Below are 70979 nucleotides of genomic sequence, written 5' to 3'. Positions count from 1 at the left end.
CTACCAAGTTCAAGGCTCCTGACACAGAGACCTGGCAACTGGGCCACAGGCAAAGGACATGCCAACACGACAGGCACCCAGCCGAGGAAGCACTCTCCTTCTCAGTCTAGCCTGAGACTCCCAGCTCTGAGTCAGAAACACCCTGAAACCAAGGGACACCAGTAAAGGGGGTCCCACCTCAACAAGGTGCCTGGCTCAGGAACCCTCCCCTTCACCACTGGGCCTGAAAATGCCCTCCCCCACCCTGAGACGCTCTGCTGCTGGGAGGCACCAGCACAGGAAATCAGGCCCCAACAAGTGCTGGGCCCAGAATGTCCCCCCCACCCCGCTACTGGCAAGGGGGCAAACACCCAACACTGGAAACATTGCTTTCTCTGAAGGCAGCAGATTCTTTCCCCCAACGAGAATCATAAGGTAGGTTTCTTCTATTTTCTCAAGCAATATCCACAGGGACAAGTTGAGGCCCCAGCAGCAGCATAAACCATGCCTACCAAAATAGCACCACATAGGGGCACCTGGCTGGCTCAGTCAGTGGAGCATGAAACTCTTGATCTCCAGGACCGTGAGTTCAAGCCCCACGTTGGGTGAAGAGATTACTTAAAAAAAAAAAAGCACCACATAGGCTCTGAAAATCATCTTATCGTTACAATCACAGCCCTTAACAGTAGGCCAGGACCTGCGTGCCAAACCTAAACAGGAGGACTCCTTGCTAAAATACAAAGTTTAAATAGAACCCAACATCTCCTAACAGAATATCCAAAATTTCCAGGACACAAACGGAAAATCATCCTTCATACAAAGAACCAGGAATTGCACAACTTGAATGCGAAAAGACAATCAAGTGATATTAACTCCAAAATTAATTAGATGCCAGAATTATCTGGTAATGATTTTAAAGCACAGATCATAAAAATAACAATCACAACAATGCACGTTCATACCAGCTCCTTCGTAATAGTCAACAGCTAGGAACAACCCAGGTGTCCTTCAGTGGGTGACTGTTTCAACAAACTGGTATATCTATACAGCAATAAAAAGAAACAAATATTGTTTCACAAAATGACTTGGATAAACCTCCAGGGAATTCTGCTGAGCAGGGAAAAAAAGCCAACCTCAAAAGGTTACAGATGATATGATTCCATTTATAAAACATTACTGAAGGGGCGCCTGGGTGGCTCAGTCAGTTAAGTGTACGACTTTGGCTCAGGTCATGATCTCCCTGTTCATAAGTTCGAGCCCCACGTCAGGCTCTGTGCTGACAGCTCAGAGCCTGGAGCCTGCTTCAAATTGTATCCCCCTCTCTCTCTGTTCCTCCCCTGCTCATGCTGTGTCTCTCTCTGTCTCTCAAAAATAAACATTAAAAAAAATTATAAAAAAAAATACTGACAAATTATGACAAAATTACATAAAGGGAGAACAGATTAGTGGATGCCAGGGGCCAGAGGGCAGGGAATGGGTAAAAATTGTTAGATTGGCAGGACAGCATGTGGGGAAGTCTATAAAAGAGCAACAGGAGGTATCCTTAACAGCGATGAACGGTTCTGTATCCAGACTGTATTCCTGTCAATATCCTGGCTGTAGTATATAGGTTTTGCAAGACGATACCATTTGGGAAACTACCTAAAGGGCAAAGGCCACCGCTCTATTTTTTCAACTACATGTCAACCTACAATCATGTCAAAATTAAAAGTTTAATTTAAAAAGGGACTCTACGAAGAAACTCTCCCTCCTCCAGGAAAACCCAAACCACCATTTCGGAGGTCCTTCGTTCCGTATTCAAGAAACTTACTTCAGAAATTCTCTCTTATTGGAAGCTATGCTCTGCGCTGCTGGTGTCAGTAAGGCCATTCCAAAGCCCTTCTCCCCTCTCACCGGCCCATTCTATTCCTCACCTGTCTCCTTTACTACTAGCCGGTTCTTTTGGCGCTGAGGCTTAGAGGCTAATGCAGCCTGGGGCTTCCCTGAGCGTCCTTTGGCTCCAGCTTCAAGGTCAGTTACTTTCATGCTGTTTCCTGAAGCAGAGGCTGCTTCAAAAGCATTTCTGTTCCCAGCCCATTGCTTGTGACCTAAAAGCCAACCTGCCATCACTTATCATAAAAGGGCCAAACAGCAAGGGAAATTATTACAGGGATCTGAGGACACATTTTCATAACAGACGACCGGTTTGTCACTTTGGACCCAACGAGAGTTTCAAATGGCTTCAAGAGTGGAAATGTGTGCATGTGATTGTATGTGGAGCGTGTGGGGAGACGTTCCCAGCGCACACCTTCCCCCCATACATCTTCCGATGTACTCCACTCCCTCTTTCCTTCCCCCACCAGTTCTCCCATTCCTCACTGCTGGATAACCTGACTTGGGGGTTGGGGGTGGGGGTAATGACTTCAGTGCCTCAAGCCAAACTGCTTTTCTGGGCTCACCGTCAACTGAGACCCAGCTCTGCGGACGGGACCAGACTGCTGACCCTAACGTAACAACGGCTAACCGTTGTGTTTGTTTAGAGACGGGTCTCCCTATGTTGCCCAGGATGGAGGGCGGAGGTCATTCACAGGCACAAGTCCACTGCTGGTCCACCTGTGAATTTTCACCTGCTCAGTTTCCGGCCTGGGTGGGTTCGCCTCTCCTCGGGTAACCTGGTGGTCTCTCGATTCTCAGAGATTAACCAAAGAGATGGCGACCTTGGCCCACGCACCCCGCCAGCATAGCGCTCTCCAGCCCAGAACTCCCGAGCTCCAGTGATCCTCCTTGGCTCAGCCTCCGGGGCAGCTGGACCTACAGGTTTGGCCACCAGGCCAGGCCAGCTAACAGTTTTAAGCACCAACATGCCAGCAGTGCCGTCAAATGTACACGGTGCTCCCCCTTTAGTCCTCAAAACCACCACATAAGCCTTTGAGCCACGCGGGAAGCGAGGCCCAAGGGGCAACGGTCACCTGCCCAAAGTCACATCGTCAGTGGGCAGTGAGCAGAGCCAGGACCTGAACCCCTAGGATCTACCTCGAGTGGACACTGACCATTGTAGCAGCAACACTGCCTCCCTGTGGAACAGGCCCTCTTCCCCGTTCACTCTGCGCCTGGGGAAAATCTGGAGGATCACAGTTCCAGACGAAATGAGAAAAAGTCACTTGCCCAAGTAAGCTCTACTCAGGGGAATCAAGAAAATCCGAACGGGGAAGTAAGTCTCCGTGGTGTCCCAGTCTTCGGGGCCAACCAAACCAGATAAAAGCACTCTCTCTGTCCCTCTCTCTCACCTATTCCCTCATCTCTCAAGCTCTCTGCATAGACGCTGCAAGAGGCAGAAACAGCTTCTGCACCCGGCTGTGGATGTCCTGGGACAGGAGGGCCAGGGACCGCTCGGACACCAACAGATCTAGGGCCTGCTCCAGGGTGCGCGTCTCAGGCCAAAGCCACCCACCAGTGACACAGCTCCAGGAGCCGCCTGACGGTTTCCAGGGACCTAGCGCCAGGAGCCACAGAAGCGCAAGTGGGAGGCCACCAGTCTGGGCCATCAGGTGCGGGGGGCAAGGGGGTGGGTGGGCAGGGCAGGTCCTCACTGTAGGCACAGTAACTCCTGGGGTCTCACAACAGGGGCCCTTTTTGCTCCTGGGAGCCTGGGCTAGATGCCATGGTCAGGTTCCTAGACATCCTGACCCCGAAACCAGCCGCGACCTCCGGCAAAGGTGTCCGGAGCCCCGTGCGACAATAAACAGCATGTGCAGGATCCGCATGCCCCTGGCCCCCAGTCCCAGCCCACCAGCCCAACTCCGACCCGGGGGGAGCTGTCTCCAGGCCTCTGCGTGTTCGGGGCAGTGGGGCGCCTGGCCCCTCATCTCACTTCCGCCCAGGTCTGGGAGGCACAATCACAGGTGGCTCTCCGTCCTGGTCCCACGAGGGAAGTACCAGCTCTAAAGTCTGGCGTCCGAACACCATCAGCACTAGCTGGGGACCAATGTGAGGGCTAGGTCTCCCAGAAACAGCATCGCCTCTGGCCTCGCGCCAACTCACCCAGGACGGAAAATGTGACCCCAGCACGGGGCCCGCGAGGGACCAATCAGAAAACAAGAGGCAGGGCCACTGGGCGAACCCAAAGTCCCACGAGCCCTCTAGTGGCGGCGGAAAGTAGAGACGAGCACTCGGGGTAGCGAGGTCGAAGCTCGGGGTGTTCAAAAGAAGAAACTAGAAAGGTAGCCCAAGGCCACTGTCACCCGCGAGACCAAGACCAGAGTCATAAGCCCAGGAAAGTTTATTAAAATGAGAATTCTTGAGCTCATGCGAGATGTAGTGCATCAGGGTGTCGGAAAGGGGCCCAGAAATCTGAATTTTTACCAAGATCTCCCAAGAAATTCTTGCCTCACAGAGAGGTTTGGGAATCCGTGACCCAGTCCTAAGAGTTAAAAGGGGTCCCCACCGTTCCGATTTCTCTAGGGCTGCTAGGATCAGAAACCGGGAACGTCGCACCCAAGCTCCCGGGCTCCAGAAGCGCTTAAGACCGGAAACCGGAACGCTTCCAAAGTGGCTGGGGGCCCGGAGGAAGCCAAGGAAGTGGCGTCCTCTCCCACGTCGGCTGGCTAAGGTTAGCAGATGGCAGGGCGGACGTCTCGGGGCCTGCCGGGAAATGTAGTCCGCAGGGAGTGCGGGCGCGCGCCTGCGCCCTGCGCAGCTGCCGCGGGGAGCCTGAGAGAGCTTTGTGCAAAGATGGGGAGTCCCTAAGTGGCCACAGGGCGTGGTCGTCCCGCGGGCGGTGGGAAGGGGCTGGCCGGTCCCGCTGGGGCTTCACCTACTGGCCGCCGCCAGACCTGACCCGGTCAGTCGCCGCTGCAGCTCCCTGCGACCCGGCCGGGCCTTCCCTTGATTGTCTGGGACCGGGATCGGTCCCTGGGGATTGTCCCTCGGGGCGGCGGGACATCGTGGGCGGGAGCGCGCTGGGGCCATGCTCGCGCCCCAGGCAGCCGATTTGTGACTGGCTTTTAGACGTTCCCACGACGTGTCCCCCCTCTCCTTTCTCCGAGTGCCCGCTCTGCAAACACCTCTCTATCCGTGGGCCGGGTGAGAGCAGGCTCGCTCTGGCGGCTTTTGGGGAGAAGCCGTGAGTCCCGGGGTGCAGTGACGTTTCTTTGCGGAAGGGCGGACGGAGGGACAGCGGGACGGTCAGGGCCCTGGTGGACGTGGTGGAGAGTTCGGCGCGTCTGGGGAGGGCTGCGGGCTGCGAGGCCGAGCACGGTAAGGGCGGGTCCACAGCCCCAGCCGGCCGAGTTCCTGGATGCCCTCCAGCGACGGTTAGGTGCCTAGGCGGGACATGGGGAAGCTTTCTAGGAATCAGTGCTCGGGACAATAACCTTTCCTGAGTGCTTCCTCTGTGCCCCGCATGCTGTCGTTCGCTTCCGTGCAGTTGCATCCGACACAGGAAATTTTGTGAAATCGATGCTATCATCATTTTCATGTTACAGACAGAAGCGCTGGGTGTCAGGCTCACAAAGCGAGCAGGTTATCCCGCCTGGATGGTCTGCCGCTAAAGTCCAGGTTACCATCGAGATAAGGGGTGATAGGGTCACAGGGTACATTTGGGATGACTAGAAGGGATGATTTGGGATGATTAGGAAGATCATGAGTATTTTTTTCCTTGTCCCACTCCAGGGAAGAGGACAGGTACAGAAGACATCTTGGCAAATGCAGAGAGAGTACCCATAGCATAGGGTCGGTGCTGGTATTGAGACCCGTGTGTGACCACGTGGGTGGCCTCAGGGATTGCCCTAAGAACTTTTGGATGTTTTTAGACATGAGCATTGCAAGGGTCTATCCCTTCTAGCTTTGTCACCATTTTCCTCTGGCATTTCCTGGGTGACATGGGACAGTTTATTCAGTCCTAAACCTCTGTCCTCAGTCCCCTCATCAGTATTTAGGGCATAATACTAGTCCCCATCCCCTAGCTCTGGGTGAGGGCCACATGACCTAATATCTGCAGGAGGCTTAGAACAGCACCTCGACAGAGAGCCACGAACGTGATCAGTGTCCTTTGTTATTAATGCAGAACAGATGGCTGATGGCCTGTCCTGATGCAGTACATTTTTCTCACGAGAAAGCCACTTGGCATGCCATAGCAGGATGAGGGTCATGCTGATATTGGCTGAAGTACACATGTCTTGAGTGGAGAAGAAGGAAGGATTTTGGATTTGCAGTCTTTGGAGGCGTGGCTGTAGCCAAGATGCCTGTGATTGAAGGTGACCAAGGGTTACTCAGAGCCGTATGGACCTTCAGGGTATTTCCCAGTGTTTTAAGTATTGATCCCTATTTCTTTTGTGGCCTGTATATATTCAGAAACACAGGACAGCCCATGTTAGACTGGGAATGGGGTGACAGGCCACCAGATGTATAGGGGTTCATTTAAGGGATGGGGTTCTTAGCCTTGTGCCCATGGAATTTCAAAGCCCAGTTGTGGCTTTGAACTACAATAGAACTGCAGTTATGTCTATGGAACACTTGAAATGTGGCCAGTATGAATGAGAAACTGAATATTTTTAATAATTAATTTAAACTGAATCTGCCACATGGGACTTATGACCACCATATTGGGCATCACAATTCTAGAGGGTCCGCGGATTTTCTAGAACATTTTGTAAAATTTTTAACTTGGATGTGTATGTGTGTGTTTTTCTAGGAAGTGAGTCCATCAGCTTCTCGTAACTACCAAAAAGATTAGGATGTGCTGCTTTATGGTTTCAGCAGAACGTAAGCAAGTTAAGGGAGGTAACTATGGCCTCTGGTAACCACCGCTGTCCCTTCTTTCTCATTTTGTCGTGTCCTTAGCTGTGGGTGACTCCACGTGATGAACCCCTATGTTGTTTACTTCGTCTTAGCAGGCTGGGACCAGAGGGTCCCAAAGTCCAAAGCCCACTGGTGTCAAACCCAAATTCTCATACATCCAGTTGTTTTAGATAGTCCAAAGAACATATTTCCAAAGCCATTTGGAGCCTACCTACTTTACATACTACACAAAACTTCACCCGTCATCTACCAACCACAGATAAGTCAAACACTGGAGCTACAAGAGACCCCAGACTGCTGCTACCCTTTGGAACCGCCTGACCCAGAGATTCCCCACTAAGCCGCTAAGAGACATGAAACCGTTTCCTCTCTCATTGTCCCTTCTTCTCTGGAAATTTCCTTGCCCCATTCCCCATGCGGGTGGTGGCCCCCATACCTCTGTCTCTGGAAGGTCTCTTGATGGGAGGGATTTCCCCTCTCATATAACCCTGTCCTTGTGCTGCCGAATAAGGTTTGTGTGCTACTCCCTCTCATTGTCCTGTGTCTTCCTTGATCACCAACCGCCACCCCCCCACCCCCCCCCCACCCCCCCGCCAAAATCCCTCTGCTCACCAAGCGTCCTTATATAAGGAAGAGGCAGGAGGGGTGGAGTTAGTAATAGGAGCTATTACCATGGAAGCAGTAGCTGGAGTGATGCCAGGAAGGGGTCATGAACGCAGGTGGATGCAGGTGGCCTCTGGAAACTGAAAAAGGCAAGGAAATGGATTCTTGCCTGAAGCCTCTGGAAGGAGTGCAGCCCATTAACAACTTGAGTTTAGATTTCTGAACTCCAGAAGGCTAGGAGAAAAAAAAATTCTTTTGTTTCAAGCCACTGGGTTTGTGCTAATTTGTTACAGCAGCAACAGGAAACTAACGTAACTTGTATATGCACAAACCTATAAATATTCCTATATCTATCCATTCGTGTCTATTAGAATAAATATGACTTTAGTCCGTTGCCACATGGGTCATCCTAGCCTTTCCTTCTTGCTTAACTGTAAATTTCCTCACCAGCAGCAGCTCCCACCATCCAGCCTCCGTAAACTATACCTGTACGGCCGTTTCTGAAATGTTCATCTATACGCCCATGAGAAGGTACCACGCTGAGGACAGTGCTTTGTCTTTAGCCAGTCTGCCGACTTTCATTTTTTATTCGTCCCCCACCTTTTACATTTTGAAACATTTTAAACATAGGGAGAATTTGCTTTCTGCTTGGCAACCTTAGTGCTGTGAATGCCGCCTCTCTCTCTGCTCCACTGGTTCCCTCTGGATTTCAGTCCCCTTCCCCTGAGGAGCTCCCCAGCAGGGGCACTGCAGGGGTGTAGATCTGCTTGACCCACATCCCTACCCCTTGCCTCACTCCGCCACCCAAGCCCGTGGCTTTCCCAGTTCTGCCTGACTCCTCTCCTGGTGGCTTTGTGGCTCCCGTCACATCCCTCCTCAACCTCCAGGCTCTCCCAAGAGGTTGTCCCCAGGTACACACACCTATATAACTGTATGCAATGGTACTGGAGAGAAAAGGCTACTTGTTGAGAGACTTGGAAAGGAAGGGGAGAGTATCAGGATAGGAAACATGAACAGGACAGACATTCAAGACAGGTTGGAAATCCTAGAGCAGAATGGCACCTGGCCCCAAATTCTACCTGGAGCTCTGGGAGGGAGACACCCTCTCAGTGCCCCACACCAACAGAAGGAGGCAAGAGGAGGCCAGAAATGCCAGCCTGGCACTTAGGAGAGGCCTGAGATTATTTCCTTGGGTTCCGCATGGCTCATTTGTAGCATGAACGATTCCCGCTGCAGGCCTCAGAAAGACTCCATAGAGACGCCCAAGGGAGCCTGGGTCAACAAGAAGAGGCCTGGGGTAGGGAAGCGGATGGCCCAAGATGGACAGCTCTCCTTATTGGGAGCCACAACAGCAACCACAGACACCAGAATCAGATGCTGGTATGTGCTCACAGCCAGCCAGGACCAGTAATCCAATGGCCAACATTCAAACACCAAGGAAGACAAGAAAGCAAAGGGAATGAGTCTGTCCTTTGGCCACAATCATCTTGTGTAAGCATCTGTATCCAGATATCTTCTTGGGGAGAGAGAAGAGGGTGGGTAAGAGGGAGAAGATGGGAGGAAAGAGGAGGGGAAAAAGAAGAGGAAGGGGAAGAGTAGGAGAGGCAGAGGAGTAAAGAAGTCTTCTTGAAGATTTCAGTGCTGGTGGATACTGTGCATCACCTATATAAGGATATAACATGGTGTAGACTTTCCCAGACATACTGGTCAAGGGAGTACTTTGTTTACAGCACAGTTACTCATATCTCCTAGATCCAGTACTCCCTGAAAGAGTTTGGGAAATGTGGCTCTATAAAGAGGCGAACAGAATATCTGGGCCTAGGGCACAGATGGGGGCGGATGGGGGTCCCTAATGGAGAGGCAGTGACACGTTGAAGACACTTGCCCCTCTCAAATTTGCTTTGAGCGCCCCTGGGCTGGTCATGGTCCCTTAGCCTGTCTTACTATAAACAGGGATTGCACTGGATCTCTTGTAAAGGGAGCAGCTCTTTTAGAGTTCATTCAGAGGGCAAGCATCTGGGGCCCTCTGAGCCACTAGGACTCCCCAGTCATTTACAACTGCAGCCTGAAGTTGTGATAGCTCTTAGGCATTTTGCCGACAGTCGATGACTGGTGGTACTGGAGACAGAAAAACAACAAACAAGGGAGCTGGACACTGAAAGCCTAATCTGAACCACGACAAAGATTCATAGCTGGACTCCCATCAAAGCTGAAGAGGGCCGCTGTGGCCACGTGGGACTGTGCTGGGGACCTAATGGAGTCACCATGGAGAACAGCCTTTCTGAGACCCCTGGGCCAGGAAGCACACACTAAGAGGATGCTAGGCCAGGGGTGGTCGTGGATGCGCCGGGGTGGGGGAAGGAGCAGCCTAAGAGAGGTTAATAACAAGGATATAAATACAGTTCCAGCTGCCATGGGAGGCCAGGAGAGGAGGTTCCTGGCACACTCTGCACTCTCAGGAGCCCCTCACACAGGATGTCAGACGTTGCTGCTTGGGCCCCTCTTGACTGGATGGCAAGAACAGAGCTGCTGACATCCGCAGCCCAAGATCCTTCTGAGATCCTAGGGAGAGATAGGTGCCCACGTGCCCAGCAGTGCATATCTGTAGGTAGAACAGAATACAAAAGTCTTGCTCTCTTTTCCCCGGAGAGAAGATTTTAATGTCTGCAATGCAAACGTTCTTTAGACAGCTGAAACCTTACAACATGTTCCCGGACTGGGGCTCCTGAAACCTGATTCCAATTATAAATGCTAATCGGTTTAATGCAGGATCAGCTTTAGAGAAGAAATGTAATTGCAGTTCATTGAAAACTTTACACAAACAGTGGATAGAATGTTGACATATCTAGGGAGCAGACTATGTCAAAAAGATTAGGACACTCACATGTGTTTTGATTCTCGCCTTTCAAAACCAGGTCTCACATCTATACCCACAAGGCCGCTTACTACAATCACCCATGATTCTCTGCCTGAGGGTTTTTTCTTACCCTTGGAGCATGCTGGACATGACCCAAGGCCACTGGAAGTGTCAGATATTTATTGCCTCTGCAAGTAGCGAGCCCTTTATTAATAATGGGGGGGGGGGCACCTGGGTGGCTCAGTCAGTTAAGCGTCCAACTCTTGATTTCGGCTCAGGCCACAATCTCAGTTTGTGAGATCAAGCCCCCATCAGACAGTATGGAGCCTGCTTGGGATTCTCTCTCTCTCTCCCTCTCTCTCTCTGCCCCTCCTGTTCTCTCTCTCTCTCTCAAAAATAAATAAAATAAACTTAAAAAAATAATGTTTGGGTATTTGGCAGCTACATACTCTAGGTTCCACGTCCCATACTTGGGATGGATGTGAAATGCATTCTACCCAGTCTCCCATAGTCCCCCCACTGAATAAGCTCCACTTGCCAAAGTGGTAACTTTCTAGATCATCCCCCCCCTTAATTGGCTGCCTTCCTTGCAAGTCTCACTTCATCACACACCCTTACCAGTGTTACCTGGTACTTCCTTTCAAGTAAGCTATTTGTACTGATGGTTTGCCTCAGGGTCTGCTTCCTGGAAACCAGGACTTGGACACCTTGTATATTAAAAATGCATGCAATTCAATAACACTGATTCAAAAACATATACGTTCCCCTATGGTTATTGCAGCATTATCTACAATAGCCAAGATATGGAAGAAACCCAAGTGTCCATCAATAGATGAATGGATAAAGATATGACATTACACATGCTCACACAACTCACACACACACACACACACACACAGTGGAATATTACTCAGCCATAAAAAAGAAGGAAATCTTGCATTTACAACAACATGGATGGACTTAGATGATATCATGCTAAATGAAATAAGTCAGACAGGGAAAGATAGAAGCCATATGAGTGTACTTATATGTGGAACCTAAAAAAACACTGAACAAACAAACAGAAACACATTCATAGATACAAAGAACAGACTGGTGGTTGCCAGGGAGGACGTGGGGGAGAGATGGGCAAAATAGGTGGAGGGAATTAAGAGGTACAACCTGCCAGTTATAAAATAAATAAGTCATGGGGATGAAAAGTGGCCCATGTGGAATATCATCAGTAATACTGTAATAACTCCATGGTGACAGATGATAGCTATACTTCTGCTGAGCATTGAGTAATGTATGGAATTGTTTGATCACTTACGCTGTATACCTGAACTAACCTAATATTATATGTCAACTATACTTAATTAAAAAAATTTTTTTTAATGTTTTTATTTATTTTTGAGACAGAGAGAGACAGAGCATGAGTAGGGGAGGGGCAGAGAGAGAGGGAGACACAGAATCAGAAGCAGGCTCCAGGCTCTGAGCTGTCCGCACAGAGCCCGATGTGGGGCTCGAACTCACGGACCGGGAGATCATGACCTGAGCCGAAGTCAGATGCTCAACCAACTGAGCCACCCAGGCGCCCCAACTATACGTAAATTTATTTTTAAATGTGTTTATTTCACTCTGAAACTCATATATTCGGTTGGAAATAGAGTTCTACGCTCAAAGTTATTTTTTACCAATATTTGAAAGATAGGCTCTACACGATTCTTTTTCTCTCAGTCATTGCTGCTTGCTTCATTATCTCCCCTTTTCTTTTTCCCAACTGATGAAGTGTATCAGGAACACAGAAATGTATAGAACATATAGGGAATAGCATAATGAATGACTGTGTGAACACCTCCCAGCTAGGGAAATAGAACTTGCAACACAGTGAATCTATCTGCCCTGGGGTGAGCACCAGCCTGAATCTGGGATTTCCCATGTCTGTGTGACTGTTACATAGAGCAAGCAGGGGCCAAACCACGAACATGGTGTTTCCTGACCCCTCTGGATGCCCCAGCAAATCTCTGCAGGCCTCCTTCTTCTCTATTTCCCATCATCAACTGCAGGATCAGGCCTCATGATTTTTGTGATCACTATGCAGTGATAGAATGTGTTTGGTGAGCTTAGTATTCCACACGGTCAGGGGGTCAGGGTCCTGTCCAAGGTAATAACCACAGCTCTGATGGATTTTCCGAGTCAATGCCTCCGCTCCCTCCCAGCTCAGGCCTGGCCCAGGCTAAAGGCCTAAGTAGGAAAGGGGGACCAGGTGTGGCACATTCATGCCACTGCGACTGAGCCAGAATATGCCTCCCTCCCCTTTTCCAACCATTAGACCCCCACATGGAGAACTGTCCTCATTCCCCCCAGTCACCCCCTTTCGAAGCTTATTTGGATTCTGACTTCTTCCCACTGTCCCCCGCAAACTCTGAGACCTCCGAGCGGCCTCCTGCAAGACCCGTCTCCTTAGTAAGTTGGAGGTGTGAGGCCTTTTCGTTCGTAAACTCAGCAGCCTTTCCAGCTTCTCCAAAGGGGGCCCCTCTCGATTCCAAATCCGCCAGACGCTGCCGTGTTAGTTAGGAAACACCGTCTAAGGGTGAATAGCAGGACTTGACACGTTGGTGGCCTTTGGCTGGCACAGAGTCGGAAGCACGCAGAGCACGAGAACAAGCAACACACGAACCCAAGAGAAGTGAAATCAATGTTTCAACTTGAATGGTTTCATCAGGGGAAGGATTCGTGGACCCACACCATTTCCTGGGATTTTTCATGATCCCCAAGGATCTTGGGTGGGTCAGTCCCATGGCTTTTTGGCAAAGGCCACGTCCACCCTGGTGACCGTTGTGTCAGTGTCCACAGCCACCGGGTCAGAGCCTCATCCTTTTTGTGCCTCCCCAGCTGCCGCCCCAGTAAAAAGCTCAGCACGTGTTAACAGGCCCAGGTGGGTTTCAGGTATTCATCTGCCTTCTTGATGCTCTGCGTGGGCGCGCTGGGACCGACTTCTCCGTGTCCTTTCTCCATGACTGGTTGACACCAGAGCCGGCTTCGGGAAGAAGCACGACTGAAAAAGCCTGTAAAAGTTGCCGGGATCTAGAATTACCTCTAGGAGAGATAACAAGTGGCCCCAGAAGCTCCTCCGCACTTTAAGAATACACGCAACATGTATACGCAAGGGCGCGCGCGCACACACACACACACACACACACCAACTTAGTCATAAGATACTGCTTAAAGGTGACACCTGACGTGAAACGCCAGCTTTATCACTTACTTGATCCCCACATATATATGAAAATATTTCTAGACCCTCTAGTTTGTTCCACTGACGTGTTTGTCAATTCCTGTTTCATTGCTAATCCTACAGAGTAAGTTTTAATATCCAGTAGGGAAAACGCCCCCGTTTGGATAATCCCTCGCATTTTCTCTTCAAGGTCATTTTATACCCCAGGTACTGGTTCCAAGTATACACTCAAATTCCTGTTGTGGTTTATGATTGCGATCACACTGAAATCACACATTTAGAGGGGAATTTGGAGCAGAATCGATAACATTTCAAAGATTAGCCTTCCTTTCCCGCCCCCCCCAAAATAAATTAAAATGTTATTTCAGTGTCCAAACAGGAAGCTCATGAAAAGGTTCATGGACATTTTCCCTAGGTTTTTTTTTTTTAAGTTAATTATATATGTAGGTATTTTACAATGCTCATGACGCGTTTGAATAAGACATTTTCTTTGTATTGTATTTCCTAATAGAAGTGTCTACAAAACTTATTTTCTTATGTGTTTAACTGATGTCAGTCAACCTTTCCTGATCTACTTCCTGGGTGTCTACTTTGGTTCTCCTAAGAAGGAAATCCATTAAGAGAAAGGCAGTTTTGCCACTGTCTTGTGTTAGTCGGACACTGATAATAGTTGCCATCCCTTTCTGAGGTCTTTCAGAGACTGAACTCCGTATCTTAATGTCTTGACGTGGTTCTACTCGGTTTGGGACGACAGCTTGGAGGCTGGGCCCTCCCTGCCTCTCAGGCAAAGGAGGTCTGACCTGGTTCTCATAGTCCTCGACTGATCCAGGTGTCACTGAATGTGGGTAACAACTGACCCCCCTCCCCCGGCCCCGGCACCACTGGCCCACTTGCAGTTTTCAGCCGTGAACCAGTAGTAACCAAGGTGATCGTGTCCAGCGCTCGGAACTTGCGTGTGGTCAAAAGGTTCTGAGAGCCATTGTGAGTCACCGTGACACCTCTGGGCTTAGCCAGTCAGGCCCTGGGGCTCAGGGCAGGAAGGATAAGACGAGGAGGAGAAGAATCCTCTCTCTCACACCTCGACCTCTCTTCCAGACGTTCCTGAAGCGAGAGCTCGGTGGTCTGAGAGGTAAGATATCCATATCCACCAATAACATGTAATGTTTCTTTGTGACGTTACCATGCCCACCCACCTGATGACCCCCAACCCTACTGGATAAAACGGGCACTGCGTCGGGTTCAGAAATACAGCACAAAGCTTTGGGGGGGGGGCAGTCTGGGGGTCGTGGTAGGGATCAGGGGTGTGGGGGTCAAGGTCAGGTATTAGGGGTGAGTGCGGTCTCCAAACGCAGTTTGTCATCACACTCACAGCCCTTGTCCTTTGCTCCTCCGGGCCTTACACAGATCCTTTCCTTAGGAAAGGATCCTTTCCTTAGATTCCTAAGGATCCTTTCCTTAGATCCTTTCCTTCTTGAAATGCCTGGAGTGGATTCTCTTTAACTGTTCTTGCCTGTTGCAGGGAACAAGGCAGATAAAGCGATCTCTGAGGACTACCCTGGAAACAGGTGCATGTGGTGGGGGGGTGGCGGGGGGAAGAGGCCCCCGGGTCCCCCGGGTCGATTGACTTTCATCATCTTTTCCAGGAGTGGTGCTCCTTCGTGAAGCCGTCTGTGGCGTCAGCGAGTCATGGAGAAAGAAAAACCTGAAGTGAAACCCAGCACACCCGCACCCAGCAACGAGGAGAAGACAACTAGACCCTCAAGACGCCCCAGGCCTTCCCAAAATATCCTGTGCTTTTTACTGAATAGGCAGCTGGGGAGGCACAGAAGTGACGTGGACCTGTCCATGTGGGTGTGGATGCTGGACTGAGCCACGCCCCGGTGCAGGTGGCCCCTTCCAAACAGCCATGGGTCTTGCCTGCTCACCCCCACCCCCGCCCCTACCTCTTGAAAATGCGAAAGAAAAATTGATTTAAAATAACAAACACCTCTCTCGTGTCAGCTCTTGAAATAAAAGCTGCGTTTTCCTCCTTTTGGTTCGATGTGTTCTTATTGCCCAAACAGCGTCCTTAGGTCAGTGACACTGGACAGGGGATCTTACTCATGGTCACACGGAGTGCAGGAGCTCTCCTACACCGGGGGATGGCGAGGTCACACTGCAGGGCAGGTCTCTTCCACCTTTAACCCGGGACAAAAGGGAACCGCGATGTGGAAGCAGGTCCCTCCAGGAAGGGAGACTCCTCTCCCTAGGCGGTTTTGAGACACCCTCTGGGTTCCCCTGGAAAACCCAGGTACTAGCCTAGGGACACACATTGTTTCAGAACAGGCCACCAGCAGGGCGGGAAGTTGAGGACACTCCTTTGGGGTTTCTTATTCTGATGCTCAGGAGATTATCATTTAGACACGACAGCATTGCGTCATTGTTGGTTCTAGTTCATATTTTAAAAGTCAGAGCACAGGGCATTTTAATATGGGAATGTCACACCCTCTGGGCCCCCTGAAGGTAATGGCTCTTCTCACTGTCCCCAAAGTCTGGACCGGCCAGGCCCTTATCCGGCCGGGTGGGGAAAACCTGGCAGTCGGTGGTGGTGGTGCCTGGAAGCCGAGAATGTACTGGACTGAAGGCCCCAGCCCATCTTGGCAGTACGGGGCCCTGGATCCCCTGCGAGAGCGTACAGGGCTCGACAGTCCCTCAGGGAAGTCGGATGGGAGTGAGAACATTGGGCATTGAGAAACAAGCTGAGGCCCAGGGGAGAGCGCCCTGGGTACATGGCCAGCTCAGGGCACCAGCCAGGGACCAGCGAGAGAAGGTGCAGGAGCAGCGCAGGTGCGGGAGCAGTGAGGCACGGGCAAGACTGTCCTGGGCAGTGAGGACAGCTGCCTGACCCCAGCCCCACTGCTGGTAGGGGAAGGCCCCCCACCTCCCCCCCACCTGCCCGCAGGTCGGGGCGCCTGCTCCTCCCCTCCCCTCCCCTCTGACCTTGGGTTACGCAAGACAACTCAAGCCCTCTGCATCCCATCACCTCCGCCCCGAGCCTGTGCCCTTCCCGAGTGCAATCTGACTCGGCCTCTGGTGTTCCTGGAGGGCGGCTTCTGGCATCCTACCTCTCACGACTCACAGCAAATGGAGTTGCTATGGGCCGTGAACCTTGGGACGCAGGGGGCCACGTTCCAACAGGGAGGAAACTCACGGATAGCACCTTGAGCGACAGCAATGTACCCTCTGGTGCCGGGCACCGTGGGTGCACGTGTGTGCACGCAGGTCTCGACCTGGTGCAGCAGGTGGCACTGTTGCTCCTGGGACTCGGGACCCCGTGCAGCAGCCGGCACCGCCTACCCTGCATCTCCCAGGGGTGCGTGAGCCAAGCAGCAGCCCAGCTGAGGCTCCACAGAGGCCCAGCCCTGGGCAGTGACACTGCGGTGGCAAATGTGACAGGTCCGCCACTGAGGGCCCTGCTGTGAGGGGGGAGGGGGGATGAAGGGGGGGCTTGGAGGTCAGAGAGGCCTCCCCACGAGCCCCCATGGTGTGCAGATCGTACTGGAGGGACATCCCTCCACCACAATGTTACTGGAGGGATGCATTTCAGCGTCATTTGTGTCTCCAGAAGTCAGAAGCACAAGTAAGACATCCAAAGGGGCGGCGGTGGGCAGAGAGAGACCGAGATGGAGGAGAGGGAGCCAGAAAGGAGGAAGGAAAGAGAGATTGGCCCCAGAAGTCGATACTGGGCCCCCTGCACAGGACCAGCCAAGTCCACACCCATCCTCCTTAGGAGCCTCCCGCCTTCTGGTTTGTCCAGGGGCTCAGACCCTCTTCTAGAAGAGTCCTTCCTGGGGAGCTTGACAGCATCCCCTGTCCAGTGCCTGGAGAAGCAGCGCCAAATGGCCAGGGAAGACCCTCCATCGCTCCCAAAGGCTCTGGAAGAGGGGACACAATGCCCACCCCTCCTCTGTCTTCCTGGGGTGGGGACAGGAACAGGAAGTGAAAATGTAACCAGCAAGGGGTGGGCCACCTCTCTTTCCCTCTACTCAATTGGCTGCCCTCCTCCCCTCCCCCCCCCCCATTAGAGCGGCCGGAAGGAGAGAGGAGGCAGGGCTCCCTGATGTGTGTAAAGGGGCCTGTGCTCCGAAGGACACCAGAGACCCTTTAACAGAATGGTGCACGGACACGATGCTTGTGCATTACGAATACACTTATAATCCGAAGGAATCTTGCGAAAGAAAACATGCATCTGTCCAGGAACAAAAGTTCTATTAGCATCAAATACAGACTCTGACACTATGACTTCTCTCTGGAAGCAAAATTCCGTAAAAAGTACTTTGTTCCTTGGGACACGCAGTTCTCATTGACACAGGTCTCAACGTGAGGCCATCAGTCAAACAAACAAACAAACAAACAAACGCTGGCAACATACTTTTGCCTGTTCAATCTCCTACACATAGCACACTTAGAGAAACCTTTCAAAAAGTGTCCCTCTTCCCTGAAATAATTCGATTGTGGTTCATGAAATCACATTTACTGTTGTAACACTTTAGAACCGTGGAAGGCTTAGAACGGACTTCCTCTAACCCCTTCATGTTACACGCAAGGAAGCTGAGACCTGAGCAGGGCGTAGTGACGTGGGGCTGTCCCTGGTCTGTGGCTCAAACGTCCTGATGGAAGCACTCAGTCATGCTGCCTAGAGCTCTACACTGTGTTCCTCCATGAGGTTTCAGCAGATATTTTTAGTTTCCCCAACTTGCCTCCCAGTGGCTTTTTGTAGAATAGCGAGTAGAGACTCATTGTGATAGCTGTGAGCCAAAAGTTAAAATACTGGGAATGAAATTCCATTTGCAATAATAGTAGGACTAGAATCAGACACAAACCACATATAGAGGAAGGACGCAGAGCTCTGACAAGATCTTCAGATATTATACAACGTGCAGATGTCATCAAATGCGAGAAGGGGGCGCCTGGCTGGCGCAGTTGGAGAAGCATGCAAGCCTTGATCTCGGGGCTGGGAGTTCAAGCCCCACGTCGGGTGTAGAGAGTACTTAAATAAATAAACTTTGAAAAAAAAAACAAGAGAAGGAGACATTAAGGCAGGCAGGCGGGCGGGCGGGCAGGGAGCCCTCTAGATTCTAGCGCCAACAAAAGCGAGCAAAATCGGGGGCGCCTGGGTGGCTCAGTCCGTTAAGTGTCCGACTTTGGCTCGGGTCAGGCTCTCAGGGTTTGTGAGTTCGAGCCCCCTTTGGATCCGGTCTCCCTCTCCCTGCCCCTCCCCCACTCTTGCATGCGAGTACTCTGTCTCTTAAAAGTAAAAATAAAAACATAAAGGGGAGTAAAATCAGAAGTGGGAATCACATAAGAACTACCTGTTTAACTACCAGTGACCTTCCCTGTGTTCACACTCCCCGCCCCGCAATCTGTCATTAAGCAGTGTCGGCTGAGTTAAGGTTGCGTAACTGAAATCAAGTAGTAAGCAGAAGTTTAAATAAATGAGATGGGGGGTTGATGCTACCAGAAAAAAGTAAGACAGAAAGAAAGAAGAAAGGGAACAAAGTAACACAACAAAAAAATACAAAAGGCAGAGAAAGTGTCATTCTAGGGAAAAGAATCACTACCAGGTAGTGTAAGAGAAAGTTACGCATACTCTTTTTTTAGTAGCACTAAGAAATTTTAAATAATGGAAAAAATGAACATGAAATGAACACGAAAATAAAGGAGAAATGATAAGATAAAGAAGGAAATAAACAGATAACAATGAGCTGGCAAAGTTCATGTAAAAATAGGAAGAAATAGGGGCTCAGTCCGTTTGAGTGTCTGACTCTTGATTTTGGCTCAGGGCATGATCCCAGGGTCATGGGTCAAACTGTGCCTCTGGACCCCGTGCTGAGCATGGAGCCTGCTTGGGATTCTCTCTCTCTCTGTCTCTCTCTCTCTCTCCCTCTCTCTCTTTCTCTGCCCCTTTCCCCCTCCTGCAATGCTCTCTCTCTAAAATAAAAAATAAATAAATAAAATAAAATAAAATAAAAATACTTCTTAAAAAAACAGTAAGAAATAAAGCCATTGCTGAAATGAAGCCACATTAGAAACACCAGGAATCAGAATGAACTGGTACAAGTAAATAGAATAGAAAAGAAAAAACACCTAAGAAACAACAGCCGCTTTAAAAAAGGCCATAAACGTGGAAGAAAAGAACAATGCGTTAACCTCTGGGTGTTTGTTATCCTTGCAACAATTGGGAACTGGGGAACTCAGTTTTACAAGGGGGAAAGAGCAGGCTGCTTTTTAAATTCTCTTCTGCGACTTGCAGCGTCAGAAGGTTCATTAGTTTGCCACAATCTCGGTGGAGGACATAACAGAAACGTATGGAGTCAGTTCCGGAGACGAGAAGTCAGAGGTCATGAGTGGGCAGTGTTGTTCCTTCTGAGGGCTGGGAGGGAGAATGTGTTCCAGGCCCTTGCCTAGCTTGCTGGCAAGATTTGGCATTTCTTACAGTATTATCAGGGTTCTCTGAAGAGACGGACCGAATAGGATGGACAGACAGACAGGTAGGTAGGTAGGTTGATAGAGTCAGATTTATCAGAAAGAATTAGGTCGTGGGGAGCCTTAATAAACAGTATTTATGGGATGCTTGGCTGGCTCAGTCGGTAGAGCGTGCAACTCTTGATCTCAGGGTCCTGAGTTTGAGCCCCACATTGGGCATGGAGCCTAATTAGAAAAAAGCATAAATTAAAACAGTAAACCAAAAACCAACAGAAACAGAATTGGCTTGTGTTCTTATGGAGGCTGAGAAGTCCAGTCAGCAGAGAGCTCACGGCACAGGTGTAGGTTGTAGTCTGAAAGGCAGCGGGCTTGACACCCCAGACAAGCCAATGTTTCAGTCCAATTGGGAAGGCCAGAAAAGATCCAATTCATAGCTCAGGCAGGCAGGAGGAAATACCTCATATTCATAGGAGGGCCAGCTGTTTTTTTATCTTCAGATCTTCTACGGATTGGAAGAGGCCCACTCACATTAGGGGATAATTTGTTTTACTCAGTCTATCAATTCAAATGTTAATCTCATTCATAGCACTCTCACAGACACACCAAGAATAATGTTTGGCCACACATCTGGGTACCCTGTGACCCAGTCAAGTTGATACATAACATTAAGCATCACACTTACTTCTTCATCGCCGTGATCTCTGCCTTCACCTTCACATGTCGGTTTCCCTGTATACATACCTGTGTGCACACATCCCGTTTTGACAAGGACACCAGGTCATATGGAATTAGAGGCCCACCCAAGTCCAGAATGACCTCATCTTAACTAATTACATCTGCAACAACCCTATTTCCAATAAACTCACATTCTGAGGGTCTGGGGGTTAGGATTTCAACATGAATTGTTGGAGGCACAATTCAACCCCTAACAGAAAGCATATCCGTGAGTTTTTCAGAATTAGGAGGGTGGAAATATGTATTACCTTGTGCCTCTGGAGGCATCACCATTCTATGTGAATAATGCCCCCTGGGCTTACATAACAGGGTTGTTTGCCTATGTTGTAGGCAATAGAAAATCTTCTCAAATGTGCACTGGCAGGGGAAATGCAGATACCCACAAACCCGTCTCGCAAATTTGTCTTAAAGGCAAAGTATAGTCCATCATGACCTAAATCAAGGAAAATGATTTAGGACTGGATGAACAATTATATTAAAAGGAGAGTAGGATGGGAATCCAAGCTGGTGCAGTCACTCTGGAAAACAGAATGGAGGTTCCTCAAAAAAGTAAAAATAGAACTCCCCTACGACCCAGCAATTGCACGACTAGGCATTCATCCACGGGATACAGGTGTGCTGTTTCGAAGGGACACATGCACCCCCATGTTTATAGCAGCACTATCAACAATAGCCAAAGTATGGAAAGAGCCCAAATGTCCATCGATAGATGAATGGATAAAGAAGATATGGTATGTATGTACAATGGAGTATTACTCGGCAATCAAAAAGAATGAAGTCTTGCCATTTGCAACTACGTGGATGGAACTGGAGGGTATTGTGCTAAGTGAAATTAGTCAGTCAGAGAAAGATAAAAATCATATGACTTCACTCATAGGAGGACTTTAAGAGACAAAACAGATGAACATAAGGGAAGGGAAACAAAAATAATATAAAAAAGGGGAGGGGGACACAACAGAAGAGACTCATAAATATGGAGAACAAACTGAGGGTTGCTGGAGGGGTTGTGGGAAGGGGGATGGGCTAAATGCGTAAGGGGCACTAAGGAATCTACTCCTGAAATCATTGTTGCACTAGATGCTAACTAATTTGGATGTAAATTTTTAAAAATAAAAAATAAAACAAGTTAAAAGAAAAAGAAAAAAAAAAAAGAAGCAGGAAAAGCACCTTTCCTCTCTGCATACATCTATTGTTTCAACAGGAAGTCTCACAGACATGGTAATTGCTTAGCAGAACATCAACAGACGTGCAAGTAAGTCAGGTCACCCAGCGGCCTACACCCTTCTACTCAAATACATGTGTGAAAGAGAGAACCTTTAAACATATCCAGACAGATTCTTGGTCTTGTCCTGGTAACCTTACAAAATAAAAGTGCCAGTTATTTTACCAGCAAAATGGGTTCATTTGGGATTAGCAGAGAATTGCAATCTGGGACAAACAGGCTACAGCAAAACCATAGGCAAGTCCAAAGAACAAGTTAGAGGAAGACTCCTTTGCAGAGGAAAGGGGGCAGTTGGGAGGGCGGTTGTAAACAAGAAGTCCATTGGAGTAAACTGGGAGTTGGAAGTATAGTGACTTCTCATTGGCTGAGCTGTGACTGTCTCACAGTTATTTGCTTGCACCTAAGAAGCCCACACAGTGAGACAAGAGACTAAAAAGGTGGGTCGAGGTCAGATCATTCAGTGTTTGGAAACCTGGACTTGATTCTCTAGGCAGTAAGGATTCATTGAAAGTTTGAGCCATTTAGAAATATTATATAGGAACATTATTGGCAACGATTGGACGGTGTGAAAATTAATAAAGGGAAACCTCACTAAAATGGAGTCGGGAGGTTGGCAGGGGCAGCCTCTGACTCCCAACCACTCATCAGCGTTTACAGACCCAACAGGAAGAGAAGGACCTTGCATATGGATGGGCTTTACTATCCCAGCAGGAGCAAGGAAGGCTTCCTCCCACCCTGGCAACAGCCCAGGCAATTAGAGATAGTCACAGCTCAGCCAATGAGGAGCCACTATACTTGGAGCTCCCAGTTTACTCCAATGGACTTCTTGTTTACAACAGCCTTCCAGCTGTGCCTTTCCTCTAATAAAAGAGCCCTCCTGGCCTTAGTTCCCTAGACTTGCCTACGGTTGTGCTGTAGCTTACTTGTTCCAAATTGCGATCCTCTCCTATTCCCAAATAAGCCCATTTCCTTGCTGGTAAAATAACTGGCAGTTTTGTTCTTAAGGTTAACAAAGGACATATTAGAGGCAAAGGGAAACTGTTATGGGCTAGCACTCTATGAATCAATCCAAGTTTCCCAAATACCCCAGTCTGGAGCCTATTGGAGTGGTCCAAGTGAAGGATGATGAGGACCCAAATTAGGTTGATGACTGTGTGAAAAGAAAGAAAAGCACAGCTCAGTTGGAAGATTTAATTTTTGGATTTTTTTTTTGACAAGGCTTAGCAATTCATTAGATGTGACGATCAAGAAGGAAGTAGATAATGACTCAAATCAATTCTTGGCCTCACTGGCTGAAACAGTAGAAATTTTGTTAACCGAAGTAGGGCGCAGAAAAAGAGAAACAACTTTTGAGTTTAAGGTAGTGGATTAAGTTTTGGACAGACGTCAGTGAGGCAGTATTTACCAAGCACTTAGACAAAGCTACTATTTATAGAGGGTTTACTATGTGTCAGGCACTTTGCTAAGCACTTGACATGCATTACATTGCCCCAAACTCACGTCATCTTTGTGAGGCAGGTTTTGTTACCGTATCTCTCTTCTAGATCAAGAAAATGAGCCTTAGAAAACCTAAGTAACTTTCTCTAAGCCACATCCTTGCGTCTAACTGAAACAAGGTTTAAACCTAAACAATCTTACCATATGGCCCACCCAATTGGCCACCACCCTGTAGTAGCTCCCTCATATGTAGATTTGGAGCTTGGAAGAAAATCAGGGCTAACAAAGTAAATTTGGAAGTTTATTCCATAAGCCTTTATTGAACTCCTGCCAAAGTCCAAGTACAGCGCTCTGAGTTTCAAGTACACAAAAGCCAGTGGCATGACCCTAGAAGTGAAATTAAAACAATGGACTTGAATCAATAAGTGTGAGCAACAGGAAGGGAGGAGGCGAAAGCTAAGAATCCTGGGTTGGGCACATGAGTAGACAACACTCAAGAAGAGGAAAAATAGGTAGTCAGAGAAACTGGAAGAAAACTCGATCCAGGGGGCAAACGAACTGAGGAACGAGTGGCCAACTCTGTCAAGTGGTCCAGAAAATAATTAGATGAAAGAATATTGAGAAGAGCTGCTAAGTTTTATAATTTTTGGCGTAATTTAATTATCTTCCTAGCAACTAGCCTCTCTTGACTTTTTAAGAGAATGTGAAGGGCAAATGTGAAGACATACGTAAACCAATATACAGTTGACCCTTGAACAACATGGAGGTTAGCAGTGCCCACCCCTCTGTGAAGTGGAAATCCTGTGTATAAGTCTTGACTCCCCCAAGACTTAACTACAAACAGCCTACTGTTGACTGGAAGCCTTACTTATAACATAAACAGTCAACACGTATTTTGTATATTATCTGTATTATATACTGTATTCTTACAATAAAGTGACCTAGAGGAAAGAAAATGTTATTAAGGAAATCACAAGAGGGTGCCCGGGTGGGTCCGTTGGTTAAGCATCCGGCTCTAGATTTCCGCCCAGGTCATGATCTCACAATTCATGAGATCTAGCCCCACGTCAAGCCTTGCATCAGGCTCCACGCTGAGAGTGGAGCCTACTTGGGATTCTCGCTCTCCCTCTCTCTGCCCCTCTCCCCTGCTCATGTGCTCTCTCTTTCTCTCTCTGTCTCAAAATAAAGAAACATCTTTTTAAGAAAAAAAAAAAAAAGGAAACCACAAGGAAGAGAAAATACATTTACAGTACTGTACTGTATTTATTGGAGAAAAAAAAATCTGCATATAGGTTGACCCACATAGTTCAAACCCGTGTTGTGCAAGGGTCAACTGTACTTCAAAATTTGGAGCATGAAAAGAAAAGCAGATACAAGAGGATGGCTTAAGGGAGACGCCGAAATTGAAGAGAAGGCTGTGTCTTTTTCTTGCTGCTTCACAGAACTTTTTCCTGATTCTACAGCCTGAGGCAAGGGTATTCTATGCAAAGTGAAAGCACTTTGTACTTACAAAGTCAGAATTGATGGGTAGATGATCGATAATTGAAAATGCAGATTCAAATGCAAAATCATATAAATAATGATACCTGCCTACATTAAGCATTTTATTTTAACTTTTTAATGTTTATTTATTTTTGAGAGAGAGAGAGAGAGAGAGAGCGCGGGCGAGCGAGAGCACAAGCAGGGGAGGGGCAGAGAGAGATGGAGACACAGAATCCGAAGCAGGCTCCAGGCTCTGAGCGGTCAGCACAGAGCCCCACGCGGGGGCTGGGACTCAGGAGCCGCAAGATCATGACCTGAGCTGAAAACAAGAGTCAGAGGCTTAACCAACTGAGCCACCCAGGTGCCCCATTAAGCATTTTATTTTAACCTGAAACATATAAATATTCATTTATTCACCAACTTTTTGCTGGGCAGCCAAGGCCACTGCTTTGTTTGCGAGCCTGCAGTTGTGTTTCCTCATTGTTTGCCTGCATAACCAGCGTTCATAATACAACCTCACCGTTTCCAGAGTGGGTCTCTTTAAAGGGAGGCAGACCTTATAGCCCCCGGGAAACAACTCAAACACAAAGGCCTCCTTGATTTTCTTTCAATCTTTTGCCATTTTCTTTGTCACACACAATTCAACAATTTCAGATGATGACTTTCCAAAGGCTTTCTTTTTTTATTATTTATTTAAAAATTTTGTAATTCCAGCGTAGTAAACAGACTCTCCAAAGACTTTCAATCTAGTTTTCATAAAAGGATCAACTCTCTTTTCACATAAATATTCCACCAGTTTATATATGGACTCAGGCCTGCACAAGGCCTCTAGCCAAGAAACTGGGGAAAGGGGTCAGCAGCAGAGTAGAGGGCCACAAGAAGGAAAAATTGTCCCGCCGTTGGGACTGCAGGGGGAAAAGAGAGATGTTTCCCAACCTGGGCTGAATGTGAGTGGGAGCCTTATTGGGTCATTTGGGAAAGGACCCTGAAAGGGCGGGCCTACGCCGGCCAACTCCATCATGTTCTGTGTCCTTCACCTTGACCACGCCTCCTCCCCTTGAGTAACACCCCCCCCTCCCCACCTGCCTAACAGGACTCGGACCCTTCCCCAGCCAATCGGCTGAGGCCACAGCCATTACCTCACCAACTGCCCCTAGGCCCCAATAAAACCTTTGTCCTTTTGAAACTCGCTCTCTCTCCGGTATCTCACCGCTGCACCGGTGCAGGTGGGGGATTGAGCTCGAGCTAGCTCGAATAAAGGCTCTTTTGCTTTTACATCGGACTCGGCTCCCTGGCGGTCTTTGGGGATCACGAATTCTGGGCATAACAACCCCGCCCAAGACAACTGCCAGGATCAGGAAAAGCTTAGTAAAAACAGGCTGAAGGTGCACTGTCAGATACAGGGAGTGGGGGTGTCTTATGGGAGGAACAGAGGAGAGGTGTTGGCCCAGGTTCCCTGTTGAAGGAGGGGCCATCAGATGTCTCTAGAGGAAGAATCTCAAGGAAATCCATGAACGGCAACTCTCAACCTCCCTCCAGACCAGACAGCATCAAGGCCAAGTCATGACACTAACTCTTCAAATAAGACTCTCCCATCCACAACACTCACCCTTCCCCCATCCACTTTGACCCTGGAGATGTGTGACCCCATTCAGCAAGCACAGATGTAAAGGAAAAGATTGCGAGGCAGGAAAATAGATTAGAAGCCAACCACATCTCCACTTTGCTGCTAGAGAATTTCCAACTTAAGTAGATCCAAACTGGTACAGAGACATGACTTAATTTTGTGTATAGTGAAGGAAAGCAAAATTCCCCTCTACCCTCCAGGTCTTCCAGCTGGATTGAGAATTAAATTTATATGAGGGACACCTGGGTGGGTCAGTCGGTTGGGCGTCGGACTCTTGATCTCAGCTCGGGCCTTGATCCCAGGGTTCTGAGTTCAGGCCTCACATTGAGCTCTGCGCTGGGCATGAAGCCTACTTTCACAAACATGAATGAAATTTGTATGATACAAATTAACAAAGAAAAAGCCCCAAAGTTTTATTACATGCACACGAAGGCCCAATATTGAAATTGAGACCCTCAAAAATGACTAAGGCAGTTTTCCTTTTAGACAAAGAGACAGTAAGTCTGTGAAGGATTGACAGGACAAAGAAAACTTAACTTTGGGAGCTTCAGTTAGTAAGAAATTCTAAACAGAATTTGGGTTGGGGTAGTACATCAATAAAAGGTAACAAGAGTTGTTTCTACAGTCTTCTGGGCTCTGAATTTCCCCCCTCTGGTGATGTCTCTTTACCTCCTGGTATGGGAAGGGCACCTTTCACATAAGAAATTTATTTCCTGTTTTTGGGGAGACAGAGGAGATTCTGAGTGTCCTTGCATAGGCTGTCTCTTAAGCAACTTTTGTTTTAAATAATCAAGTGTCAAAGTGGCACATTTTGGGGAAGTCTGACTTTGGCCCCAAAAATTGTTTGGGATTATACAATAATCCCTACAAATAATAATCTGTTAAAAGAAACGGGACATTTTAATTACTGAAATTATCTTATCTGTATGATTATAGTGATCATAGAACTTTTTACTATCTAAAAGTAATCAAAATAATAAGAGTAACCACCACCACCACCATCATCGTCGTCATCATCATCATCATCATCATCATCCAAGGAGTGGAGACCCAGTTCGGACCCACAGAGAAGGTTTAAGCAAATTTGGAGGTGAAATGTAGGAGGGGAGAATCAAGTTCTCTGCTTGCACCTTATATGGTTACCCTGTTCTCATGCAAAAGTTACAAATAGTTATCTCCCAGGGTGTGTTGATTCTAAACTGAATGATACTTTTGCTCTTTAACTTATCTTTTGTACTATGATAATCATTATTAACCTTAAAAATAAAACTGCCAGTTATCTTAGTGGCAAAAATGGGTTTATTCGAGAATAGCACAGAATTGCAGTCTGGAACAAGCAAGCTAGGGCAAAACCATAGGCAAGTCCAGAGAACAAAGCAGAGGAAGGGCTGTTTTATAGAGGAAAGGGGGCAGTTGGGAGGGCGGTTGTAAATAAGAAGTCCATTGGAGTAAACCGGGAGTTGGAAGTATAGTGGCTTGTCATTGGTTGAGCTGTGACTGCCTCTCATTGGTTGGGCTGTTGCAGGGGTGTAGGGATAGTAAAGCAGAAGCTATGTGCAAGGCCCTTCTCTTCCTGTTGAGTCTGTAATTGATTAATAATAGGTCATGAGACCTCTCCCTGCTCACCCCCAGACTCCATTCTAAATGAGATTTTCTTTAATTAATTTTCACATTGTCCTTCAGGATGAGGTAATAATATAGTCATTTAAATGTAAACATGGATTTGATATCATTCATGCAGGGTTTTCCTTTGTGAGTGATTTCCCTACTGTACTACTCTCTGAATGGCTTCCCCTCCCAATTATCAGGGATTGGAAACAGAGGTTTTACTTGGTTTTAGCTTTTTTTTTCTATCTCCTATTTATTATAATATCCTTATTCATCCCATAAATAATCATCGCAAGGTATGTGCAAGGCCTCATAGAGAGTGCAGACATGTATAAACAGAAAAATAATGCCCGATCTAAATGTAAAATATGTTGAGTTCCTATGGTTTGCCTAGAGCTTAGCGGATGTTGTGTTCACACTGTCGTGACTAAACCTGTCTTTGTGTGAGGCTAAAGCTGCAGAGAACTGTTTCTGTCAAATGAAAGCGGTATCAGCACGTGCGTTCTGCCATTTGAATCCCTAACAAAGATGCATTTGTTTTTCGAAAGCTTATTACCACCCGGCTGACAATGAAATTTGTCCGTAATAAAAGCTGAAAGCAAGAGTGTAAAGCAATATATGGAAACCTCAAAATAATTCATCTGTGCAGGCAAATCCATACATGCACCAAGTATTGTATGTAGAATAAAAACTCAACATGGCTTTGCAGAAATATATGGTCTTTTTTTTTTTTTTACATTATGTCGATGCCGTTGTAATTAATAAAATAAAGCCAATTGGAAACAACAAAAAAGTCACCTATGACATTTGGGGACAGATGCAACTGATATTTTAATTGAAGACCCTCTTCCTAAACTAAATGTGACGCCTTAGAAGACGTAAAGAGTTTAGAGTCATAATTTGGTTTTGACAAAGCAGAATACTTAAAAAAATGAAGACTTGCAAGTTGCACTAAGCATGTAAATATATCCTTACCTTGTTCAAACACGTGATTTGAAGGAGTCGTGACAAAGTGCGCTCCCCCACATATACAGCATTTGTAGGCTGTCTCGTGTGATTGCTGAAGGGGCACATGCAAGCTGTACTGTGATCTTTTTTTTTTTAATGTTTATTTACCTTTTTTTTTTAAAAAATTTTTTTTCAACGTTTTTTATTTATTTTTGGGACAGAGAGAGACAGAGCATGAACGGGGGAGGGGCAGAGAGAGAGGGAGACACAGAATCGGAAACAGGCTCCAGGCTCCGAGCCATCAGCCCAGAGCCTGACGCGGGGCTCGAACTCACGGACCGCGAGATCGTGACCTGGCTGAAGTCGGACGCTTAACCGACTGCGCCACCCAGGCGCCCCTAATGTTTATTTACCTTTGAGAGAGAGAGAGAGAGCACAAGCAGGGGACCGGGAGGGAGAGAGGGAGACACAGAATCCGAAGCAGGCTCCAGACTCCGAGCTGTCAGCACAGAGCCCGACTCGGGGCTCGAACCCACGAACCATGAGATCATGACCTGAGCCGAATTTGGACGCCCAACTGACTGAGCCACCCAGGCATCCCATGTACTGCGAGCGATCTTCTAACTGCACTCCAAATGCTCATAAATGCTCTCTTGCTAGGATTTATAGGCTTTGTGTTGCTTTACACTGTTTCATTCACTGATACTATTTCTGAGGTGGGTATAATAATCCATATATCAATTCACTTTTCATACACTTTGAAGATTATTAAAACTGTTATTTGAGTCCATCCTTAATGTTAAAATACAAATCATACACTTTGATGTATACATTCATTTCCCCAATACCCAGCCATTGTAGTCCCATTGTGTGGAATACACTTTGCCTCTATGTCTGACCCTGACGTTCCTACCTGTATTTCAAGGTCCTTTCTTTCATGTTGTCCTTAATAAACATCTTTGGAATTTCTTTCTTAGTCTTTCTATGAAACAGTGGAAGAGAACACAGTGGAAGGTCACAGGAATTGAGTTGTTTAGAAGATGGATTTGGAAAAGAGGATATGAAGAGTCCTATGAATGGACTGATGAGGGGCTGATGAGGTCCAAGGGTTCTCCGGGTTTTTCTGTGGTGATTGATCTGAAGGTCTCGAAATAGATCATGGTGGTGAGGCTGGAAGTGTTGGCATGTAAGGCAAAGGTGGGAGTACTTGCCAGGAGCATACAGAGTTCTTGGGTGTCCTCCTCACCGTCTTGGGGCAGAGTGGACCTCCTCTGGATAGAGTCAATCTTGGGGGCTCTTACTTTGGGCTCAGAGCACATGAAGCTCTGGGGGCTCCTCCTCAGCTCCCAGGAATGGGTTGATGAGGGATTCAAAGAAGTGAGCCCAGTTAGGACAAGAACTGTGCCTTTTCATCTGTTTCACCAGCATTAGATGAGCGTGTAACAATATTGCTTTAAAAAATTAACAAATGAGGGACACCTGGCTGGTTCAGTCAGTTGGGCGCCTGGCTCTTGATTTGGGCCCTGGTCATGATCTCACAGTTCATGGGCTTGAGCCCTGTGCGAACCTGCTCGGGATTCTCTCTCTCCCTCTCTTTCTGCCTGTCCCCCGCCCCCCGCTCGCACACGCACACTAGCGCTCTCTCTCAAAATAAATAAATAAATGAACTTTTAAAAGTAAATAAAAATAAAAAGTTAACAAATGAGGGGTGCCTGGCTGGCTCAGTCATGGAGTATGTGACTCTTGATCTCAGGGTGGCAAGTTCGAGCCCCACGTGGGGCATAGGGCCTACTTATAAAAAAAAAAAAAGTTAATGACAGGCTCCTGGGTGGCTCAGTCGGTTAAGCATCTGACTTTGGCTCAGCTCATGATCTCGCAATTCGTGAGTTCGAGCCCCGCTTTGGGCTCTGTGCCGACACCTCAGAGCCTGGAGCCTGCTTTGGATTCTGTCTCCCTGGCTCTCTGCCCCTCCCCTGCTCATGCTCTGTCCCTCTCTGTCTCTCAATAATAAATAGACATTAAAAGGTTTTTTTTAAGTTAATGTATTCTCAGACAGTCCATGTCTTCCTTCATTCACTCAACTGGAGTAGTCTCTGCTTTCAAGGAGCTTAGAAATATGCTTGGGGAGCACAAAAAGTTAAACAAAAGAAAATAGAATAAAAGAGATACCACAAGGTCGGTTAATCACAAAATTAGATGCTGATGCCTGAAGTGCTTGTGGTTTGCTGAATGCATTCCTCACGTCAGGGTTCACTGGGTTTTGTCTACAAAGTCTGTAATATATATATATATATATATATATATATATATATATATATAAATTATATATATATAATACAAAGTCTATAATAGTAATCCTTAGTTCTCTCCAAGCAGCAAATTTTTTTATTTTCTTTTTTCTCTTTTTTTAATTTTAGTTTTTATTTTTTAAAATTTACATCCAAATTAGTTAGCATCTAGTGCAACAATGATTTCAGGAGTAGATTCCTTAGTGCCCCTCCCCCATTTAGCCCATCCCCCCTCCCACAACCCCTCCAGTTTGTTCTCCATATTTATGAGTCTTCTGTTTTGTCCCCCTCCCTGTTTTTATATTATTTTTGTTTCCCTTCCCTTATGTTCATCTGTCTTGTCTCTTAAAGTCCTCCTATGAGTGAAGTCATATGATTTTTGTCTTTCTTTAATTTCACTTAGCATAATCCCCTCCAGCTCCATCCATGTAGTGGCAAATGGCAAGATTTCCTTCTTTTTGATTGCCGAGTAATACTCCATTGTATATATATATACCACATCTTCTGTATCCATTCATCCATCGATGGACATTTGGGCTCTTTCCATATTTTGGCTATTGTTGATAGTGCTGCTATAAACATGGGGGTGCATGTGTCCCTTCGAAACACCACACCTGTATCCCTTGGATAAATGCCTAGTAGTGCAATTGCTGGGTCGTAGGGGAGTTCTATTTTTAGTTTTTTGAGGAACCTCCATACTGTTTTCCAGAGTGGCTGCACCAGCTTGCGTTCCCATCCAAGCAGCAAATTTTGACTCTACTCAAGAAAGAGGAAAAAAATCTACTCTATTTATATTCTTCAGGTCAAGATGATAATCCACTCTAAGATGCATTTAATGTTGTATACCTCACAGCGTGGTGTTCACTATATATTTTAGAATATAGCTGGTCAGCATGTGTAATGACAAACTTGTGGTAATTACACGGAGTGTTCATGTTTCCTACAACTGTTATATGTGAACCAACTTAAGACATTAACTTCATTCTCCTAAGTTGTGTGCTGGGCCTTCAGCCTTTTGACTATCTTTGTTGTTGTTTGGTTATTTATTTGTTGTTTTTTTCTGATCAAGTTTTGGGTACTAGACAATCACAAAATTCTCTTGAAGTTGAAATTGCCTGTGCCAATGAGTAAGAAGAGGTATTCTCATTCCACACCTAATACAGAAAATAACTTAGTTTGTATAATGTGGTGGATTTTAGAGGATTTAGTTTACCGCAATCCAGAAAATGATTATTTAAATAACTAGAGATACAATTATTGTGAGTGAGGGAGGAATTTACTTAGCTTTGGCATCAACTAACATTTATGAACTTGGCACAGATGTATTGGATTGGATTGTGCCAGATGACTCCATGCACATTGTCTCAGTGCAGGATATGGAATGTATTATATCACAGCCTACACGCTCTTCAGCATAGGTACATATGCAGGAAATTGAGGGTCCCTATATCGGGAAAGGCCCCTATACCTTGGTAGAGACATAAACCAGCAAAGTAATCAGAGAATCCGTATTATAGAAGAGGTAAGGAAAGTTCGGATCAAAAGATATAATATGTCTTTCTCACTGTCTGTGAGGTGAGAGGATTCTCAGAGGTTCTTCTTTCTCCCCTTTTATATTAGAAGAGAGCAAAAAAGAAGTATCATCTACCTGTAACTCCTAGGTTTTAAGATATACATGAAAGAGAGGCACAAATAAAATGATAGCACAACGAAGTAACTGGCCAGACCCAGAATGTGGAAGATTCTTCAAGAAAAAAGAGAAAAACTTACTCTTAAAACAAATCAATAAAAAGGGGTGTCAGGAGGGGACTACTGAATAAAAGATATGTCAGAGATATAAAAAACAAATTAAATATGTGGGTATTATTTGGATCTTCCTTTGAACAAAACAATTGAGAGAAATTTGAACATGAAGTTGGAATTAGATGCAATTAGATGATTTCTATTCATTGGCCTGGGAATTATTATTTAATTGTGATTGGTATATCCTTATGGTTTAATGACACATAATACGGTGACCGTGGGTAAAATAATATGTCTTGAATTTGTTTTAAAATACTTCAGTCAACAGGTGCCTGAGTGGCTCAGTCAGTTGAGTGGCCAACTCTTGATTTTGGCTCAGGTCATGATCCCAAGGTCGTGGCATCGAGCTCCGTGTCACGCTCTGCACTGAGCGTGGAGCCTGCTTAAGATTCTCTCTCTCTCTCTCTCTCTCTCTCTCTCTCTCTCTCTCTCTCTCTCTCTCTCTCTTCTCTCTCCCTCTGCTCCTCTCCTGCACTCATGCACTCTTTCCCTCTAACATAAAAAAAATTAGTAAAATAAAATACATCAGTCAAATGGGGCACCTTGCCAGCTCAGTTGGCAGAGCATGCGACTCTCGATGTTGGGCTTGCGAGCTTGAGCCCCATATTGGGTGTAGAGATTATTTAAAAATAAAATCTTAATTTAAAAAAATTTCAGGGGAAGGGCTCCCAAACTCTGACCATGCTTTTGAGGATTGAATGAGATAGTGGATATAGGTTGCTAGCCCAATGTTGTGAGGATAGAGGGCAGTCAAAATTCATGACCTTTGCTCTCTGCACATCCTGAGAGCAGAGTCCTGGTACCATTCTCATAGCAAATAGCCAGCATTTTTGAGTCTTCATCATATTTTCTGGCTGATGTCGTGCAAATAGTGCTCTTAGATACTATAGGAAGGTAATATAATGTATGGAACTTGGAACTAATGAACACTTACTTCCTTAACTGATATTCTGAGTAAGCCTCTATTTCACATTTAGGTTTGCCTTTGGCCTGAAACAGATGGGATTTTTACAAGCAACAGTGGAATTTTAAAGAACATAGAGATAAGGGGCGCCTGGGTGGCTCACTCAGTTTAGCGTCCAACTCTTGATTTCAGCTCAGGTCATGATCTCACAGTTGTGAGATCGAACCCCACCTTTGGCTCTGCATTGAGTGTGAGCCTGCTTGGGATTCTCTCTCTCTCTCTCTCTCTCTCTCTCTCTCTCTCTCTCTCCCCCTCCTCTGCTCGTGCTCTCTCTCTCTCTCTCTTTCTTTCTCCGTCTCTCAAAATACATAAACATTAAAAAAAGAATATGGAGATGAAATTCTAGAAAAAAGTGAACAGCATCAACAAGAGTAAAGCACAAGGAAAGCACAAGGCATGATGTAAGAGCAGTTCGTGTCCCCTTTGGATGACATTTGCCGGTCCTGCTCACCAGGACGTGGAATATAGCTAGTCCAAGGTGTAGTTCCAGAGATGGATGGTGAACAATGGTCTTATGACACCTGAGTTTGAGCTCAAGACGGATTGCAGTAGGCGAACGGTCACACATTTTAAAAGCTTAAGCAGCACACCTAGGTGGGAATGGCAATTTGAAATTCAGATCGCAAGGGGCATCTGATGCCATATGTGTGGCCAACTGAATGCAGGTGGGTCTTAATGTTTATAGGGCTTCAGAACCGCTTGAGGAGCTGACTTTAAAATGTGTATGCGACTCTATCATGAAGGTGAAATGTACAATCCAATTTTTATTCCTGATATGCTGTGTTTTCAAGAGGGAGTGGAAAGGTACGAAAATTAAGGTGGTGGTGATGGCTGCATACCACTGCAGATGTACTAGAAACCACTGACTTGAACACTTTAAACGGGTTAATGGTATGTTATGTGAATCACCTCTCAACAAAGCTGTTTAAAACAGGCACGGGTCAGATTTGGCACACGGGCTGTAGCTGGCTGGTGCTGCTCAAGAGGACTGGTTTCTTTCCTCCATTTGTAAAGATGCCTGAATGAGCGGAGGGGAATCTGTGCATCAGCACATCTGCTACTCACTCCCAGCACACTGGTCGGGAAGCTCTACCGCAGAACACTGGAGCCCCAGAAACTTGGGGTGGCAGGTCCCTGTGTTTTCATGTGACTTATTAAAACCTTGTTTCCAACACAACTCAGATGGATACTTCCTGCTCCCCGGTCCTATTGTCATGACGTCATCCATCCAGGGAGACCAAGGTGATGCCCTGACGGGGGTGAGAAAGACGATCGAGGACCGTGGTAAGCCACTGTCGGTGTCAAGAACACTATCCCTCACATCAACCCAGCGGGAGACTACAGTGGGGAAGTGGGAGAATCCACAGCCCCTGTGTCTCTCCGGCCCAATTGCGGGCTTCTCTGTAGTTCCCACAGGGTGTGGTGCTGCTGTAGCAGGACGACTTTCGTGGGGACCTGGAGCCGATACTGCCCCCAATTACTCCTTTCTGTCCTGTGACCCCATGACTCTGGGAGCCAGATGGGCATTAACAGAAGGCAAGTTCCATCAGGGCGACCTTTGTGTTCAAGGCCGTAACCCCTACGTGCACCTGGCATGTAGAAGGCAATCACTATTTCTAAAGTGAATCAACGAGTGAATACCTAAAATCTAGAAGATATTGACTCCACTTATTGACCACAACGTGGGGGAACTAACTACAACATGGTTGGGTGATCTCAAGGATCTGTAATGTAGACTCAGAATATTTTTTTTAAACCATGATGCACACTGTGTCTTAAAAACAAAGTTTCTGGGGCGCCTGGGTGGCTCAGTCGGTTAGGCGGCCGACTTCGGCTCAGGTCACGATCTCGCGGTCCGTGAGTTCGAGCCCCGCGTCGGGCTCTGTGCTGACAGCTCAGAGCCTGGAGCCTGTTTCAGATTCTGTGTCTCCCTCTCTCTCTGCCCCTCCCCTGTTCATGCTCTGTCTCTCTCTGTCTCAAAAATAAATAAACGTTAAAAAAAATTAAAAAAAAAAAAGCAAAGTTTCTTAGATGAGAAACTGTTCTAAAGGTGAAAAAACTCCAGAGGATGTGGGTTAACTTAAAAAATAAACAGACCCACTAAAAGGAGAAAATCACAAACAAGATTATCACAAAGAGTTACGATGAAAATGTCTTTAATCAATAACGAAAACTGCTGACCACTATCCAGAAGGTACACTCCACTGAGCCAACCCACACAGGACTTGAAAGGTTGCATTTGAATTAATTCCTGAGGTTTACTGAACTATTTATCACAAAACACTTTCAAACCAGGCTCTTTACTGACAAGAGAAGAAAAGCTTCACAGGGACTACAAATGCTGTTTTCTCATTACCACCTTTTCACTGGAGTCATGGAGATTGCTCTCCACATATAGCAGGACTGACTGCTCTCCACCACGACAGCATTAACAACATCATATATTTGAGGTGTGTATCCAACGGGAAGCTTCAGAGATTCCAAGGTGAAAAAGATGCTGTCATCTATCACCCCATTTCTTCCATGTAGGCTAGTAATGTAGGCCTGTAATTACAGATAACAGAAACGTTCATGTAAAAGCTTTGTACGCTGTAACAAGGTCCGCAGCTCCTCTCTCTGGCCTTAATCTGTAGGTCACTCTAAATCAGTGACTCCCAGCCTGGCCACCATATTTGTCACATCCGGAGCACTCTGTAAGACTACCCATGCTGCCAGACCCCACCTCACAGCAGCTAAGTCAGGTTCCCTGCAGGTGGGGCCCTGGTCTAGGATTAGAAATGCTGCTCTAAATATAACACTCAATGTCCATTAAACTTTCTCCTAATGGTTGAGAGAGTGAAAGGGGTAGAGTGAGAAAGAGATGTGGTGGCCAACAAATGTCACTGCCCTACTTCCTGGGTCACATCCCAAATGCCATCTGTCCTTTTCTGCAAACTGACTTTCCCACGCATTTCCCATCTCCACTACCTAAATCACACCCAGCATTTACTGCAAGCTCTGGTCCCACAAGCTCTCCATTCATTCTTCCCCAACAATTCCCTCAACATGATTTGTTTTCTATTATGGTTGCTCTCAGAGCACTTCAATACCTCCCAAGTAAACTACCTAATTTAGATTTTAATTACATGTGTGTTCCATAGAATTCCTGAATTCTTTCCCTTCAGAAGCACGGTCCATTCCATGAAAAATTAGAACCCTCTATGGCAAAGAATGGTTTTCCCAACACACCCCACGGGATCACGAGCAGCAGCAATAATCACTAGTGGGAGGAGAAGCAGAAACAGACGACAAGAGCTACATGCAAACGAACTACCTCATGCACATGCTTATGTCTCAGAGGCTTCACCAACAGGGCTCTTCTGCCCAACGTGTCTGATTGGGTGGAAAACTCAACTTCTACTCGGTCTCCTTGGTAAGGCTCAAAACCTAAAACAGCCATGGAGAGAAGTCGAGTTGGAATATTCTTGGTAATATTATGCTTCACCATTACTTTGACGTTGTAATACCCTAAGATAGTTTCTATTACATTGAAAGCACACTTTGAACCTTTTAAAACAAGTAACCTGTAAGTATTTCTGTCAGAAAGGATGTTTATAACCCTTTATGCGTTGATTTTCTCCCTGGTTTAACAAAGTCTTTTGGAGAAAAGCATCAAGTGGGCATCACAGGGCAATCTCTTTGAGAGCACCATGGGATTTCTTCAAACATTGGTCACATTCACAAGTCTTTCTGGATAGGCAGGGAAGTACATAAGTCAGGGCACAAGTATGAATCCGGCTGCCTCGGTTCAAACCTTGACGCTGCCACTTACTCAGCTTGCAACCTTGGTCAAGTTACTTAACCTGTTTGTACCTTGACTTCTTCATCTATAAAATGAGAAGCATAATTGTAGTACTTACCACAGAGAGTAAAGGGACAACCGTCAGTACATATAAAACTCACAGAACAGTGCCTGGCACATAATCAGCCCAAATACATGCCACAGCCTAAAAATGGCAAGATTCTTCCAAGCTATCAAGTTGGGAGGACCACTGGGAAATGTGAGACACCCTAGGTTATGTTTACATGAAACATTAACAGGAAAACTCAGCTCAGATATCTTGTCATACACTGAATGTTCCTGTTATAGTACAAATCTATAAGTACTTATCTGTTTAATAGTTTGGTAACCCCTTTTTTTAGTTTTCAATAAACCTTTTTGGCAGCAATGAGCAAAAGAATGAATGTGTGCTTAGGGAAAAATGAGTAATGAATTAATTTTCCAGGAAAGTTGATGAATACATGAACTATGTAAGTCATCTGTGCTATGGACTGAATGTCTGTGCCCCCTAAAATTCTTATGTCGAATCCCTGACCTCCAGTGAGGCTGTATTTGGAGATGGGCCTCTAAGGAAGTAACTAATATTAAATGAGCTCATAAGGAGGGGCGTCTGGCTGGCTCAGTCAGTAAAGCACGTGACTCTTGATCTTGGGGTTGTGAGTTCAAGCCCTGTGTTGGTTGTAGAGATAAATAAAAATAAATAAATAAATAAATAAATAAATAAGCTCATAAGCAAGGGGCCTTAACCCAACAGGATTTGTGTCCTTGTAAGGAGAGACACTGAGAGCTTGTGCTCTCTCTCTCTCTCTCTCCCTCACACACACCAAGGAAAGGTCACATGAAGACTTGGTGAACTGAGGGGCACCTGGGTGGCTCAGTCGGTGAAGCGTCTGCCTTCAGCTCAGGTCATGATCTCACAGCTCGTGAGTTCAAGCCCCACATCAGGCTCTGGGCTGACAGCTCAGAGCCTGGAGCCTGCTTCAGATTCTGTGTGTCCCTCTCTCTGCCCCTCCCCCACTCGTGCTCTGTCTCTCTCTGTCTCACAACAATGAATAAATGTTAAAAATTAAAAAAAAAAAAAAAAAAGACTTGGTGAACTGGAAGCTGTAAGCCAGAAACTGTAAGTCAAAAAGAGTTCTCACCAGAAACCAAATTGGCTGAAACCTCAGTCTTGGATGTCCAGCTTTCAGAACTGTGGGAAAATAAATTTCTATTGTTTAAGTCACTGAGCCTATGGTGTTTTGTTACAGCAGCCGAGTAGACCAAAACAACATTTGGTCTGTCAACATTTACTCTCCACCATAGGGGCCATAGTGATATCACTATCCATAAGAAAACCAGAGGACTAGATCCCCTGAAGCTTTTACCTTACAACTTAGTAGATATTTTAAGAAACAGTGCCCAAAGACCACAAGTTAACATGAGAAGTTACAAAAGGTACATTGACATATAATTCTATGATGCATGACTTTTCTTTTATCAAATAACTGCTCTAACATAATTTCAACAATGTTGTATTACAATTTTTCTTAGGTACATTGCAAGAGTTTAACAATAGCTGTTAAGATCTTAGGTCCATTAGGAGAAGAACTTCACAAATGATCAAATGATGCCAGATGCTTTAAAGAAGAGTTAAGTGAATTCCAGTAATGGTTTGATTCCTTCCATCCAAATCATGGAATCAAAGTAAGAGAGAAAATGATCAGCCTCTAATGTCCAAAACTAGTCACAGCTAGACCTCAGTATTATAACTGTAATAATATTATAATATTATACTATGATAATTAGAATTCAATATCATAACTATTAAGTGTGGTCTGACACAGCCAGGCCATTTTGCTTTCCTGTTAGACGTAAACAATCTCATAGGATACAACCTCAGATAAAGTCACCCTGAGACTATGACAAAATGAAATAGAACAAAGCCATTTCATAATTTTGTCTAAGCATGAAAAAAAGCAAGGCTACTGTGCCACCCACAAAATAACCAATCACTGACAGCATCCAATTTAGGGTTAACCCTCGCTTCCTTACACCCTCCCCCAGATCACCCAACTAAATCTCAAAGCCTATAACAGCTTCTTCCTGATACCCTGTAACTGAGACATGCCATGGTTCCACCATGGTGTGTGTTCTCCCCTCTGAGACAAGTACTAAGCCTAACTTGATCTTTGCCTGAAGAGCTTCGGCAAAAGTTGTGAAAGTTCTCTCTGGCAGAGGCAAAATAGCTAATATTAGTACAAATGCTGTTACAAATTCAGTATAAAAGTCCTACACTGGGGTAGCATTATCAACAATAGCCAAGTAATGGAAAGAACCCAAATGCCCACCAACTGATGAATGCATAAAGATGTGGTATATGTACAAGGGAATATTCCTCAGCCATCAAAAAGAATGAAATCTTGCCATTTGCAACAACATGGATGAAGCTGGTGTGTATTATGCTAAGTGAAATAAGTCAGTCAGAGAAAGACAGCGTATGATTTCAGTCATACGTGGAATTTAAGAAACCAAACAGATTAACATAGGAGAAAGAGAGGAAAACCATAAAACAGATTCTTAGAGAACAAACTGAGAGTTGCTGGAAGGGTAGTGGGCATTAAGGAGGGCACTTGTGATGAGCACTGGGTGTTATATGTAAGTGATGAATCACTAAATTCTACTCCTGAAACTAATATTACACCATATTTTAACTAACTAAAATTTAAATAAAAACTTGAAACATAAAAAAAGCCTTACACTGGGAATATACTCTTTTGTTTTTGCAGTGTTTTTTTTTAGATTAATTTATTTTGAGAGAAAGAGAGCACAAGTCAGGTAGGGACAGAGAGAGGGAGAGAGAAAGGGAGAGAGAAAGAATCCCAAGTAGGCTACACACACCAAGCTCCACGCTGAGCCCAACATGGGGCTCAGTCTCACGACCCTGAGATCATGACCTGAGCCGAAATCAAGAGTCAGAGGCTTAAGGGACTGACCACCCAGGGGCCCTTGTTTTTGCAGTGCTAACATAATTACAAATTTGGAACAAAGTATCATAGTAAACATACTGTTCTTGGAAAATTAAAAAATTGATGGGGGGCACCTGGGTGGCTCAGTCAGTTAAGTGTCTGACTTCGGCTCAGGTCATGATCTCGCCATCTGTGGGTTCCAGCCCCACGTCGGGCTCTGTGCTGACAGCTCAGAGCCTGGAGCCTGCTTCAGATTCTGTGTCTCCTCTCTCTGCCCCTCCCACACTTGTGCTCTGTCTCTGTCTCTCAATAATAAGTAAACATTAAAAAAAAATTTTTAATAAAAATAAAAAACTGATGGAACAGAAATGTAATTGGAATTGGTTGTGGTGCAAGCATAATTCATACCCGCATCCAAACATCCATGATATTCAACCAACTGAAACCAAAGCTGTAGTAATCAAAATTTAGAAGACATGTGTGTACGTGTGTAGACCTGTGTGTATTTACATATTCAAAATAACAGAACTACAAACCTCTGGGACAAAGTTAATACTGAATACAAAAAGATAATGACTCAGCAGGTCCCTGGCTGGCTCAGTCAGCAGAGCACATGTCTCTTGATCTTGGGGTCATGAGTTCAAGCCCCACCTTGGGGGTAGAGTTTACTTAGTAACAAACAAAAAAAGATAATGACTCAGAATGGTGACTTTTCTCTTTTTTCTTACTACTTTCTTCTGTTTCTTATACAGATCAATCAGATTTGAGCCTCCGAAGGACTGTGAAATCAGCCCAACTGTCTTACTATGGTAGTGATTTTTTTTTTTTTTTTGGAAACGAGTCCTTTTAAGTTTGGTTACAGTCTGTTTAAAATCAGTTGGAAGCCTTTAATAAAAAAATTCAACCAACATAGTGCCAAAATTCAGGTTTGGAAGGTTTTGGAGAATTACATTTACCCACATGAAATTTGCAGGGAGAGAGGTCAAAAATTCCCTCCCCTCAAAAATGGAAGAGTGAGCAAATTGAACCATCAGAGCTCAACTGCTGTACAAATTTGAAATCAGATGATTATATTTAAGAACATTTCAGAGTGTGGCAAAAATCTTCATATGCAGCTCTTATTTTGTATTGGAGATATTTCTATCCATAGCAGGATGGAAGGAAATTAAGAAAACCTACAAATTTGCCACTGGATCACAATTTGATGAAACATTCAAATGTTTCTGTTGATGGACTCTGAGACGTTCTTTTTTAGAACTAATTTTGTTTTTGAAAGATGTATTAATACTATTTTAAATGTCCAAACTTAAAACCAATTTGTTAGTCATAGATAAATAACTCAAAAGCTGATTTAATTTTAATTAATTGTAACACCCCATTTTAGTCTCAAAAAATGACTCAGATTGGGGGTCCCTGGGTGGCTCAGTTGGTTAAGAGTCAGTTGGTGACTCTTGGTTTTGGCTCAGGTCATGGTGTCGTGGTTCATGAGTTCGAGTCCTGAATCAGGCTGTGTGCTGGCAGAATGGAGCCTGCTTGGGATTCTCTCTTTCTCTCTCTCTCTCTCGCTCTCTGCCCTTTCCCTGTTTGCATACACTCTCCCTCTCTCAAAATAAATAAACATTAAAAAAAATTTTTTAATGACTCAGATTGGACAACGGAGGATATGGTCACCCCCTATAGCTATAGCTGAAGGAGAGAGTTGCCCTACAAAAGCTATGGCCTTTGGTAGATGTATAAAGTCATTGCCAAAGTACAGCCTGGAAATGAGGTATCTAGGGAAATAAATATTCCATCTCCCTGCCCACTCCAGTCTCCTAAATTCAAGCATAAGAATGTCAGAAGCTGAAGGACAGGGTTTTTTAGTGACTATTGGTCACTATAGTGGCATATTGAAACAGGAAGCTACCTCTGACCTGAGTAAGACATTGTACAGTTGGACACTTCAAGGCATGAGGGAAAGTCCAAAAAGGGATAAGAAGGTTACACAGAATTTTTTTTTAATCTTTCAAGTGGGCACTCAAGCCAATATATTCTGAAAAATAAAGAAATAACCTTATTTGTGACCTCAGGTTTCTAACTCAGGTCGCACTGGTTACATAAGGATATGTAGGATGATATAGGACCATATTAACACATAACCTGAAAAATAAAGGGGAATGAAATCGCAACATTATGCACTTGGTAGGCCCCCCCCTGCCCTGAGGGTCTTGAAGGCTCAATTCCATTTTAGTATCCTTCACCAAAATGGTTAAGATTTATTGTTTATTCACATACAAAATACAATCATGGACCCAATACTGACATTAACTATTTCCCATGAGTAACACTCATGGACCTAAACCCTCAAATCTTGTGTGCATAATGGGGACTGATCACCACCATCCTGTGAGGCAAGTCCAAACAAATGGGATCTTGGGCCCCGAAGCACCCATTAGAGCACCTCTCACTGACACATAAACACATTCAGGCTGTGCCAAGAAGAACACACACTCTCAGCTGCTCTCTTCCACGCTCCTGTCCCACAACGGTCTCCATATATTCACTTCCCACTCACTCCTCAACCTGCTTACCACTCTTTCTGTCACCTATCCCATCTGATTAGAACTGACCGCATCAAGGTTATCCCAAAAGGTTCTCGACAGGAGTAAATCTAGTGTAAATTATGCCCTTCACACGGGACCAGGTTCTATCCCATTTGGATCCTACTGGCACTTACAACCTCATCTCAAACCATTTCACACTCGGGTCATACCACACATACTCACCACCCTCCCGCCACCCTCTCCTCCCTTCAGTTCCCATCGCAGGCCCCTATTCCCTGACTCCAAATATTTTCCCCAGCTGGCTCCTTCTTCAGGTCTCAAGTATCACTTCCTTCCCTAAATTGCTGTCTATAGCAAACCCTACCACACCGTACCCTCCTGTTGTACTATTACAGCACCTAGTTCAAGTCCTAGACGGTAAAGAACAACCTGGAACTCTCTCTCTCTTTTTTGGGGGGTGGAGGTTACTTGCCGACTGCCTGCGATCTAGCTCCTTAGAATGCAAATATTAGGAAAATAGGACCTGGAACAGAGCCAGATGTTCAAATATTTCTGTTGCATGAACATCAAGAAGAGAATACACACTGATTTCCCATTGTGTGGGACCAAAAACTTTCACTCAATTTTTCCTTTTTTTAGATTCCCATTATGCTTTTAAATTGGAATTGTCTTTTGCCATTTTCATTGGGTTTCATAATCACATCAACAGCAGCTGTTTTGACAATTCTAACCATGACTGATTAGGTGCTCAGGTCTTTTTAATCTACCCCCTTTCTTACCCTGGAGAAGTCTATTATTCTGATTCACTTGATTTATTTTTGTAGCAGTAAATCCCTTCACCCGTGATTTGGGTCCTGGCCTCTATTTATGCCTCAGGGCCCTGGTTCCATCAGTCCTTCCTGCTCTCTCCTGCACCTTCAATCAATCCCTTTGGCATTACAAACATGTTCAAGTGTTTCCCATATTGAGAAGAATTCTGCTAGCAAGGGCTACTACTGTTGGCAGTGACTTCCAGTTGGCATGGTTATATGAACCAGGAAGTTGACTTTGGAGCTTAGCAATCACAGGGGCCTTTTCTCTTAGAATTGGGTATTTCTAACTAAACATGTCTTAAAATCCTAGCTGCCACCAGATAACCATCTTTGGGGACTTCCATGGTTACCAACTAAGGTCAAGTCCTGGCTTTTTAATCCAAGAAAAACCAAATGGAAAGATGCAGTGTGGCTGAACTAACTTCCCCTTTTGTGTTCAAGCTAAACAGCATCTGGTTGGGCTTAAACAGGTACAAAATTTTTACTTCTATTCATCTTTCAAAACCCAGCCTGGCAGGGGGTTGCAGGGCTGTGGAGCCCAGCTGGGAAAGCATCTCACCCAGGCAGCCTTCCCCAAGTCTCCCTGTAGCAGTCATTTTCTCTCCTCTGCTCAGTAGTGTTGTTTTCATCATGTTCTTTTTTTTTAATGTTTTATTTATTTTTGAGAGCAAGAGAGAGAGTGTGAGTGGGGAGGGGCAGAGAGAGGGAGACACAGAATCCGAAGCAGGCTCCAGGCTCCGAGCTGTCAGCACAGAGCCAGACGAGGGGCTTGAACCCACGAATTGTGAGATCATGACCTGAGCTGAAGTCTGACACTCAACCAATGAGCCACCCAGGCGCCCCTCATCATGTTCTTTTAATGTATCCACATGTCTATCTCTCCCAGTTAGACTGTGAGCTCTTTGTAGGCATGGTTTAATAAAGTCTTACTTATCTTGGTCTTGCCGATACCAAGCACTCTATCATGTGCTGAGTTAAACTCAAATAACTTAAACAAATTAACAAATTACAGCTTTAGGCATAAAACAGCAAAATGTTGGGGCGCTCAGTCAGTTAAGCGCCTGACTTCCGTTCAGGTCATGATCTCACGGTTCGTGGGTTCGGGCCCTGCTTCAGGCTCTGTGCTGACAGCTCGGAGCCTGGAGCCTGCTTCAAATGCTGTGTCTCCCGCTCTCTCTGCCCCTTCCCCGCTCACGCTCTCTCTCTCTGTCTCTCAAAAATGAATAAACATTACAAAAATTTTTTAAAAACAACAAATTGTTATACCTGATAATTACCAAATAGAATTCAACAAAAGTACACACACACACACACACACACACACACACACACACGGAAAATGCTAAAGGAGGTTATCAAGAGGACATGACCACCAGTTGACCCATGAGCTGGACCCCAGGTGGCTGGAGGCTCTTCATCACCCCCCTCCCCTGTCTTTGGAATGTTATGTTCTGCCCACCACCCCCACAGCTGGAGGACATAGCATTTAGAGATCAAGGTTTTGCTGAGACCGCCTGGACAGTGTATGTAACTGAACGCAATTAAGGCATCTATGTAAATTTTTAAGATTCTGGAAGGTGGGTGCAGAGATCTATTCACTTGGTGTCCACCCAAGACAAGCCTTGTATGTAAGTTCCCTTGCTTATTACACTGGCCACCTACCAATTGGGAGGGGTTTGCCTGTTTCTTTGATCTCTCCTTGCCCTCCATGTACAGGGGCCAGTTTGCAAGCCAACGGAAAGGTACAAGGCTATCTCCAAATTTATTTTAAAGCATTTAAAATATTTTTTAAAAAAGAGCATCCCTTAATGTTTTTCTGTTAGATTATAAATTTTATGCCTATATGAATGGAAAAATTACAAAAATACTAGCTGTTGCATCTAATAAATGAAATGGTAACAAATGGTAGCATGAATTCTTAAGAACATTAGGTATCTGTCCCTTGTTGCATGTTATCTTCAACTCCAAAGGTCGATCTCAAGCATTAAAGAGCCTCTGATTGGAGCCAAGGATGCTAGAGAAGTAGTTCTAATGTGAAAATCCTCTTGCCAAGTAGCGTGTTTGAAATTTGACACTGGAAATGATGCCTATAACCATCTGCAAATCCAATCTATAAAATGAAAAAATAGATAAAACCTAATATTAAATTTTAAAAGATGTAAATTGTACCTTTACAAACAACATCTAGTGAGAAGTAAGTTGTATGATCAATGTAGTCAGCCCCTTCCTCTGCAGAGGTAACAGAGGCAAATGAAACTCTAGCGTAGGAGTTGGACATTCCATTGCCATGGCAACTATCACAGAGAGCAACCACCTGCAAAATAAAGAAACAATTACTGCAAACATAACACAAATTTAAAAAACAGAAACACACTTTAATCATTGTCATTCAAGAAGTGGTTTAAACAACTATAACAAACAGTGGTGAATAGATTTCACCTGACAAACATATGATAGACATGAGATGATGATAAAATAATGAGTGAGCTTTATATCTTTCATTACTTTATTTTTTAGAGAAGTTTACAAAAATTGAGCAGAAATTTCCATACATTCCTCTCCTCCATTCTTAGTTTGCCCTATTACTAGAATCTTGCATTTGTTTGATTGGTACATTGGTTCAATTGATAACCCAATATCGACACGGTATATTTAATTAAAGACCATTGTTTAAATTTTTTTAACATTTATTCACCTTTGAGAGACAGAGTGAGACAGCGCGAGCGGGGGAGGGACAGAGAGAGAGGGAGACACAGAATCATAAGCAGGCTCCAGGCTCCAAGATGTCAGCACAGAGCCTGACACGGGGCTTGAACCCACGAACCATGATACCATGACCTGAGCCAAAGTTGGACACTTAACCAACTGAGCCACCCAGGCACCCCTTAAGTTCATTGTTTAAATGAGGGCTCACTCTTTGTGTTGTTCTGTCATATATTTTTTTAATGTTTACTTATTCTTGAGAGAGGCAGAGCACGAGTGCGGGAGGGGCAGAGAGAAAGAGAAACAGACAAACAGAATCTGAAGCAGACTCCAGGCTCTGAGCTGTCAGCACAGAGCCCAACCTGGGGCTCGAACTCACGAACCGCGAGATCATGACCTGAGCCGAAGTCAAAGGCCTAACCGACTGAGCTACCCAGGAGCCCCATGTCATATATTTTTAAAATGTGTCTAAAAACACAATTTGTGTACCAACCAGGTTTAATGCACTGATGGTACTAGATTTGAAGGTAAAAGATACACTGTTCCTGCCCTCCAGCAAGTCACAATCAAAGGGGAGTAAAAGACAAAAATCACTAATTCAGTGCAAGTTGTGACAAATGGTAAAACCAAGTGCAAATGCTGGCTGCTGCGAATTCCCAGCAGGGAGGGAATTTCAAACTGAAAGAATATAGGACAACAGGGTGCCTGTCTAGCTCAGTCATGATCTTGGAATTGTGAGTTCGAGCCCCACATGCATGTAGAGATTATTTAAATAAATTTTAGGGGCACCTGGGTGGCTTAGTAGGTTAAGTATCTGACTACTGGTTTTGGCTCAGGTCATGATCTCATGGTTTGTGAGTTTGAGCCCCACATTGGGCTCCATGCTGACAGTGTGGAGCCGCTTCAGATTCTCTCTCTCCCTCTCTCTCTCCCCCTCCCCTGCTCACTCTGTCTCTCTCTCTCTCTCAAAAATAAATCAATCAATAAACTTAAAAAAATTTTAATAAATTTTAAAAACTTAAAAAGAAGAATATAGGACAACTTCCTGGAGAGAGTGGGATTTGATATAGGCTGTGAGAAAAGAGAAAGATTTTTACCTGGCAAATGTGTGTAGGGTTGAGGACAGGGGCAGGGAAATGACAAGGGAGGAGAGACAACACATCTCAATGTAGAAGAACAAGGAAGAAAACTAAAAGATTCCAGATCAGTGCCCCCAGAGGGAAAGAGCATGAGATAAAGTTGGGAAGATAATGGGGGAAGGAGGAAGCTCTAAAAAGACAAACAGAGCTGCCTGGGTGGCTTAGTCTGTTAAGCATCTGACTTTGGCTCAGGTCATGATCTCCCAGTTCGTGAGTTCAAGCCCTTCGTTGGGCTCTGTGCTGACAGCTCAGGGCCTGGAGCCTGCTTTGGACTCTGTGTCTCCCTCTCTCTCTGCCCCTCCCCCACTCGTGCTCTGTCTCTCAGAAATAAACAACAGATTAAAAAATTTTTAAAAAAGTCTTGGAGGAAATACTGGCAAAACGTTCATAAGATAAATTTTCTAACAAAGCTCTAATTTCCATAACGTACAAACAGCTCTGATGCTCCTACTAGAAATAGCTCTAAGAAAAAAAAAAACATTGTTGTACTCTCCCCAACACTTAAAGAAATGCAAAATAAAATTATGAGACTGCCTTTTTTTAAAGATTGGAAAAGATTTCGAAGACTGAAATATTTCCAACCTTGTCAATATTGGCAAACAGGCATTTTCACAGCCTGCTGTTGACAGTGCCAATTGGTACAATAAAGCTGAAGCATAATTTGACAGTATCTATTAAAATGGTAAATGTCTACATTAAGGTGATGATTGCATGACTCTGTACAATTTACTAAAAATGTCATCGAACTATGTCCTTAAAAATGGAGACTCTTGGGGTGCCCGGGTGGCTCAATCAGTTGAGTGTCAAACTCTTGATTTTAGCTCAAGTCATGATCCCAGAGTCATGGGATCAAGCCCCAAGTTGGGCTCTGCCCTGACCATGGAGCCTGCTTAGTGCTTAGAATTCTCTCTCTCTCTCTCTCTCTCTCTCTCAAAATAAATAAATAAACTTAAAAAAATAAAGTGCATGTCTGTTCACCTAGCAATTACATTTCAGCAAAGTCAAAAATCCTTTACTTGGGGGAGAAAAGGAAGTTGCAGTATAATAATCTAGACTCTAATAATTATTATTGTTAAATAGTTTTAGTGCTGAAGAATAGATATACAATTTCTACTTTTATAAATAGAAAGCACTACAAAGATAGGAACAAGTGTACCGCACAACACAGTGAATTGGAATTCAAATTCCACTGTACCTCTGCCATGCCAGGTCACTTTAGAGAGGCTGAATAAACAGAAGCAAGGTTGAAAGCCCCCCAGGAATAAAGATGGCCCCCAAACTCATACTAATCTTACTTTGATCGCTTTCCATCCATATGTTTTATCTTCTTCCACAATGGCAGTGACTTTTTGTCCCACGTTCAGAAACACACTGTCAGTCACAACATCACTACTGAAGTAGATCAAGTCATCAATCAAGCCGTGGTCCTTACAGACCTTTGTCACAGCTCCCTGTACAGTTTTTAATGTGGTGTCACCTAAGAGAGGGGTAAACAAAACGTTTCATTAATCAGTCTCCAAAGTAAGTACCCATGAGAAATAAAGCCTTCCAGGGGAAGATATGGTAGACAATGATCTAGCTACAGAAATAAGCTGGACTTAGTTTGAGATGCAGAGGGGCACAGTGATTAAGTGTTTGGGAGGCAGAATGCTCATGTTAAAAGGTTGGTTCCACCATTTCTCTGTAAGGCACAGCAGCCCAATGCACTTGGCAGTGGAGCTTTGCCATAGAGGGCGCTGGGTCTGGAACCAGACTCTTTGGCTGTGAACACAGTTCTTCCCTTTACCATCTGTGTAACCCTGGGCACATTTCTTAACCTCTCTGAATTTGTTTTCATCTGTAAAGCCAGGGCAATCTTAATGTCTGCCCAAGAGAAGAGATCTTAAATGTCCTCACCACACGCACACACACACACACACACACACACAGGCACAAAGGATAACTATGTAAGGTGATGGATGTGTTCATGAACCTTATTGTGCAAACATTTCACAATATACACATATAACAAGGCATCATGTACACCTTAAACTTAAGAGTGTGATGTGGAAATTATGTCTCAATAAAGCGGGGGGAGGAGGGAAGGGTTGTTGTAATTATTAATTGACACGTACATGTCAAGTGCTTAGCACTGTGAATGTCTCCCACAGGTTAGAGCTTACGTGTTCGTTGTTATCATGGCTTCTGCGTCTAGAGAGTCTTTAAACGGCCATTATTGTTATAGAATTTTATCATTATCAGCGATAGCAGCAGCAGCAGCATCTAGAGATTATTCAAACATCTCACCAGACAAAACACATAAAGAGATCTGGGGGTTTAAATCTAGTCCAAATGTGCATCCCAAACGCTCAGGTTTATTTTTTTCTGAACAAACACACCTAGTAAGCCATAATTTTGGATCTGAACCTAGAGACTAAGCCTGCAGAGCCCACACTATGAACCACAACACATTAGGTGCCCTCTAAAGTGAGGCTGCGAGAAATATTGATTATAATAGATTATGGTTTCAGGGGGGCACATGGGTGGCTCAGTTTTTTAAGCACCCCACTCTTGGTTTCAGCTCACATCATAATCTCACGGTTTGTGCCTTCCAGTTGGGCTCTGTGCTGGCAGCGAGGAGCCTGCCTGGGATCTCTCTCTCTCTTGTTCTCTCTGCCCCTCCCCTGCTTGTGCTCTCTCTTCTCTCTCAAAATAAATAAACTTGAAAAAATAGATGATGGTTTCAGAAGCCAAGAAAATCCTGGAAACCTTTTTTTTTTTTTTAAATGGGTCAAATTTATCAAGTGAAATCATAAAACACAAAGAAGGGGCACCTGCCTGGCTCAGTCGGTAGAGCATAAGAATCTCGATCTCTGGGTTGTGAGTTTGAGCCCTGGGTTGGAGATTAGCTAAAAATAAAAAATATATATATAAGATAAAACACAAGAAGGGGACGGGACAAGAGGGCAACTGCCACTTAGGCTCATGAGAATATGTCAGAAGTTCTGCATTGTCCCTTCGGCAAAAACACAGTTAACGCACGTGGCAGTGAGAGCTTCCCGCTAAAGCTAAGCCACAGGCTTCTGTGGCCGACTCAGCTGAGACTCCTCCGGGCACCAGGAAGGCCGGGTCCCAGCTGGGAGGATGACGCTGACCAAACACACACTCACCCCGTGGAAGGAAGTGCCTCCGAGCCCGGGCACACACGTCAGGGGGTGGCTGCTGGGCCTCCGGGCCTGGGGGAGACCAGCCGGGGCCCCCTCTCTCGCCTGCTCGCGTCTCCCTGACCCGGCTGTAAAGCGGACGGGACAATACTCTGACTTCCCCCGTGAGGGCTTTCCGAGGATCGAATGGCACGAATGCCCCTTAAGGCCCCGAGCCCAGCGCTTGGCACACACAAGCGCTCAGCTCGGCGGATGAACCGCGGCGGATGAACTCGGCACTGCGGCGCAGGGACACCGGCCACCCCGGCACGCCCTCTCGGGTTTCACGGGTGCCCCGCGACACAAGGGACGTCTGCACCGGGGTCCCCTGAGTCATCCACTCAGGGCCCGACCCTGGGGCGGGAGTTCAGGACACAGAGGGGAGCGAGTTACATGTGGCCCCTGGCCGCGGACCAGCGACAGACATAGGACTTGACCACCTGGCTTCAGATACACGCGTGTTTGGGAAACAAGATGAAATGCAATCTCAAGTCAGGGAGATCCACTACTACTGAAAAGATGAAAAGGAATCTGGTGCACATTTCCACATTTACACCATGTAAATTCCAACAGCACTTGGGGAAATGCAAGGGCCGGGCACAGCTCCCCAGGGGCCTTCTCTGTCTACACCACTATCCCCTAGGACAGGAGAGTTCTGGGCATGCAGGGACTCTAGGATGCCTGTCCTCACAGGGAGGCATTGCCGGGGGCATGCGGCGCCCTTCTGAGCCAGGAAAGGGGAGCACCCTTAGGTGCAGGCCCCTGGGAAGGAGGAGACGAATCGAGTACCTTCCAAGAGCTTCACATGCTGCTCCTTCTCGGCCTCCGAGGAGTCCACCCTCCGACGGAAGAAGGCAAGAGCCTTGGAAATGAAGCGAAGCATGGTCCCGTTGTTAGGGCAGCCTGTGCCCCTCAGACACAACACCAAGCTTGCTTCTCTGCCTCCCACAGAGCCGCTCAGACGCCACGGCCACCCCTCAGCACCACCCGACGTCCAGACAAATGCCTATGAGAGCCTTCGTTCAGCCTGCCACACGAGGGGCTTTAGCGGGCTCACCATCCAGCCAATGGGAACACAGCGGGCTCAGTGGAAGCCACTGAGAAGCCGTGAGCTGATGGGCGGGACTTCATGGCTCCTCCTATCAGAGGTGAGAGCGGAAATGTGGTGGCCAGCCGGAAATCACTTCCAGTGTGATCCCTTTTTGCGCCTCTCCGAGAGTAGAGGGTCTCTGTGGGCTTCTGTAGGGAGGGCCTGATGCCTGTCTTGGAAGGTGGCACAGCAACTTGCCCCGAGGACCTTGCTCCCAGATGTGTAATCCCCACTCCTCACGGCCTTCTTTTCTCTTCCTTTGTCGCTAGGCGCCCTCCACACACCACCACCCCCACCGCCACCCTACCAACACCACCACCTCACCCCTATACTCACTCCACAGAGAGATCAGTGAGTGTTCAGCTCTAAGCAACGGCTTTCTGTTCAATGTTAAACGATACCACAGATACTGTGGGAAAGCTGAACTTGCACGTCTATATTTGTATCAAAATAGGCTGTGTCTTGCTCTTCTTGGAAGGGAGCCAACTGTGCCAAGGCACTCACTATGCACTATGGTCCCAGGAGCCACTTTTTTTTTAATCTTTTTTTAACTTTATTTTGAGAGAGAGACAGAGAAGCAGAGAGAGAGGGAGAGAGAGAATCCCAAGCAGGCTCCGTGCTACCAGCTCTGTGCTATCAACCAAGAGTTACAGGGGAGAGGAATTTGGGATGTGTGGTTTCGAAGGAAAGTCATTGGAGGAGAGTGAGAGTCCAAGGTTGTGATGGCCTCTCATTGGCTGAGTTGGGGCAGTTTCTCACTGGCTGAGTTGTTGCTGAGCGAGGAGGAAATCTTCCTTCCTCCTGCTGGGGTAGGAAAGTAAGTTTCTTCCCGTTGGGGTCTGCAGATGTTGTTGACAAGTGGTAGTGTGTGAGAGCTCTCCCTTTAGGGCTTTCCCACTCCATTTTAAATGAGGTTTCCTTTATTAATTTTCACATTTTCCCCCTTTTGATCATTTTCCTCTAAAACATCACTGATCAAGAGTCAGGTTTTCCACATTTACTGCTTTTGTCCCTCAGTGCCAGGAAGGACCCTTCATGGTTGCCATATCTCACATTGGAGGAAAAGTACACAGGTTGGAAACCGCTAAGATCACATTTAGTAACAAGGAAGGGTAGGAAGGAGAACTCTCAGCATTCACATCTAGAGTGTATATCTTATCAGGGTTGTAAGCATTGGAGATCATCTCAAAGCATTGGGCTAGTATCACCCTGTTCCACATGTTGTTTCTACAAAGGTTTATCAGGTTCATATAGAAAGCTTAAAAATAATTATACAAAGCAGAGTTGAAAGTAATATGACAAATCCCATTTGAGCAATGGTTCTAAACTCGGAACCGCAACCTGAAGGTAATCAGCTAAAGAGATCAAAGGACCATGGATCGTTAGGTTAAATTCATTGTAGCCAATGTGCTTGTTCTCTCATTTTGTGCAATTGCGTTTCTACTTCCCCAGAGTGTAGTACGTGGTTTTGACTATCACGCAAGCACTTTCTTGTTCAGCAAGTAGATGATCAAGGGCTGCTTGATTACACCAAACTATTTTAGCCAGGGAGTCAAATGATTGTTTCTGAGCTGCCACTGCATTGGCTGTGGAGTCAGCTACCTCTCCTAATGTTATGGAGAGATTTCTGATCATGTGTTCATTGGCACTTACTCTGACCCAAGGAAGAAAGGCTCTCCTTATGGAGGCAAACCCAGAGTCACATACATCTCCTGGAAGTTCCCATGTAAGGCAACTGTAGAGGTTTAATGGGATGGACCAATGAAAGCTTCTGATTTGTTATGGATGTTGACAGGGACAGCCAAACATCCCAATAAACACTGAGCTCCAATTCACCAGTTACCTGAACAGTTAGGTCCATGGGAAATGCCATCCACTGCAGACAAAAATGAAACCAGGTGGAACTCAGACTACTCTGGCTGGGGTCTGGTTATTGACAGATCCATTAGCCAGAATTTTCTGATTGACACTTTCAAGCCAGGAATCAGAAGAGTTGGGATAACATCCTCTAAGAAGCCATCCCATCCTAAAACAGTCCTTTCTACAAATCTTGCAAAGAAAAATTAGCTGATTTGTATTTCCCTTGGGCTCAGGGAGACAAGACACACTTAGATAAGGAAAAGAACATGGAAGGTGGTGAAGATTACACAATTTGCAAAGATGGAAGGATTTAACTGAGCTAATATAGTTATGACTGAAGAAAGATGGAGACAAGGTATGGGGACACTGGGCCATAATAGCATAACTTGATAAGTAACACCCATAAACTTGTAGGTATAATTGGAAGTGGCATTTGGGACTAAGAACAAATTGGTTACAGGTAAGACCAAGGGGTCTCTGACACCATGAACAGATCCAGAAGGCAGAAAGGTTTCCTCCTTTTGCAATGGATTTGGAAATGTGGATAAGAGCATTATTTTTCCAGGAATGAGAGGGAGAAAATAAGGTAAGAAGCAACAGTGAGAAAATGGTATGCTGTATACATGATAACTAATCATAGCGTACTGACATTGACAATTTAAAGCACTTCCAGGGAGGTATAGAAATCGTACTTCCATTTAGGTCTATTTAACCTTTTCACTTTTATAATTTTTTAAAAGTATATTTGTTTATTTTGAGAGAGTGGGGGGGCAGAGAAAGGAGAGAGAAAATCCCAAGCAGGTCCACAGTGTCAACGTGGAGCCCAATGCGGGGCTCAAAGTCACAAACCGTGAGATCACGACCTGAACCAAAATCAAGAGTCAGACACTTAACCAACTGGGCAACCCCGGCACCCCTAACCTTTTCACTTTTAAATATAAATGTCAAGTATTTCCTCCATATGAGATGAAATTCTAATTTTTGCTTCAACCATCAAAATAATTTTGAAATCTCAAGAAGAAGATAGTCTATTATATTTTCTCTTCTTTTTACCCATTCCAATGACTCTTTTTCCTTCCTAAAGTGCCATCTTCCTCAGGTGATCTTTTCCTTTCCATTTAGGAAACTTCCCTGAGCCATTCTTTAAGGATATATCTGCTGATCAAAATTTCTCTTAATTTTTTTCCATCTGAGAATGTCTTTCTTTCCTATTTTGAAGGATGTATTAACAGAGATAAAATTTGTGTTTGGGTGGTAAAGTGAACCACCCATTAGTCCTATTCCCTACCACCTCCTTCAGTTTCTTTGATGCTTCAGGCTTGCCTTGTTTCCCTTTACTATGTAGGTAGGAATTGCCAGATCAGTATATATGGATTTGCTGAGTTCCTTACGCCATTATAGAGATGCCACAGAGATGTTCAAGTGTGGTGGTGAACAGGCATTTTGAGAGAGCCTAAATACTCAAGCCAGCTCTCCTTGTGAAACTGGGATGGGGTCATTGTGAATCTACTTCTTGCAGACAGCTTTTTTTTTAATGTTTATTTATTTATTTTGAAAGAGAGAGAGAGAGAGAGAGAAAGAGAGAAAGAGCATGTGCACTCATGAGTGGGGGAGGAGCAGACAGAGAGAGAGGGAGAGAGAGAATCCAAAGCAGGCTCTGCACTCTCAGTGCAGAGCCCGACTTGGGGTTCAATCTTACCAGTTGTGGGATCATGACCTGAGCCAAAATCAAGAGTGAACAATCAACAGAGTGAGTCACCTAGGCGCCCCCAGACAGCTTTTTTGAAAAGTTATGTGTATAGGGGCACCTGCATGACTCAGTAGGTTAAGCATCTGACTCTTGGTTTCAGGTCATGACCTCACAGTTCATAGGTTCAGTCCCGAATTTGGGATTCTCTCTCTCTCTCTCTCTCTCTCTCTCTCTCTCTCTGCCCCTCTCCCACCCTCTTTCTCTCTCTCTCAAATTACATAAATAAACTTAAAAATTAGAAAATAAAAATAAAAGTTATGTGTATAAGCAAGCATGACTATTTCCACAATTTATTAAATCGCCTTTAATAACTGATCAAGTTTGAGTTGGATTTGCCTTGGAATAAAGATTAGGGTGAAACCACAGAAGTGCTTCTAAGCACACCATTAAAAAATGCCATGAACAAGGGCAACTGAAAACCTGAGACGATCCTGTACAGTATCCAGGGCAAACAATAGATTAAGAGGAGTGGTTAGAAATCACCATGTGATTTGAAGGACTTCGGGGCACACCATGCCAAAATATGCCACTTAGGCATATTATTTTGAGCTAAAAGCACTTGAAACATAGCAAATGCAGGGAGAGCCTTTCTCTGAAATCTCTGTGAAAATTAATAAAAGGAAACCTCATGGGAGACCAGAAGGGGACCCCTTATGTCCTACCTACCATTCCTTGTATATTGCAGACACTGAGAGGAAGAGACATATCTTTTTTTTTTTTTTTAATTTTTTTTTTCAACGTTTTTTATTTATTTTTGGGACAGAGAGAGACAGAGCATGAACGGGGGAGGGGCAGAGAGAGAGCGAGACACAGAATCGGAAACAGGCTCCAGGCTCCGAGCCATCAGCCCAGAGCCTGACGCGGGGCTCGAACTCACGGACCGCGAGATCGTGACCTGGCTGAAGTCGGACGCTTAACCGACTGCGCCACCCAGGCGCCCCGACATATCTTTCAAATAGATACTACATTAGCTATTACTACCCCAGCAGGAAAAAGAAAGATGTTTCTCCTTCCCTCCCTCCCCAACAAAAGCCCAGCCAATGAAAGACAGTCACAACCAAGCCAATGAAAATCTACTATACTGGAAACTCCCAATGTACTCTAACGTACTTTTTGTTTATAACAGCCATCCCAGCCTCCCCCTTTACTCTATAAAAGAAACTTCCTCTCTTGTTCTCTCGACTTGCCTACCATTAAGCCATTGCTTGATTGTCCTGGGTTGTAATTCTCTCCTATTCCCAAATAAACATGTTTTTGCTGGTGAATTACTGATAATTTTATTTTTTATTAAAATTTTTTTAAACGTTTACTTATTTTTGAGAAAGAGGCAGAGAGAGAGTGCGCGAGCAGGGGAGGGGCAGAGACAGAGACGGAGACACAGAATCTGAAGCAGGCTCCAGGCTCTGAGCTATTAGCACAGAGCCTGTCATTGGGCTTGAACTCACAAACCACGAGATCATGAACTGAGCTGAAGTTGGACACTTAACCAACTAAGCCACCAGGTGCCCCTGACGATTTTATTTTTTAGGTTAACATCCCCTTATGGGCCTAAAGACAAATCCTCCAAAAGGAACTCAATTCTCATAAAACCCCTCCTAAGAAATTTCATCAACCAGGGAAACTGATTCTTACCACAAGGGGGAAACCTAGAAATCCACACCACATCCAAAATCTTTCACAAACTATCCAATCTCCAGTCCGTTCTACTAAGAACTCACTCATGTTTCCTAAAAAAATCACTTAGTCTCCCCTAAATTGCCTACATCTCCAATCCCCTTCCCCGATTAAGATGGTATATAACCTCTCAAATCACACTGCCTTTCTGGGTGTTCACATTTTTTTTTACCTGTGATGTCCCTGGACAGGTAATATTAAAAATTAATAAAGGTGTATACCTTTTCTGCTGTTAATCTGCCTATTGTCGATTTATTTCATATACCTAGGAGGTGTATACATATAGAAACTAAGAGTGTAGAGGGAAAGTTTTCTTTCCCTACAGGTATAAGAATGAGAATGTGGGGGGAGGGGGGTGCCTGGGTGGTTCAGTCAGCTAAGCATCTGATTGATTTAGGCTCAAGCCATGATCTCACAGCTCAAGAGTTCTAGCCCCACTTCCAGCTCTGTGCTGTGTCAGTGCAGAGTCTGCTTGGAATTCTCTCTCCCTCTCTCTCTCTCTGCCCCTACCCCACTCATGCTCTCTCTCTCTCTCTATCTCAAAATAAATAATTTTTTAAAAAAATTTAAAAACAAGGACAACAGGGCAATTCAATAAAGAAATACACATGAGCAGCAAATATACCAGAGAGGAAAAATGCGCCTGTGGCTTGGGGAAACTCTGCTGAGTTAGCAGAGAAATGTGAATTAAAGAAAGATCCAACAGGTCGCCCTGCGGGGTTTTCGGAGGAGATGGTGGGGCAGGGGATAAGGTAAACCGGGGGAGCCTTCCCAGTGGGCCTTCAATACAGAATCAGTATAGCGATCCAGACCTTCCGGCCCTCCCCTCCACTCAAGGATACTCGGCAAAAGCAATCCCTGGGCAGCACCACCTTCCAAACCACTCACGCCCTCGGGCTCTGCCCTTGGGAGCCCAGGAGGAGGAGGGGCTTGCAGGCGGGGCGGTCCCGTAGGCGGGTCTATGACAGCGGCGGCCGCTCTGTAGCGCCCGGGAGGGGTGTGGCCAAGAGGGGGGCGGGGTTATACTGGCGGCGGCCGCTGCGGCAGCCGGCGAGGGGCGGAGCTTTCTGTGGGCGGAGCTCTCTGCGAGCTGCTCAGAAGGGGCGGTGGCGGAGGTGGCGGCGGTGGGGCATCCCGGGGCCAGCAAGGGAAGAGGTGACAGAGGGCGGCGCGGGGCGGGGCGCTGCAGGCCTCGCGTCCACCTGCCCGGCCGCTCGCACTCGTGTCGGTCGGCGGGGCCTGCGCGGGCCCAGGCCCATGGCGGCGTCCGCGGCTCTGTCGGCGGCGGCGGCGGCGGCGGCCCTGTCAGGCCTGGCGCTGCGGCTGTCGCGCTCGGCAGCGGCCCGCGGCTCGTACGGCGCCTTCTGCAAGGGGCTCACGCGCACCCTGATCACCTTCTTCGACCTGGCCTGGCGGCTGCGCATGAACTTCCCCTACTTCTACGTGGTGGCCTCGGTGATGCTCAACGTCCGCCTGCAGGTGCGCATCGAGTGAGCGCACGCCGCCGCAGCCCCGGCCAGAGGGACCGGCGCGCGCGGCCCAGACGGACAGGGGCGCCGGCATGGAGGACGGCCGCCGGCACGCGGCGGGGGCAGGAGGCGGGGCGGCCGGGGCCCCCGGACCCTAGACCTCCGCGGGAGGACGCGGGCCACCGAGCCACCCAGCCGGGCCCCGGCCGCGACCCGCCCACACGCGTCGCGACCGGTGACCCATTGCACAGAAACTCACCAGACGGGTCCTTTCCGTCGGGCTCGAGAAAGAAAACACCATTTGACTGCGGCCGACCTGTCCCCTCACGTTGGCCGGGGTGGGGGAAGCAGAAAGGACAAATTCTGCAGCAGGGACTTGACTGGCCCTGACCAACAAGGTAGGAGGCCAGAGGCTGGGGCTTCGGGCCGGCGGGAGCGCTTGCCATGACATCGTGGTGGCCGGCAGGAACTGTGCCCTGGACCCGAGGGAGCCAGCCCCTGAGCTGCCCAGGGAGGGGTGGGGCGGGGCGGGGCGGGGAGAGGGGGCCGCAGGTGCCCAGGACTCCCTGGGTCTCATTCCCAGACGGGTGAGGGGCGGCGGCGGCCTGGGCATCTCGGAGGGTCGGCCCATCTCCGCCCCGCTGTCCCCTGAGGCCTCTATGCTGCCACAGGAACCCCAGGGAATGGGCTGGGAGAGGCGCCGGGGAAGGCTCTAGAAGGAAAAGATGCTGCCATCTTTCACCCCCTTGTGGGGCCAGACAGGAAGGGTGGTTGTGTTCTTGGCCAAACCCCTGGTCGGTCCCCTTCTCAGGCCCCTGGGGTCTCCACAGCTCCCGCCCAGCCCTTGGCAGAACTGCCTCCTGTCCTGTGTTGGGGGCTGGGGGGCCGCTCTCGGCCTGTTCCCGCTCCCCTCCCCCTCTGAGGGCATCCTGGGGCCGGACGTTTGGACGTTTGGAGACCTGGACGAGTGGGAAGCCTGCTCCGCCCTATCCCTGCCCCCACAGCCTTGCTCTTCCGCCATCGCAGCCACGCTCCACGCTCCCTCCGGCCCCTACCTCTGCCGGCCAGGTGGCACGGAATGCCGCCTCCAGCAGCCCCTGTGCACCCAGGGGCAATGGGGATCTCCTTGAGCAGAGGGCAGCTCTCTGGCTGGGGTGGGGAGAGCAGGTGGAAGAGGTGCTTGTAAAGGAGGCAGCACTTGGGGAAAGGGGAGGGGGTGTTCTGGGTGAGGAGGCACTGTCAAGTCACTGTCTCTTTCTGTCTTTCAGGAACCAGTGTTTGTAGGTGGTGACCCGCCCCTTCTCTGGCCTTGTCAAGAGACTCAAATCCCTGCCCAGGGGCGCCCCTGGCCCTAGAGCTGCCCCGGGGAGCTGCTGGGCAAAGGGCCTGGCCCAGGAGGACAGGAAGGGCCTTCCAGGCAGAGGCATGGAGGGGTGGGGTACCCAGCGGTCCAGTTCTGGCGTGGGGAAGGACGAGACCCTGTCACCTCCACACTAGACCTCCTAGCAACACTTTGAGGGCGTTCTGTTCTCCCCACCCCATGATTGGAAAAGTGGGCTCTGAGACAGGAAGAGATTTGCCCTTGTCACACACATAGGAAGTGGTGGGGCTGAATCTGTCCCCTGTCTTCCAGAAAACCTGGCAGGACAGATTGGGGTGGGGGAGGGGACCTCAAGGCCCTCGGGGCACCTAGGGGGAGAGAGAGGCCCAGGGTAGGGAGTGTGGGGAACTGGCTTTCCTTGGGGGGGGGGGGTGGCAGGTCACAGGGAAGACAGTCGGGGCTGAGATGGACATGGGAGACAGTCCCAGAACCCCTTGTAGAGCCGAGGCCTTCATCTACACAGCCTGGCCTCCCCTGCCACCCCACCCCAGGCGTGACCAAGGACTCCTCAGCAGTCGAGCGGCAGAAGCCTCTCAGTCTGGGTGGCAGAGTGGGGGTGGGGGGTAGCGTGGCTCCTGGGAACGTGATGGAACCAGGAGGGTGAAGGGATAAAGCCGGTGTGGGGGATGGGGCCGGGACCCACGCATAACCCCATCTCTCTGTCCCCAGGCTTGGCCCCCCGAGCCCAGGATCACGCGAGAGAACCTCCTCTAGATGGGCTTGGATGGTCCTGGAGGCCCCGGGTGTGCTGCTCCCCCTGTACCAGGATGGCCAGGCTCGGCCCCGGGGGAGCCAGGAAAGACCCCGGTCCCACAGCCGCTCTGCCGCTGGCTGCTCTCGGCCCCCAGTGCTCCGAGTTCCTGGGACTGAAAACCGCAGTGGTCTGGTCAGCCCCAGGGACAGAGTGGCCCAGGGTCACACCACCTGCCCTCCTCTGCCGTCCAGCTGGAAGCCCGGTCCTGGGTGAAGGGCTCTGCCTGCCTGGCCCTGGGGACTGAGGCCAGACGAGGCCACCATGTATCCCCTGCAGTTTCCCCGCAGACAGGGTGTACTGGCTTCCTTCCTTGTACCGAGCGTCCTGGGAGCCCCGGTCCTGTGGCCCCTCCTGCACCCAATCCCCTTCCACCCGGAACCACTTGTGGGAGCCTGCCAGCCTGCTGACTCCATCCACAGATCTGTGGGGACAGCCTGCGAGAGCCACACGGGCTGCCTGAGAGGAGAGGACGAGGGGCCTCCTCGGGGCTGATCCACAGATGTGCCCCGGTCAAGCCCAGGTCTCACCCTCGGGGTGACCTTCTCCCTGGCTCCAGCCTTGTGGCTCAGCTGGAGCTGCCCGGGGCCTATGACACCTCTTCCCAACAGGGAGAAGTGTGGGGGGAGCCTCAGGGCCCCTGGCCCGAGACCCCTCCCCTGCTGGGACGCCCCGCCCCCGTGGGTCCCCGGTCCCGAGGGCGCAGGAAGTCTCAGCGCGAGGCCCGGGGACTGGGGAGGGTCCGCACATCTTCAGCATGTGTTCCTGCCTCTGCTTTTCTGACCATTTTGGCCTTGAGTAGTTAGCGTGCTTCCTCCCCCACCTCTCCCCTGTCCCCCCGTGGGCCCTGGCTGCCTGATGGGCTCTCAGTGCACTTTATTTATTTGCAGTCTGTTTTCCAGGCAGCGAAGCTTCTACAAAATCAGAGACACGAGCTGAGTAAGATGAGCGTCACTTTCCTGCGTGTGATTGTACTGGTCAGCATTGTCTGCTGAGAAATGTTCTTGCTTCTGGTATTGTCAAATCTTGTCACTCTAAGTTCAAAACAAAACCAAACAAGACTCCTTGAGTTCAATAAAATAAAATAAGACCAGAGGCCTCCTCTCGTGGTGTGGGGCAATAGCCCGGAAGCCCCCCTTGGAGGGCCCGGAGCGGGGGGAGGGGGACCCACTTGGGAGGGCTGCAAGGGGGGTGGGGCCGTGGCAGGGATGCAGGCCTGCTCAGAAGATGCTCAGAGGCCCGACTTGCCTGGGCCAGTGCCCCTGGAGGAGAAGGCAGGAGCGCAGGCCTGACTGGGGGCAGTTTGTCCCATTCACAGCCTTTGTTTGCATAACCGAGTACCCAGTACCCGAGTCTTTTCTTCATTTTACAGCCTGGTGTCAGAAAGCACTTCCTGCGGTCAGTCTTGATGGGGAGACGGGGGAGGTGGGGGGAAATGGGTTCTCTGCACCGGATTTGGGTCACCTGGAGGCCCCTCTACAACAGCAGAGCGAAGTCCCCCTTGGCTCCCTGCCGTCCAGGTGGCCTCCCAGCTTTGGAAACGATGAATCACGGGGACTGAAAGCCAGCACCCCTTCTCCCCATCTTAGACCCGAGCTGTCCCTTCAGTGCTTCCCCAGGGAAGCCTGTCACGGGGTCCGAGGCTGCAGGGCTAAGGATGGGCAGTCAGGCAGAGAGAGGGCTGGTGAAGGGGGCCCGGGGAGGACCGCAGTGGCCGAGGTGAAGAAGGGAGGCCCACCGTCCCCAGGGCGGAGGTGTCCTGAGGATGCAAAGTCACGGTCATGCTGAGGAGCACAGCCTGGGTGTGCTCCACCCGCCGGAGCACCGTGACAAGAGCGACCCTTCCAATACCTGCCACCACAAGAGGGATGGACCCCAGTCCCTGCCAGCACCCTGAGCTTCCCTCTGCTTTGTCCGGATGGTCCTGTTCAGTGCCTGATGGTCCTGAACTCAGACGAGGGATCAGGTAGCCTGTCACAACCAAGATGGGAGGGTCAGACCGGGGCTCAGGGGCCCAGGCACACTGGTGAGGGAGGACCACCCTTCCCTGCCACCTAGCAAGGCAGGCAGCTTCCTCTCTGGTTAAGGGTGGCGCCCTGAGTCCAGCTCTTCTGACGACCACTGCCTGGCCCCAGTCTGGCCACATGTATTCATGGGTCATCAGTAGGGAGCCTTCAAGCTCCCTGAGCTTGAGTGGGAGCCACTGAGCATTCAGTGGGTTCTTGGCTATTCAACATTTGTCCTCAGGTCTCAACTGTAGCAGCCTTGTCACTATGAGGAGAGGAAACCAAGTGAAGGCAACTGGCCGGTGACAGGTGGCGAGAGCCTGCCCGGCAACAGGTGCCATGCTGGGTGCTTTGTCCCCCTAAGCTCCCCATCATCCCCGTGGCCGTCTTTGGAGGAGGTCATGGTGAGGATGTGGTCCCTGGTTGACCCGCGAGCTTGAGCCGGGCAATCAGAAGCTCCTCACCTCCTTCCCTGTCCTTGGAGTGCACGTTGTACCCACCGTCCCCTCCTGGGAGCTGTTCCCGGCTCGCAGCCTTCCGAGACTGAGGTGTTGCCGGGCCTCTCTGGACGGTATCTGTGAATGAAGGTTTTGGGGTGCCTGCGTGGCTCGGTCAGTTAAGCATCCAACTCTTGGTTTAGAATCAGGGCATGGTCTCACTCCAGGTCGGTGAGATCAAGCCCCAAGTCAGGCTCCGCGCTGACAGCTTGGAGACTGCATGGGATTCTCTCTCCCAATCTCTCTCTGTGCCCCTCCCCTGGTCTCTCTCTCTCTCTCTCTCTCAAAATAAATAAATAAACTTAAAAAACAATGAAGGTTTTCCCTCATATGGGAAAGTGCAGGATGTCCACTTTTGCCATCTCAACTCCACATAAACTGGAGGTTCTGGCCAGTGGAATAATCTCCCCATCCCACCAGAATAAAACCATTCTGATTGGAAAGGACAAAATAAACCTATCTTTATTCACAGATGATCCCATATGGAGAATATCCCAAGAAATGCATGCAGAGAAAAAAGCTACCAGATCCATAAACATTTGGCAAGGCCACAGGACACAAGATCAATATTAAGAGAGCAATTGTATTTCTATATACTAGCAACAAAAACTCAAAACATGAAATTGAGAAAAGAACCTGGGGCGCCTGGGTGACTCGGTCGGTTAAGTGGCCAACTCTTGATTTTGGCTCTGATCATGATCACTCCTCAGAACTGATTTTATTTTTTTTTTAATGTTAATTCATTTTTGAGGGAGAGAGAGCGACAGAGCGTGAGCATGCAGGGAGCGAGGCAGACACAGAATTCCAAGCAGGCTCCAGGCTCTGACTAGTCAGCTCAGAACCCAGCATGGGGCTCGAACCCAGGAACTGTGAGATCATGACCTGAGCTGAAGTCGGATGCTTAACTGACCGAGCCATCCAGGCGCCCCCCTCAAAACTTATTTTAAACCACAGTAATAAAGACAGTGTGGTATTGATGAAACGATAAGTGCATAAATAAGCAGAACAGATTGAGAGACTGTAAACAAATCCCTACATTTATGATCCATTGATTAGTTAATTCTGGAAAAATACAAATAATATGTAAAAAATTACAAACACATGTGGACAAAATACATATAATATCAACAGCGCATGTCACATTTACCATCGTAACCATTTTAAGATATACAATTCAGTGGCATGAAGCACATTCACAATGTTGTACAACTGTCACCAGTATCAAGTTCCAGAACATTTTCGTCACCCCAAAATGGAAACACCATACCCGTTAAGCTATCAGTCCCCGTTCCCTCCCTACCCTAGCCCTTGACAACCAAAAATATGCTGTATGTGTCTGTGTATATGCCTCTTCTGGATATTTTATAAAAATGGAATCATACAAGTGGTGACCTTTTATGTCTGGTTTCTTAACGTAGCATCATGTTCTGGAGGTTCCTCCACATTGTTACATATGTCAGTCCTCTGTTCCTTTTCAGGGGTGAATAATATTCCATCGTGTGTCTACACCACTTTGTTTATCCATTCATGTGTTGATGGACATTTGTGTTGTTTCTACCTTTTGGCTCTTATGAAAAGGGCTGTTATGAACGTTCATGTACCAGTTCTGTTTGAACACCTGATTCCAAATTGGGGGGTGCATATCTAGGAGTGAAATTCCTGGATCACATGGTCACTCTACATTTGACTTATCGAGGAGCCCTCAGACGGGTTCACATGGAGGCTGCACTGTTGTATATTCTCGCTAGTAACATAGGATGGTTCTAATTTTTCCGCATCCTCTCCAATACTTATTTTCTTTTTTTAAACTATGGTCCTCCTAGTGGGTGTGAAGTAGTCATTTTAAGTTGCAATTCCCTAATGACTAAGGCTGTTGAGCATCTTTTCATGTGCTTTTGGCCATTTGTGTATCTTTGTAGAAAGATTAGTACTTAGGGATGAATTTGACAAAAGCTATGCGAGGCCTGTACCCTGAAAACTGCAGAAGAAATTAAAGAATACACATAAATGCAGAACTACACCATGCTCACAGATTTGAGGACTCCGTATTGCTGTCCACACAATGTAAGTGATGTATAGATTCGCGAATTTCCACTAAAGTCATAGCAGAACTTTTTTTAAAGTGTATTTATTTTGAGAGAGATCAGGGGAGGGGCAGAGAGAGAGGGGGAGAGAGAGAGAATTCCGAGCACTGTCAGCACACAGCCCCACTCAGGACTCAAACTCACGAACCGTGAGATCATGACCTGAGCTGAAACCCAGAGCAGATGCCTAACCGACTGAGCCGCCCAGACGACCTGGCATAGCAGGACTTTTTAAAGAAATTACTAAGGTGATTCCAACACTTATACAGAAACGCAGAAGACTTAGGACAGCCAAATGATCTTGAAAAAGATCAGAGTTGCAGGACTTTCACCGCCTAGTTTCTTTAAAAAAATTTCTTTTTAAGTTCATTTCTCTTGAGAGAGAGAGAGAGCACAAGCAGGGAGGAACAGAAAGAGAGGGAGAGAGAGAATCCCAAGCAGGCTTTGCACTGTCACAGTAGAGCCCGATGCGGGGGCTTGAATTCATGAGCCGTGAGATCATGACCTGAGCCGAAATCACGAGTTAGTCGCTTAACTGACTGAGCCACCCAGGCACCCCCTCACTACCTAGTTTCAAGGCTCAGTGTAGAACAGCAATCGTCCAGAAAGATAGAGCTCAATGAACAGAACACCGAGTTCACAATATACTCATAACTCTATGGACAAGTGAGTTTTGACAGGGGTGTCAAGGCAATCCTATAGAGAAAAGATATTTTTCACAAATAGTACTGGAAGAGCTCATCTGTAAAAACGAAACTTGACCCTTACCTCACATCATATACAAAAATTAGCCCAAAGTCAGGACATACATATAAGAGACCAAACCGTAATAAATGCCACCTGCGGGGTACTTCCGTTCTTAGCTACACTGCTGGGGGTGCTTTCCCCCATGTCAAATTCAATGAAAAGTCAGACCACATCACCCTGGGAATCCCAGTGCAATGGCTAAGGCAGACGCTCTGCAGCCTCACACTGACACCCACGTACCCCACGCCCTTCCTGTGTCCCGAGACCTCTCTTCCCTTCCCCTGACCAAAATCTGCCATGCACCCTGACTGTCCCTCTGGCGGAAGGCCATAGCAACACCCCGAGGGCTTTCTGATGTAGTTCAAGGCAGTCACCAGTAGATGGCGCTGCTCTGTTAGCACAAGCCAGAATAGGGCTGCGGCCAGGAGCGTTTCGTCCAGCCTTGACAGAATTAGCTTCCTGTAAATGAATACACCATATGGACGAGATACATAGGTATTCGAGTTACACGAGGTGCATGATCTTGAGCAAATAAGAATCCACGAACGGATTATGTGCTTCCGACTGCATGCACGCTACAACCGTGATTCTCAAACACGGTGTGGGGAGCAGGGCACCCCCACGTCTTCAGGGTCTTTTCAGAACGTCATTGACATTGGGAGATGGTCAGTCCCATGTGGACACCAGGCGCAGTGCGGCTCCAGCAGGGTTGGGAGGGGGCAGCCAGATGGGTCTGAACCCTGAACCCTGGCTCTTCAGGTTGTGAGCAGATTTGGAAGAGGTAACGTCTTCTGGGTATGAGTATGGCCCGGCCCCTCACTCTCTGACCTTCACTTCCTTCATCTACACAAGGATTCGTAATTCAGAGGTTCAGTGCAGAATCCATGAAATAATACGCATCAACGACTAAACACTGAGCCCCGGTGCCTGCCTCGTGGAAGGGGTCAGTGAATGAGGACTAGTCTTTATCAGCTATTAGCCTTATTCCGTAGCTAGTCATCCAAGCTGTTCAGTCTCGGGGACCCCAAAAGGCAGCATTGTGTCAAGGCCACAAACTTCTTCGTTAGATAAAGCTGCCGTGCCCCTTCGCAGGGGCCGTGGGAACAGCACTCGCTACCCGCCCCCCCCCCCACCAGCCCTGGCATCCTGACTGATAAAATTCACATGTGCAACATCCTCCTCACAGGTTGTCATGGGGACCAGATGCCGCGGCGCTGGCAGGTGCCTGGCACATAGAGAGGGCCCCACGGGTCACGGCTGCTGTTGTGGCATCCTGCACGCCAGGAGCACCACCCACAGCGCACCGGCCCACGGAAACAACTCCTTCCTTCTGCCTTGTCTACACCTTGTCCATTACGTCTCCTCCGCCAGCACTCAGACGCGTGGGGGCGGGGAGCAGACGTGGACAAGGAGAGACAGGAAAACATAAAACAGAGGGGATTCCATCCATCCACATGTTTCCAGCTTTGGAAAAGACAGCCATCCGTGCCTCTGATGGCTGTATTGCAGCTTCAGTCCGCAGTGAGATCCCCGAAGCTCCCAGCTTTCCTCTGCTGGCTCCCAGCTTTGCTGGAAACGTCCTGAGTCCTAGCAGCCACAGCAGCAAGACTCTTGGGGCCATTTCTCATCTCTCTCGCCAGTGCCTCTGGGAGAACTGAAGGGCGAGAGCCTGGCCACATCCCTGCCTTTGCTCTGTTCTGCCTTCAGCCTCAACTCATCCTTCTGTATGGTTTTCTGTCATCTGTGTCTTCCGAGGAGCATAGGGACATCCCCAGCCTCTAGGCTACAGAAGGCTTAAAATTGCAGTCAGCCACGTTTCTTTCTCTGGAACCCTCACGTAACGTTATACTACTATGCCTGACCTGGGGCTCCTGAGGTCTTTATGTCTCCACTACCCAGTGAAAATATACCTGTCCTGGGATCCCCATCCCATAAGAACACCTTCTGCTTTCTAAATTCATGTTGGTGGTTTATCCTGACAATTTATAGTTCTCAATCATGAAAGGTGATTGGCATGCTTGTTTGTAAATCAATCTCTGGTGAGTTTACCTCAACTCTTGAGTCTTGTAAAAATGAGATCATGACCCTGTGATGGTGAGGACCAGCCCTTAGACACGGTAACCAAGCAGGTTGTGATCACAGATCTAACTGCCTATGGTACACTCAAAGGTTCAAACTCAAAGTGTTCCAAGTTGAACTCGTCTTTCCTACAAACCAAAAATACCCTTCTTTTCTTCCTTGGCTTCCTATATTGGGTGGTGTCACCAAATACCCACCCAGAATTCAGAAGTCATCTGAGTAGACTGCATCCTTCTCCCTAATGTATCCAGTTAATAAGACTCCACTTCCTATGGCTTCAGGAATGCACCCCCAGTTTCCAATCCCCATCAGCCTTGTCTTGGTTTACATACAAATTATTTCCCCATTGATTCTCTACAAATGTCCCATCATTGTCTACCTTTTCCCAGGTTTTCAGCCCCACCCCCTGCCAATGCCAAATTCATCTTCATCCCTTATAATGTGATTCATGGAAAACATAAGTATGGCCATGCCCCTCTCCGCTCAAACATCTTTCAACAAATCTCAAAGGACCTGGATTTGCGTTTTCTCTCCAAGGCTGATCACATTTCACAAACCTCATGGAAATGTCAAACATGGGGAAGTTGAAAAATAACACAGAGAAACTGCATGTTCCCATGATCTATGTAGAATAAGTATCAACTGATAGTCAATCAGGCTTGATCTCTGCCCCTTCCCCTTTCCTACTACCACGGGATTATTTTTAAATGAATCTCATACATTATAGATGAGTATGTATAGGAAATAGTTTTCAAAAAGAGGACCAGAAAGCCTTATGAATAACTCCAAGCATGCAATTTTTGGATCTGTTGTATTCATCCAGATTGTATCGGCTTACGAAATACTTCAGACATTCCCAAAGCCGGGATGGGGCTGGTGGGGTGGCTGATGCAGGGATCATTTTTTGAGTTTCTAGGCATGGGAAAACTATCCAGCCCCATAGGAGAAGAAGGCACCACATGTGAGTCTGGCTGTGATGCAAGCAGGTGTAGCAGGTGGTATGATACAGTGCATATTGGGTTGCTCTATGAAGCCTGTGGCAAGCCACAAGATGGGATTGTTCCTGCCGCATTCTTCTAGGGGAAGCCTGTGCTCTCTTCACCTTTTCATCACCTCCCTTGGACCCATACTAGACTCTGCTACTAGGAGACTGAATGCCCCCCCCCATGAGATACCAGGTGCCCTAAGCTACCCTCCCCAACTGGTGATACCTGAGGCATAACAGTTTATTAAGAAAAGAAAGAAGGTAGGTAAATTAATACCTCTCTATGAGAAGTGATCCTCTGGGCCACTATGTGAAGGCCACAGATACATATTTGGGGGTTGTAGGGGTGTTGAGGGAAATCTCCTGATCCTGTTAAGGGTAAGGCAGAGGTAGGGTGACTATAGTCACCTATGGTCCTAGAGAAGATCACATAAGAAGACAGGAGGATATGACACCAAAAGGAAAAGCAGCAAAAGCAAAAATAAACAAGTGTGATGACATTAAACTCAAAAGCCTCTGCACAGCAAAGGAAACCATCAACAAAATGAAAAGGCAACCTACTGAATGGGAGAAAATATTTGCAAACCATGTACCTGATAAGGGATTAATATCCAAATATATAAAAAGAATTCATACAACTCAACAGCAAAAGCACATAATCTGTTTTAAAAATTGGCAGATCTGAATAGATGTTTTTCCAAAGAAAGCATACAGATGGCCAACGGGTACATGAAAAGATACTATACATCAATGGAAATCAAAACCACAATTAGATATCATTTCATACCTGTTAGAATGGCTATTATCAAAAAGCCTAGAAATAACAAGTGTTGGCCAGGATGTGGAGCAAAGGGCACCTTCGTGCACTGTGAGTCAGAATGTAAATTGCAGGGGCGCCTGGGTGGCTCAGTCAGTTGAGCGACCAACTTCGGCTCAGGTCATGATCTCACGGTTTGTGAGTTCGAGCCCCGCGTTGGGCTCTTTGCTGACAGCTCAGAGCCTGGAGCCTACTTCAGATTCTGTGTCTCCCTCTCTCTCTGCCCCTGACCCACTCGCATTTTGTCTCTCTCTCAAAGGTGAGTAAACATTAAAAAAAAAAAAAAAAGAATGTAAATTGCAGCCACTATGGAAAACAGTATAGAGGTTCCTCAAAAAATTAAAGATAGAATGACCATATGATCTAGTAATTCCACTTCTGGGAAAACAAAAACACTAATTTGAAAAAATATATGCAGCCCCACGTTCATTGCAGCATTATTTAAAATAGACAAGATACGGAAACAACCTAAGTGTTCACTGCTGGATGAATGGATGAAGAAATTGTGATATATATTCAATGGAATAGATACACATATATACACATGTATATACATACATATGTACATATATGTATACACTTGTACATACATGCATACATGTATACACGTGTATATACATACATGCATAT

General features: G+C 46.9%; 2 protein-coding genes and 1 long non-coding RNA gene across 7 annotated transcripts; 2 read left to right on the top strand and 1 right to left on the bottom strand.

Moving 5' to 3' along the window:
• Nucleotides 1–4631: 4631 nt before the first annotated feature.
• Nucleotides 4632–15122, top strand: LOC109261169 (uncharacterized). 3 transcript variants are annotated; one of them, XR_002077266.2, is made up of 7 exons: nt 4632–4798; nt 6650–6720; nt 8596–8850; nt 9762–9953; nt 14529–14562; nt 14953–14998; nt 15077–15122. It is a non-coding gene; the product is annotated as an uncharacterized LOC109261169 (long non-coding RNA). The 3 variants fall into 3 exon arrangements; XR_002077264.2 differs by having other exon boundaries at nt 6650–6738; XR_002077265.2 differs by lacking the exon at nt 4632–4798 and adding an exon at nt 4805–5080 and having other exon boundaries at nt 6650–6738.
• A 21029-nt stretch (nt 15123–36151) lies between these two features.
• Nucleotides 36152–60106, bottom strand: CT55 (cancer/testis antigen 55). Of its 2 annotated transcripts, none has more exons than XM_019439735.2 (5): nt 59262–60106; nt 49273–49454; nt 46305–46449; nt 37326–37438; nt 36152–36556 (listed from the first exon to the last, which is right to left on the bottom strand). In XM_019439735.2, exons 1-5 carry the CDS (start codon nt 59446–59448, stop codon nt 36365–36367), a joined length of 819 nt encoding a protein of 272 aa, XP_019295280.2. In that variant the 5' UTR covers nt 59449–60106; the 3' UTR covers nt 36152–36364. The 2 variants fall into 2 exon arrangements, with proteins under 2 accessions (XP_019295280.2, XP_019295281.2); XM_019439736.2 differs by lacking the exon at nt 59262–60106 and adding an exon at nt 51949–52458.
• On the top strand, nt 58643–62229 carry LOC109261168 (small integral membrane protein 10-like protein 2A). Of its 2 annotated transcripts, none has more exons than XM_019439737.2 (2): nt 58643–59400; nt 61053–62229. In XM_019439737.2, the coding sequence occupies exon 1, from the start codon at nt 58791–58793 to the stop codon at nt 59025–59027; it is 237 nt and encodes a 78-aa protein (XP_019295282.1). In that variant the 5' UTR covers nt 58643–58790; the 3' UTR covers nt 59028–59400; nt 61053–62229. The 2 variants fall into 2 exon arrangements, 1 of the variants encoding a protein (XP_019295282.1); XR_002077262.2 differs by lacking the exon at nt 61053–62229 and adding an exon at nt 60271–60425 and having other exon boundaries at nt 59287–59400.
• The last annotated feature ends 8750 nt before the right edge of the window (nt 62230–70979 follow it).

This window comes from Panthera pardus, unplaced genomic scaffold (genome assembly GCF_024362965.1).
Source record: "Panthera pardus isolate Hobbes unplaced genomic scaffold, ASM2436296v1 HiC_scaffold_27, whole genome shotgun sequence".
Lineage (NCBI taxonomy): Eukaryota > Metazoa > Chordata > Mammalia > Carnivora > Felidae > Panthera > Panthera pardus.
The sequence above is the reverse complement of the archived record's forward strand: the minus strand, read 5'-3'. Positions and strand labels throughout refer to the sequence as shown.

What these genes read in the sequence shown, in the direction of transcription:
- LOC109261168 (XM_019439737.2), top strand. Translation starts at nt 58,791, where the DNA reads ATGGCGGCGTCCGCGGCTCTGTCGGCGGCGGCGGCGGCGGCGGCCCTG.
- CT55 (XM_019439735.2), bottom strand. Translation starts at nt 59,448, where the DNA reads ATGGCAAGCGCTCCCGCCGGCCCGAAGCCCCAGCCTCTGGCCTCCTAC. An exon ending in ACTAGATGTTGTTTGTAAAG is followed by an intron (nt 37,439 to 46,304) that starts GTACAATTTACA and finishes TGGCTGTTTTAG; the next exon opens with GTTTTGAGCCTTACCAAGGA. An exon ending in GACATAAGCATGTGCATGAG is followed by an intron (nt 36,557 to 37,325) that starts GTAGTTCGTTTG and finishes CTGTAATTACAG; the next exon opens with GCCTACATTACTAGCCTACA.